Source organism: Lytechinus variegatus, chromosome 9 (genome assembly GCF_018143015.1).
Source record: "Lytechinus variegatus isolate NC3 chromosome 9, Lvar_3.0, whole genome shotgun sequence".
Lineage (NCBI taxonomy): Eukaryota > Metazoa > Echinodermata > Echinoidea > Temnopleuroida > Toxopneustidae > Lytechinus > Lytechinus variegatus.
In genome coordinates, this window is record NC_054748.1 from 35,605,763 (window position 1) to 35,677,851 (window position 72,089).

The 72,089-nt window shown below is 36.4% G+C and overlaps 1 protein-coding gene and 1 long non-coding RNA gene across 6 annotated transcripts; one reads left to right on the forward strand and one right to left on the reverse strand.

Moving 5' to 3' along the window:
- The first annotated feature begins 4,190 nt into the window (after positions 1 to 4,190).
- On the forward strand, positions 4,191 to 6,226 carry LOC121422104. The gene is made up of 2 exons (XR_005971115.1): positions 4,191 to 5,007; positions 5,415 to 6,226. It is a non-coding gene; the product is annotated as an uncharacterized LOC121422104 (long non-coding RNA).
- A 1,755-nt stretch (positions 6,227 to 7,981) lies between these two features.
- On the reverse strand, positions 7,982 to 57,403 carry LOC121422105 (DENN domain-containing protein 2B-like). 5 transcript variants are annotated; one of them, XM_041616929.1, is made up of 12 exons: positions 56,400 to 57,403; positions 52,484 to 52,595; positions 25,097 to 25,281; positions 23,831 to 23,992; positions 20,348 to 20,518; positions 17,360 to 17,479; positions 16,271 to 16,377; positions 14,951 to 15,128; positions 14,446 to 14,605; positions 13,711 to 13,953; positions 12,941 to 13,054; positions 7,982 to 10,220 (listed from the first exon to the last, which is right to left on the reverse strand). In XM_041616929.1, exons 1-12 carry the CDS (start codon positions 56,469 to 56,471, stop codon positions 10,150 to 10,152), a joined length of 1,695 nt encoding a protein of 564 aa, XP_041472863.1. In that variant the 5' UTR covers positions 56,472 to 57,403; the 3' UTR covers positions 7,982 to 10,149. The 5 variants fall into 5 exon arrangements, with proteins under 5 accessions (XP_041472863.1, XP_041472862.1, XP_041472866.1 ...); XM_041616928.1 differs by having other exon boundaries at positions 13,705 to 13,953; positions 56,400 to 57,402; XM_041616932.1 differs by lacking the exons at positions 52,484 to 52,595; positions 56,400 to 57,403 and adding an exon at positions 31,461 to 31,626 and having other exon boundaries at positions 13,705 to 13,953.
- Between the last annotated feature and the right edge of the window lie 14,686 nt (positions 57,404 to 72,089).

Sequence of the window (72,089 nt, forward strand, 5' to 3'; positions counted from 1 at the left end):
AAGATTAATCAATTAAAGAAATAGCATGGAAAAGAGAACAGCATTGGAAATACCTGAGGGCGACAGGCGATTTTGCCCTCATGACAACCAAAATAGCCCCTAAAATTTCCCCAAAATGCATGCTTCGGGATGACCATTCTTTCCAGAGTCACCCAAGGATCTGTTCCAAATAATATTGAAGATTATTTTAGAAAATCAATATGATATGGCAGAAGAATATTTGCTTTGCTGCACAATTTCTTTTTACCCCTAAAAATCAGCCCTTAAAATTCTGCAATCGCCCCAAGGTGGAAAAGAAAAATAGCCCATAAATGATATCCTATCCTGAAAGAGAAAGAGGATACATGCTAATCTGTTAATTCATAGAAATGACCAGAAACACTCACAATAAAATGAAAAAAAAGGCTCTGAATTAGTAATCGAATTAAGGCCTGGGTTTGGATGCATAATTCATTTGCCTCAGTGGACCTGTCACTGGCCATGAATATTTGACATGCCCTTCTGAAGTTTTCCCACTTGTGAAGAATAAAAAAAAAAGATGGGCTGTAAAAAATAAAATAAAGGAGTGTCTGCATACCTGTGTCAATTTTCACTCTATTGTTCTGCTGTGGCTCCGCCCCATGATTTGCATTCACCTCTTCTTTCTCCTTGCTCCTCCCCATCAGCCGGAGTCTCTTGAATATGTTGCTCATCTTCCAGGCTCGCAAATAATCTTGAGATTGAAATGACCAGTCATCCAATGCAGAGGTCCAGAAAGATATCTGCAGAAAATAACGCAGAGTCATTACAAGTTATAATATGACGGCAACGACCATGTTAACAAGGAGAAATCATTATAAAAACATAGAAAATGTTTTAAAATGTTCTTTAAAAAACAAAGAAAAATGTACACCCAATTACAGACAGGTTGAGATTGTGGATTAGACAGGAATTGGACAGTTTTGCAAGTAATAGAAGAAGTGAAAAATTAATCAAACTTATCTCTGCTATTTAATGAATAACTCTTTAAAAAATCCACATGGAACAGAGGATTATTTTTTGTATCTGGACATCTGACCCCCCCATTGCTAAGCAACAATGCCAAATTAAAATGAATTTTGTTTCTTATAAAATTACCGGACCGGTTATCAATCTTCTGATTTTTTTATTTTTTTGGGGGTCATACCACATTAAAGATTTTTACAAGTTTTGTTGAATCTTCTCTTCAAAATATAGACTGAGGGTCATTTGCGCCAAAATGAAATGAAGTATATATGTCTTCAGGACAGTCTCCTGAAGACAGATAGTCAACCTGTCCGAAACTTCAAGTCTCTCTACTTCTCATCATCTCTACTCGCCGACTCAAGCCAGCATCTCCTCATCAGCTCTACTACTCAAGCTGTTCTCACTCAACATTCCTTCTGGTTTACAGTCCTTTTCAATTTCACGACTACTTTCAAGAAAGAATACTCTACTCTCAAATCTCCACTTTTTTGCCTATCCATTTCCCCTTCTTCTATCCACTGTTTCTATAACACTCCACATGGTGTACCGTAAACCACATCAGCAATTGTACTTGCCACCATGCAAACCTTCAAACAACATCTGATTTTTTGTGTGTGAATTAAGTCTCAACTTAAATTACTAACATTAGGCCTAACTTGAAGGTTACTTACTTAGGTACATGTAGGTGCGCAGACAACATGGCCATGCCATGGCCTGGGCCCAGCAATAATGGCCAGAGGCGGTATTTTGAGGTCATTTTATCTTTAATATATTTTATTTCATCTCTTAAAATGAAATTGGTATTCTGAGATAAAATTTTATTTCAGATACAATTTACAATTTAATCTTGTGTATCTTGTGTATCTATGATGATACTCAACAGAGCAGTGGCTGCGTAGACATAGATTCTACACAATGCGTATCCGGCCATTGTAACACAGGTGATGTGCTTGCGCCCAAGTAACTTTGAATAATGAAATAAACTTAAAAGAGGGTAGGGGCTATTTAAACTTCATGACGTTGATTTTGTCAATATTTCTACTTGAATTAACACCAAAGGTTAACATGAAAAGGAAGAAAAATTATATGTTTATCGAGAATAACAGTTCAACATTATTCCTGTACAATCAAGAAAGTATTTCATAACTTTTCTTGACTAATATTGTCTTTGAAATGATGATTGAAAAGATGCAGACTTTGAAAAAAAAGAGAGAATTGTCATTCTTGTTAAAAAGAAATATCTGTAAAGCCGTGCAAGCGTAAGTGAAGTCAATAAAATAATGCAATTGCAACCTCACTCCTTCGCCACACTCCCTAGCGGAATGGATTTCCATTGCCTTGGTTGAATGATATATGAGAGAGCTCTAAAGCGCGTTTCTAATTGAATATTGATTAAAAAATAGGTGTGTCTTACAGAGATAAAATGAAGAAAAAATTGTTCTCAGAATACCAATTCGGAGAGATTTTAAGGGTATTTTATCTCACTGATTTTAACAGAGATAAAATATTTTATTTTGTCAGAGATAAAATGCCAAAACGGATCTCAGAATACCACCTCAGTATTCAAACTAGATTCTAGTAAACTTAATGTTTATTTTGTTCTTAACTTCACTAACTTCCATTAAGTTACCGATGTTTCATTTTCCGCCTAGCAAGGCCTACAATCTAGATCTAGGGCCTAGGCTAAGTACTTGCAATTAAAGTTGAACTGCAGTCGAGGTTCACACTCATCGCCGGGTGATTTTTGGCCTGTGCCTTTGCTGCGACGCGCGCGTCCTGACGCTTTGCCTACGGGAAGTTCAGGGCAAGTTATCTCATGAAGATGTGGACCGAGAATGACGGTGCAAAGCGATGACTGGACTGTGAAATTGCTGCGAATATTATTAAGCATAATGCAATATTTCAAAATAGTATCATGTAAATGCTTTCTTACCAAATATTGATGTTAATTTTTTTTTGCCAGAACAACTTCTAGAAGGACATCACTTCGTTTGAAAACATTTCCTTTGAACCAATTCGAATGTCTAAGTTCTAGTTTCGATAATGACGTCGCTGTTGATGGGCGTGGTGCGGCGACTTTTATCCAATGAATGGATTAGAAAGTGCGTATTAAAATTAAATGTAATTGCATAGGTCAACGACCTTGTGATTGGCATGCAAGTATTGAACCAATTCCGACCATCGCAAGTTGGATTTTTTTTCTCGGAGGGGACAAGGGTCTGGAAAATTTGACAAGAAAAAAAAGGCTATTATCTAAAATTTAAGGTCATTTCGACGAAAATATATTTGACAAGCAAAAAATAGGTAATCTCGTCCCAAAACGCAGGTTTTATTCCCATTTTTAATGATATATTTCTTAGCATCACCAGAGACCCAACATAGTAGGGTGGACATTTATTATTGTGTCTCCCTACTATTTTGAGTAGGGGGGACACGTACCCCTGGGATTTCCGCCCATGATCTATCCTAATGGGGTGCATATCACTGCATATTTACATGGTTTTGTTAAAAGATTTTCACGAGGATAAAGGAAAGAATTATTTGTTAACTACATAATGGCAAACAGTTGAAATAGCAAACAAATACGGTCTATGCAGAATTACACCATAAATACCTTTTTATTAAATTCAAAATGTTAATTATCATGAACCTTGCAAAGCAGTTCTTTCTGCCTCCTGTCTATCCCCCTCTTCACCCAGTCTCTCTTTTTCTGTTTCTTCCTCTCTCTCTCTCTCCTCTGCCTTTCTCTTCTCTTCCCTTCACGGTCATTCCGGCTATCTGCCTCTTCCTCTCTCTATGTATTTCCAATGACAAAGATGGAAGGGGGGGTGCTATTCTTTGAAAATTCCATGACCAAGGGGAAAAAAGAGAAAAAAAGCAAAGTTGAAAAGCAGTAGAAAAGTTATATATTTTTTTAAAATAAATTGTTGAAATCTAAAAAAAACAGTTTTTCCTATGTAAAATTTCAAAATTTTTGCTCATTTGCTTCTTGCGCAACCATTCTTGCTCCCCACCCCCATTTTTTTGTACATTACATCACTGCTTCTTTCTCCCACTCTGCCGATGTCTCGATTCCTCTCTGGCTTTTGCTCTTTCTACTCTCATATCTCTTTCTCTATCTCTCACCCTTTCTCTTTCACACCAATCAAGGTATTAAAAAAAGTATTTTGATGGATCAAAATAATGAAAATCATACCTCACTTGTACATAATATATTTTGCTCCATAGCAAAAGACATGTATTTATTGCAAGATTTTCTTATCTTTTCATAGAAATAATCATGAAAAAGAACTACATGTATGATCAATAGCAATAACCGATTTCCGAACTGCAGTACTTCAAAGAAAACAAAAATAAAGTGAGAATGTATAGACAACGGACATTATATATTACCTTTTAGTTTTGAGACAAAAAGTTTGGAAAGACTGTAAAATTTTGGTCCAGACTTTGAAAGTAAATTGAAAGCTCAAACCTGCACAGAAGATACATTCTACACTTTTACAATAAAGATATGAAAGAAATATACCACCATGTGCAAAGCATGTAGATAAATAAAATAAAAATATATAAAACAAGATTCACCTATATTCTAAAAATTAGATTATGAGAGATGCTTCTTAAACATAAATCAGCTGATACAAAGAAAATTGCAACGTAGATAGAAACTCTGCTACTGTAATACTTAAAAAATCTGGTCTATAAAAACAATCAAATTCTGGTGAACAAAGATAAAATAAATACAACATATAAAACATCAGTGATCTGGGTCACTGAACATAGAAATAAGAAGAAAATGAAAAAGAATATTAATATGTTCCAGAATGTTTCTTCTGAGCACCTAAAAATAATAATTGTGCTTCTACATTCAGCTAAATTATAAAAATACAAACGCTACAATCACACCAACATAATCGATTCCAAACCAACTGATGTTATGTCATTGCTAATAACATAAATAGATTTTGTCTGTCTAGAGTATGTTTCACAAGTGTGACTGTAACATATAGGCCCAAATTCACAAAGGTGGTTTTGAAAACCCACGTATTACGCAGCCTTCCTTTATAAATTACGCTTAATTTAGCGCATATCGGGCCGTGTATAAAACATGTCCAATGCTGATGCGCGCTTTTGTCACTGTGCGCCAAATTGACGCCTGTTACCATAGTTAGATACGCTACTTTATCTATGAGTCCACTGTTTGAAAGAAGAATGGACTCATTATTCAAAACAGTAGACTCGTGAATAAAATAGCGTGGATATTTACCACGGCAATAGGCATCAATTTGGCACACTGTGACAAAAAGCCTGCATCAGCATTGGACATTTTTTTTAATACGCGGTAAAATAAGCGTAATTTATATAGAAAATCTGCATAAACCATGGATTCAACCGTGGGCTTTCAAAAGCACCTTTGTGAATTTGGGCCAAAGAGTTTGAATAAGTATGTCTCAAAGTATAATACAAACTCACAATTGAAACTGATAAAAAGAGGACCTACACGCTTGGTGGAAACCCTTCATTTTCTCATATTTCCAAGGGGGGGGGGAGTGTTTTCAAGATATGGGGGTGTTTCATAAAGATAAGTGTGACTAATTAGATTTGCACTTAAAAATTTGTGCAGTAAACAAGGCATCATTGAATTGGTTCAACTATGCTAAGAGGACAACCATTACTACATATTAATCAATTAAATTGTGGTACATATCAGTGCATGTCTGATTTTAAGCATGGATGCTTTATAAGTCACACTCAACTCTTTTTGACCCCCCCCTCCCCTGGTCCCTGTTGCATAAGTTACCATCATGGTAACAATGCCATCCAGTGGTAGTTACCATGGTAACGCTGATCAACAGCCAATCAAAACCAAGGATTCCATGCAAGTCACCATTGGATGGCAAAGTTACCACAATGGTCACCTTTATGCAATTGGCCCAAGATCTACAAACAAACATAATATGGGAATAATGTAATAATTCACCAATCAGAATTGTAATTTGAAGCTTGTAATGGCAATTGAAAATCTTTTACCTCGTTGCTGCAGTGTCACAGCCTTGAAAAATGATTTTCTTTCAAATTATAGGAACAGACAAGAACTTTCCAATGAAATGTTTTAGACATAAGTTAGGAAGACATCATCATTGCAAATTGTTTAAAAAGGGTTTGCTTATATATTACATACTTGTGATTTGATTTTCTTCTGAATAAGAGGTACACTGTACTGCATGTACTTTCACATAATTATTAAATAAACAAAAAACCAACAACATAATTAAAACAAAAACTGCATAAAAAATGTATTTCACATCCTTGAAATAAATTACTACATATTTATTTCAATAGTTATATAGTGCATAAAACATATCTAGAACCATTGACCATATGTTGACTATCAAACATCTGAGAAAACACAAATTAAATGACAAAATCTGGTAGCATAGACTTTGTACATATGTGACTATTTGGTTCCAGTAAGCAACGGGATAATCATTGAATCCTGAATTATGTGATTTCTATAGGCTCTGCACAGAGACAATCAGGTTACAGCCTTCAATGGGTTTATAATCCATTGACTACTGAATTATGCCATTCCCATAGACTCTGTACAGGGACAGTTTGTTTCCAGTAGGAAATGGATTAAGCAATGATCAAATGAAATAACGAACAAACTTTTACAAAATTCCTAGAAATGTCATGTACAGTCTAAAGCCCTATACATGTTTAGTAATAAATTCAGAAAAAACACCATTATTTGCATGCAAAGAAGATTGCAATATATACAGCAAGAGTATGTATATTAGCACATGGAAATAATATAATCATCATATATACTATGCTCAGTTATAATTTGTAAATCTTTCCTTGGAAATGCATATATATATTACACAGAACTATGTACAACTTGTCCAAACTTGTTTCTCAATCATTTTAACAATTAGCATTCAGTGGCACTTATAACACAATGATCGAGATATGTACATATTTCTACTTCAACATCAATGGAATACAAGCATTATAGAGTCACATAAAATACTTTGTACATCATCAAACATAGCTTGTTTTTAGTAAAATAGCTACTTTATGACCAGCAAACACACAGTAAATGTAGTACTATTTTGATCTCATATTTTTTGCCAATTTCAATCACTCTCTCAAGTGGTAAACATTAAGTCTATTTTTATCATTTTAATTCAAGATGCAGCAATTGTCAAATACATTCTATCTGTACATCAAAGAACCAGAAGTGATCCATATTTTGTATTTCATAACTTGGCAATGAAGAATCAGGGGTTCATTGTTTCACAAAGGGAACCTTAATAATTTTCAGCAACTACTTTGCTCTGAACCTACTAACATTCAGAAAATTCATAATTGTTTCATGTGAAAATTGGTAGTTTCTTAAATTTTTGTTTCTTTTTTATTGTTCTGGGAGGAGGAAGTAGAAGTGACTGACATGGAGTGATGATAAAAGAGACAGACAGAAAGAGTGACAAACAGGCAGAGAGAGAAAGAAACAGAAAAATAGAGAGACAAAGAGAAAGAGAAAGAAAGACAAAGAGAAAGAGAAAGACAGACAGAGAGAGAAAGAGAAAGTAGGATACCTGCAGACAGACAGACATACATAAAGCAGAGAGAGGGAGAAGGGAAACAATACCCCATCGAGTCCAACAGAAATCTAAACAATAAATGGGGAGAGAAAGAGAGAGGGAGAGAAAAAAATCTCTCAGACACAGAGGGAAATGGATCTGACTTGTGTCATTTCCAAAAAAACTTCCAAATGAGTCACCTACACTGACCCATTTACAGAGACTTTTGTCAAACAACGATTCTCAATGATTCAATGCTACAAAAACTGAACATTTTCGAACATCATTAGAAGATAATAGAATTGAGGGATTCTTGTGCTGCTTATTTACTTTCAGCATATATTCACTACTACCTCCATAATCACATGAGTGACAAACACTTTGCAACGTCTATCACTTTTTTTCAACGATCGATTAAATAGAACAGAACAGAAAACACAGTAATTTACAAACTTTTGCACAAAACGATCAATATATTAACATTTCAGATTGAAATACCGAGTGAGTACTACTACTTGGCAGCAGCTCAGAAAGTCCGACGATTCAACTCAGTGTCTGAATTATACAGGGCCCTGTCTCGCAGAATGTTGAAACTGATCCGATCAATTCAAACTATGGAAAGCCAAGGTAACCATGATGTAGAATAAATCATTTTGAAATGAACTCTTAATATGGCAAACACCTGTGCATTATTTGTTATACTAATCAGCTTTATCTTTTTTGTTTTGTTTACAATGCAACACAGCATTTGCCTCCTAGATGAAGAGTTATGACACAGATGGCTTTCCTAAGTTGAGATTGTTTGGATAAGTCACAACTCCTTGTATCACGGGGCTCAACATGTAGTTTGTCGTCAAAGAATTAAAGCCTTGATCACACTACCAGTCAGGGAAAATCAGCAAAAGGTTTCACGAAGCAGTTTGTCAGTACTTTTCACTAACAAATTTGCTCTTCGCTAATCAGATGTAAGGGTTTTTGGAAACTCACAACAATAGCCAGTGGAAATCCCTGACTAAGTTTTTCAAATAAAATGCTGCCCGTAAACTTTACTGAAGTTTCCCTTGACAACGATAAAAGGGAGCTTGGGTTCCCTAACCCAAGTTGTATCCACCCTTTACTGCAGGCAAAATGTCACTGCGGTTATCTGTGAATGCCAAACATTTGGTGTATGGGAAAATTTAAGGATTACACATGAAAAACGCACGGAGAGATTCACACCGAAAGCTGCGACAGAACCTTCCACGGACTTCTTTTGGTACCTTCAAAAGGAACCAGGGTGGGAGATTCTACCATCAGCAACAAGCCTTGTAAATATTCCCTGTCCTGGCCATACAAGGAGTAACAATTTGTGCAAATGTTAATGATGCTGCACATGTGCGTTGGTCTGTTTTTCAGTTTAATGGTTGTTTCTGTATTTCAGGTAGTATTTTACACAAAGAATCATCCTGAAAAGCAACAAGACAGATGCTAGGGGTTGAGAATGTGCAGCTAATTTACCCACTTTCTTCAACTGAACTGCAAGCTTGCAAGAAGTTGCAGCCTGTTAAAACTTCTGATCTACCAACAGAACCTTGTGAGGGACTACCTATCACCTGATGCACACTAAACTAACGCAGCTTACTACAGTGAAGTCAAAAGAAACCGCACAATGTTGGTTGAAGAGGATCAGGCATGTCTTTCCAAGGGTCATGATTCTAAAGAATCATTGAGGCTGTTTCAGAACCTTGGAGACATCAAACAGCCTCTGGAATGGTTTGTATTTCACGCTCAATTGGAATCCTAGAAATATGAAGATAGAGCGGATGGAATGAACAAGGCTTTTAAGATGCTTAGAGTCAACTAGCAAATCTTTGGATGCTGGAACATTCAAACCTTGGACTTTAACATCGTGTGCTGTGCTGAGATGAACTACCAGACTGTCTCTTGAATCTTGATTGTACACTGAAGAGCATGGTAGCCTATCTTGAAGTCTGTGTCAGGCTAGGAGTTCTGTCAGAGTGATGAAACATAAACCTTCAAGTAAGAGCACATATAGTCTCCATCTTACAGCTTTGTCATTTTACGCCAAAGAAATATCAGAGACAGAGGCTTGGATTATTTTGATTCCTGCAATATCCATCAGGAGCTGATATGCTGCATGGCGTTTCCCAGGGCAACATATATTCCCCATTTACTTTCTCCAACCTTTTCATTTGAGGCTGAATTGACAAGGTGCATGGGTTACTGGTGTACCAGAGGGCAACATATAGTCCTCATCCGCTTTCTCTCAACATCACGTCTAGACCTCAAATTCCCCTTTTAGATTCCTATTTTCATCTCGAGCGGACATGTTGAATGCGCCATAGGTGTACCTCAAGGTAACATATATTCCCCATTCACTTTCGCACAACATCTCCTTTGAAGCTGATGCTGACACTTCCTCAGTGGAGCAACATAGCTAGTGTGACTTCATGTCACGATCACTTGTCACTGCGTCCTATCATATGACCATATGTCGAAGGTCATGCCCCGTCACTCGACGCACTGCTTTATATTTCAGTGGCTCCCGAGGCGCTTTGGACGGGGTTTCGGGAGCCATATGTCAAATTTTATCCTCAAAGTTCTGTTTCATTCGCTTCTGGGCGATCTTCGCTGATTCAGCCAGCTTCAGACCTGCAAAATAGGAAAAGAAAATTGTTGCTTTAATCTTGAAGATAATGTATGAAGTTACATCACTTAAATGCTACATCATTCTACATGTAGGTTCATACATACAATATTCACGAGTAAATACAACATAGGCATATGTACACTGAAATGAAATATCATAAGTTCCGAAATTCTATTATGAATGAATCTTGATAAACCATAATAAACATGAAGGTTTTATTTAAAAAAGAAAATACAACCTGATAAAACTCAATGTGAATTAACATCTAAATTTTGCAAGTTTGGAAATTCCCATAAATTCATGTTAATATTCCAACTCTCATTTTATTCATCCAAACCTTGATCTTATTTTCTCTTTTATATATTCATTCCATGAAGGGGCCGCAGAATGGTTTTCAAAGTGGGGGGAGGGGGGCTGACCATGCAAAAAATCACAATCGTATGGTCATTTTTGCATTTTTGAACATGGTTTTGGAAAAAAGTGGGGGGGGGGGGGTTGAAGCCCCTAAGCCCCCCGGTTCCGCGGCCCTTCATTCTTGACTAACTATTTAAGAAACATGTTTCGATCTGCCTAAACTAAGAGGGGCCAGACTTGACTAGCATTCATGCTATTTTCTGGTTCCTATTATCCTTGTTTTTATGTATTCATAACTGATTGACTGTAAACTTGTCAATTGTTATCATAGCATTGGATAATAAATTAATTCCTTCATTCATGTAAGGTTCCCCTTTAAGTTCCTTCCGAACATTTAACTTCAATCATCCTATGATTGCAGTGAAAAGGCCACAGAGATCCACACTTTTCATTGCACTGTTCGGTCTCAACAATCTTGGCCAAAAGCCACTTAGTTTCAAACAGCCATAGAGATACCTAAGGGGAGCATTGCACGAAACAGTCATTGAATTTGAACTGTTACAAGCTACTGAAATACTTGCATCTGATTGGCTCAAATCAAATCAGGCATTGAAAATCACTGATAAGAGGCTTCATGAAACACTGTTGTTTATTTTCACATAATTGTTTTCTTTTCCGCATTTATTCTGTTTCTAACAGTGTTAGCCAAGAGAGGAAGAGGAAAGAAGATAACCACAGCCCGAGTGTGGGTGTTTCTGAAAAAACAGTCCCTGGTGGAAATTACTGAACTGTAGCCAAGATTAATGCTCTTTAAGAAGACAAAAACCTCGCAAACAAGAGAATTTCCCTGTACAGTACAGTATGGAGTACGAGTTGACGTGCCATGCCTAACTACATTAACTATACTTGCTAATACCACAGACACACCCGAAACCAAAGAGCCAAATCTATTAAATTATTTCTAATGATATACTTTTTGTTGTTTTTGGAGAGGTTTTGTTGGCATGTGACATAAACTGGCAAATTCAAACACAGCACAAGATGCCAAAACCAAAGCTAATATTATGGAGACATTTTTATCTGTGCAAATACAAATACCTCACACAAACTTCTATTCCTACATGCCTGGGAAATAGTTCATAGTTTACACTACTGCAACACCAACCTTCATTAAGGTGAAATGATTATCAGCGATTGTGTTCACTCAACAGGAAAAAGAAGAATGAATAAATATTTTGCAACAGGTACAGAGCTGACAACTTTGGTAGTCACTTTTCAGGGAGAACTATACTGAGAAACTAGGGAGATATTTCTCAATCAATATATGAATCAGGGACATGCTAAAAATCTGCAGTTTTTCACTCTTAAATCAGTGAATTTCATCAGAGATTTTCCCCGGACAATCGGGGGGGGGGGGGGGGACTTTCAGAATGACCCCTCTCTAGAATACTACTTTAACCTAAACTCTACATTGTCCATATTTTTCTACAAATTCTATGGAAAACCAAAAACATATATTTCCCTCCATTCTAATTTTCTTTTATTTTAATGCTTACGGGCGTGTATTCTAAACTCGTGTTTAATCTAAACTCAGGGTTAAAAATGAGGTTTAAGTTTGGATAGCCAATTGTGACATAAATCAAATCACTCTCAGTTGTCTAGGAAGTATGCATAAGATAATTCTCTTCATAACTGACAAATCAGGAAAGAGCACAGTAAACATAATTAACATACAATGCAATGAAATTTTTGACAATTTTGTCTTTCCATAATTTAAGCACAGAGTTAGACCATGGTATAAGTTCAGCCTGACTTCAGAACACGGGCCATAGAGTACAATGGAGAATATGTCCCTTTAAATGCTAGTTGCCACCAGTACAAACTTTGTTCGCATGCCAAGTCTAGGCCTGAATCTCTCCAGGCACAGGTTATGACTCAGTGGAACAGAAATAGGTCTTGGTGACGGGTTGGGGCAACGATCAGAGCCTTTGAAGCACTGCTAAACATGAACAACAGACGTGGCTAATCCTATCCTGTCTGACGCACATGACTCTTACAGTACCATGGGAGCATTTCATGAAACAAGGAATCAGTGATTTAAACTGACTATTGTTAAAAGCTATAGCAAATCTTTGCATCTGATTGGTTAAGAGCAAGTTAGTTTGTGAAAATCACTGAATTTTTTGTTTCATGAAATGCACCCCAGACCTCCAAAATCAATCTGATTGACAAATAATTTTGCTCAAAAATTAAATAGAAAAGAAAATCATATTGAAAAAAAAAGAGATTCTTTTTTCCAAATTCAGAGTGGATGAGTGGCATGGAAACAATAAAGAAGTAAAAGACCAACATTTGTTAATTTTCGTACCTGAATCTTTGATTTCTTTGACAGCCTTTCCGAATTTCTTCATCTTGGCACCAATGTTCTTTGAGTTGCTCTTCGACTCATTCTCGAATTCTCTAACTCTCCTCTCAAACAGCCCTATATAATACAACAAAACAGAAGATATATATGTATTAGCATAGTTATCGTACATGTGTATGGGTATCAAAAATGTGCCATGTCAAACATTCCTACATGAATATTGCCTGATTCATTGCTCAACATTTTGTTGTGAATTTTCAATTAATTTGTTTACATACTTTATTTCATCTATTTCAACATGTTAGCACATTTTGTACCATATGAAAGGGAAAGGAAGGGGGTGGGGATCACTGTCAGATGCAAGTCAAGGGGGCGAGCCTGCTTTTGGATGGGTGAGGGGGGAGGGTGGGTTAGGATAGTGAGGAGTGGGGGAGGGGTTAATATTACGAGAACAAGGAACATTGATTCCCACCTTTACCTTGGAAGATGCCCTCACTCTCCCATTCCTTCTCTTGGATAGAGAGAGTGACTGGACCCCCTCTATATATTCCATTAGGGTGGAGAAGGGAGAGGGGAGGGTTGACTATTATACAACCAAGGAACAATGATTCAATGACCTTGGGAGATGCCCTCACTCTCCGACTCCTTCTCTTGGATAAAGAGAGTGAGAGAACCTCCCCCAAGATATTTCATTAGGGTGGGGAAGGGAGAGGGGAGGGGAGAAGGGAGGGGTAACTATTGTAAGAAAAAGGAACAATGATTCACACCTTTACCTTGCGAGATACCCTCACTCTCCGACTCCTTCTCCTGAATGAAGAGAGAGAACATCTGCGTCTCGCTGAAGACCTCCAGGAAATTCCTCACGCTCTTCGACGAGATCGCCTTGACGAAACTCTCCCGGTCAAACTTCTGCGAGCCGTCGTACTGTTGGGTGAAGTGGTTGGAGTAGTGACCGACGGTCTCCACAAAGAACCGGATGAAAGCCTCGGAGATGGCTCTATTTTTCGATTCATGGTCTAAGCATAAAGGACATAACAATCATTTCAGAAATGAGATAACTAATGCTTAGGTTCGATTAGAGGTGAAATATAAAAGAAATGATGCAAAAGCAATTCCTAAAAATCAAACAAAAAGATAATAAATCACTTTTCTGAAATAAACCATTACTATTTGTGATTCTGGATATTTGAAGTCTTTTTAAACAAATAATAAAAAAAATGAAGAAGAGATTGCATTTAAAACACTAACAACCTAGGTTGAAATGCTTTACACTGTAGGTCATCAAAGTAAACAATATTTATACTCCCAATAATCCTAACCCTAATAAGAATTTTGACTTCACATGACATACAAATATTAATATTACATTAATACCTGAAAATATATACTTCTGTTAATCAAATTTTCTTGCACATTTGTTTTCAACTTATTTAATTAAAAACACTTTTTGTTCATATATTGTTCTGACTTTGATGTTATTCAGAGAGAGAAAAAAAACATTTATGTACCTTCTGATAATTCATCATCAGTGTCGGCTCCCTCCCAACTGCTCATACTGCAGACCTTTAGCGCCCTCTCGAGGGCTAATGACAGTTTCTTTGGCAGGATAGTTTCCTCATCACCAACCACGGTGTAGAAGTCCCTAGCATCGAGATCAACGACCAGGACCTGTGAAAAGGAAAGAGTTTATTATGAATAGTTTTATCACTTTCAACATCAACATTATTGTCACCATTGATCTCCATACTCGTCATCATCACCATTATCATCTTCAGATTATCTTCATCATCATCATCACCGTCATCATCATCACCATCATCATCATCATCATCATCATCCTCATCATTGATCATCATCATCATCACCATCATCATCAATCATCATTTTCATCATGATTTTCAAATCAAATTGACATTTTTGCCCCTTTTTGCGTATTATATCCAACACTATGCACCACAATCACTAATGCCACCAGTACCACTACCACCACCAGCACCACCACCATCAACCCACCTCTTCAAGGGGCATCTCTTCCAGCCTCGGTATACACAGTGAGAGCATTCCCATGATGTAAGGTGTCGGTGAACAGCACATGTCGATCAGCTTCTCCGGTAGGACCGGTACGTAGACGTGTTGCCATGAGAATGGATACAGGAGACCCACTAATGCCTGAGAACATCTTGATAGCTTACTGTAAATATTCAGAACAGCACAAAAATATTGTTTCATAAAGAGTTTATAATCTATTCGGGCAGTGCCTGGCGCGATAGCTCAGTCGGTAGAGCGGGGAATTCGTATTCCGGTGACCCAGGTTCGATTCCCACTTGGTGCGCTAGTGCCCTTTGGTAATCCTCAGTACCAGGTCCTTTGGAGAGGACCTTCAGCCGTCGGTCCTCTGGCTGCTTGCTTACAAGCATTCATGCTTTCTTAGCAATCAGGTAAAAAATCACCACCAAATCACCAAAAATATTTAGAAAGAAAATCATTCATAAAACCTGGTACTTGTTGCAGAAAATTTTGTTTGCCAGAGTTTTTATGACAAATTTTTTATCCATTAGACCCCTGATGACAAGATCACACGTAGTAAGAAATTGGGTATCTTAATAAAATTCTCTTCAGCTGGCATAACAATCAGTCTCTATTCATTGCATATCCTCCAATTTCAGCATTTAAAACACTAGTTGAAATAATTAAACTTAATTCAGGATTGGTTCAAATAACTGAAATTGCAATTAATATCGAACTGATTGAAATAATAGATATTTTTATGGGATTTGTTGAAATAATTGAAACTGATATGGGATTGGTTTAAATAATTGAAACTGACATATTATCTGTTGATGTAATTGAAATCAAAATAGGATTGGGTGAAATAATTGAAATGGGATTGGTTGAAGTAAATGAAATTGAAATAGAATTGGGTAAAATAATTGAAATTGGCATGAGATCAAAGTAATTGAAATTGAAATAGGACTGGCTGAAATAATTGAAATGGGATTGGTTGAAGTAATTGGAACCGAAATAGAATTGGGTGAAATAACTGAAATTGGCATGAGATCAAAGTAATTGAAATTGAAATAGGACTGGCTGAAATGATTGAAATTGACATGGGATGTTTGAAAATTAGGAAATGATACAGGATTGGCTGAAATAATTGAAATGATATGGGTTTGGTCAAAACATATGAAATTGGCATAAAAATGGTTGAAATTGTTGAAATGATATTGGCTTTGTCAAAACATTTGAAAGTGATATAAAATTGGTTGAAATGATTGAAATTGATATGGAATTGGTTGATAGTAGTGACATTTAGATGGAATTGGAATCACTCACCTTAATTTCCCTGAGCACATGATAACTCTCCTCTCTAGGAGTAATGAAGCAAAGATCTGTACTATCCTGTTCACACTCAAACAGTTAAACAACGTATCAAAGTCAACCTGTTTTACAAATGAGAAAAACAAATTAAAATATAATGGATTAATTTCATTTGTGTTGAGAAAATTTTATGATCTTATATGTTACAATCCCAAGTTTGATTGTTTAAAATGTAAATTAAATGTTCTCTATTGTTTCAAACATCTACAAATATAATTATAAAATGGTTATATTTCTAAAAAGTAGAATAATAACATCTAAAACAAACATATTGAAAGTACAGTATAGAAAAAGAATGACAGTTAATCTTATCTGACAGCTTAGCAGCTGGTCCGACAATTTGATTTATATAACTTATAGCACAAGACTATATCAATACCCTGTTTAACCTGACACAGCCTTGGCCATAAAATGTTGTTTTGGGAAGGAGAAACATCAATTTAACAGAATGGTTGGTGAAAGTTTGAAAGAAATGGAACAAGCAATAAGAAAGTTATAGCTGCTTTAAAATTGAGATCAATGAAGATTTCAAATTGGCAAAAAAAAAATAATAATGTACATTTATATAGCGCTTATTGCAATAGTTTCTAAGCGCTTAACATTTATATCTTAACGTAATACATGTAAATAATGACAAGGGACAAGGACAACCTTCCCATAGGCCATGTACTTAATTATCAGGGATTTGTTGTCTTCTCCTAATTCCCCAGGGGCAGTATTGTTAATCTCAATATAATAACATATTATTTTATGACCTCATCAAAGAAAAGTATATTTTGATATAAGACTTTTGGGAAAAATTGCATTTTAGCCCTTTTATGTATTGGAATACATGGAATAGTAGTCCTTGCCTTACATCACTATGACATCACATTAGTGGCCAATTTGAAGTTTCCATGGGTTTACCAATATTTACAACTTTAAAAATTTATGTTTTCACTGTTTGTCTGATATTGTTCAAACTTTCATGGATCAACTTGCATGATTTTTTTATTTTTCGTATAAAATGGGTTTTTATTTGGGTTGAATTCCCCTTTAACTTACGTGTTCCAATCTTTGATCTTGAGGTCTCTGTAGTATGAGAGGTTTGGGATCTAGTTGACTGGTATGGTGCTTCTTCCAGTTGTTATTATTGGGCGGAGTTGATACCTTTACGTGACTTCCCTAGATACAGGAAATAAACAAAAGAAATAATCAAGTTCATAAAGGGTGTGTTCAATGTCAATTTTCAAATCTAAACAACATCATGATTGAAAACTCAATCAGAAATTATTGAACACAAACACGATCAGTGGTGCACTTTTCAGTGTCAAAAATATAAAGTCGTTTATATGATGACCGTCTTTAAATTTCCTGCTTTCGTTAGCACAGCTTTAGTGCAGTTTGACATGACTCAGTATATAAATTGTGGTGGGTATGTGCTGCAGAGAGGACCCCTATTTTTACACCCAAATTTCTGTTCCAAGGCGTAACATATTCATCTACCGGTAATTGAGAAAGAGAATAGATGAAAGCCGTTGCAAACCATTTTCTTCTTACCAAGAAAAAAGAAGAAAGAAATCCATTCCAAAGCTTCGCATATTTTTCGTTACGCCGTTCTGGCCACATCCTGGGAAAGAGACCCAGTAAATCCCCATTCACTGGAATGTTAACCCATTGGGGACTACATAATTTTGCTGTAACACATGCTTTCCATAAACTCTAGCCTGTACATATGCAGGCTCAATTTTCAATGGATTAAAGCACATCCAACGTAGCAGATTTAAGCATTAGGTTATGAAAAGTAACCCCTGAAAATAATAATAAAACAAATCCCTACTTCTTCAGTATCTTTTCTCGTTTTGTCATTCATAATAGGTGCTTCCTAAAGCCAGGGGTAATAATAATAGCAGGGAGCCTGCTGGGAGAACAGTTTTCAGAACTGAAGTGCCTTCCCTGGGTAAATATACCTATATTATTATTATTAATTATGGATACAATCGTTGCATTTAGAAAAAAAGTCAGGTTGTGATTTAGAGAGTATGATTAATACCAGGGCACGTAGGTCAAACCTATCAAGATCTTGACAGCCAGGGCAGTTAGTCCTTCTGAACTTGCAGCCAATAGAAATGGCATTTTCCGAGGAACCTCACTGATGGTACAGTATCTCCTGTCAGAAATAAGCCTCTGCTAGTCTTGAATCAAGTCAATCGTTCTGATCCACCTTCTTTGTCCCCGCCCCCTTTACATATATATCCTATTTAGCCTCTACTTTTCAGATGCCATGCACCTAGTTCATTTATACCGTGTTTACACATTGACTCGGCTCGCGTGTTGAATCCGCGAGCCGGGTTGAACACTGCGAAGAAGGGATCAGAGATCGCGTTCATACGTACATATAAAAAGGCGAGTTCAACACGGCTCGCGGATCTCGAACGGAAGAAGAATTATGACGTCGCAAATTAAACGCGGGAAATTCACCGCCGGAATCGAATCTTGTCCGTGCGAACAACAACAATGCCAAAAGTGAAAGCGCGCGCAGTGACCTAGGTCAAGAGAGTTCGACATGGCTTTCTGTTTACACACGAAAAAATTGCCGAGTCTGACTCGGGTCGCGGGTTGAAACCTTCGATTTTGTAGGATCGATAAAGCCGTGTTCGACACGGCTCGCGGATCACTCTGATCACGTTCACAAAACATGAAATTGCCGTGTTGAGCACGGCTCTCGTGTTCAACCCCCGAGCCATGTCAATGTGTAAACAGGGTATTAGTAACATGTGACATAACATGTGCTAGACCAAGTGACCTCGATTACATCATCCATAAACAACTTCAGAAGTCTTTGCTACCAATCTATGATCAATTTCTCTGCCCCCTACAAGCCCCCTTCCCCTGTACTCACGATCGCGATACCCTGAGCAGATTTTCATTGACCCTGAACTTTCTGCTGGCACCGTGAATCCTGACATACTATGCGCTACACTGAACAATCTTGCCAACACCACCTACTGTATTCTTTCAATGTCATCCCTATCTTGCTGTTCTCGACTCGCCGTAGAGCAAATGTGACAGAGGTATAAGGAATAGGCATTTTACCAAATACACAATGGATCAAATTGGATCATCTACATGACATCACATATGCAATACTGAGAAGCCTTGGTGATATCATCCACTTTCACTTTCAGTCTCCATGCATCTACTTGACCTTCGATTCATTCCCCCTCCTACCCTACCCCCTCTCACTTCCCTCATCTGACATTCCGTTATCCCTGACAGATTTCCTGTCGAACCTCAACTCGTCTGATGCCACTTTGTGTCACAACATGTGCAAATGATGAGTGAGAGCGCCTTGCTCATGTAACAGGCTGTCGCTTTTCAGAACACTTGCCTCAAAGCTAAAAGTCCGTGATTCACAAAGATTTTAGAACCAGTAGGGGGTTACAAATCCGCAAACAAAGAATGATTTCTGTCCTTTCCTAAAAACATGCACTGTTATCGTGAACAGTTATTAACTCGTGCATTAGGCTAGATTGTAATGAGTTTACTTCACTACATGTGTTATAGCGGTTCTGACTCTTGCCTTGTAATCAGAGGGACGTGTTTTGAATCCCACCATGGCCCAGCATCATTTGGCAAGGTGTCTATCCACACTTAGCCACTCTCCACCCAGGTGTTAGAAGGGATATGAAAGCCATTGTAGCTTGTCCAGGATTGCATGTACCTCAATGGCGACTAGCTGGAACACTCCCCAGGGAGTGGAGTATGACCATACATTGAGTGCAAGAATGATAGATTGAATTAGATGAATGGGGTAATTATAAATCTGCAGGTGCATACATGTAGATGCATCCTTTTAGCATGATGCAACCAATGCGGTGATGTCTTTTATACCGCACCTAACTTGGAATTGAAACTTGGAAGTCACACTTAAATCTTTGTGAAACACCCCCCGGGAGTGTGTTTCACGAAACCAACGTTCATCAGATGCAAGGATTTCAGAAGCTTATAACAATAGCCAAATAGTCTGTGAAATTGTTTGTGTTCACTCACCGGTCTTGGGAAAGGGCAGTCTTGTGAGAGCTTGAGCAAGTTGTCAACGGCTGCCATGGAATGTTTCCTCCTGATCTCGATCTCATCAAGGAGCTGGTTGTAGATGGGATAGCATCCGATGGGGCTCATCACGCACACCACCTCCGGTAACCTGGGACCCTTACCTGGAGGCTGGAGGATGGAAGAAAAATCAAATGGTCAGTCAGGGATAAAACTCCAATTGGTGATATCAGTCTGGACGAGGAGACAAACCTCTGTTATGCGCCCTTCCCAAAACACACAAAACTATATCGTGGGGGGATGATGTGGATGATGGTGGTGGTGATGATGTTGATGATGGTGATGATGAAGATGGTGATGTTGATGATGGTGATGGTAATGGTAATGGTGAGGAGGCGGAGGATGATGTTGATGATGATGATGGTGATGGTGGTGGTGATGATGATGGTGATGATCATGATTATGATGATGGTTATGATGATGGTGGTGGTGATAGTAATGAGGAGGGGGAAGGAGCACAATGAGAGGAAGTTGAGGAAACTAAGGAATATTACAAAAATATAGATGCTAGAAAGTGATGAACAGTTAGTGTTTAATCCAACAATCTGAACACAAAATGAACAAATTACAACACAAAGTCAGCCCTTAAATCTTGACATACAAGGATAATACACCAATGATAGAATATTCCATTTTTTAAATCAACTAGACAGATAAACTTGAACAGGAAAGATAACAATCTCAAAATATCAACAGCGGATCCCAAACAATAAAAATATGAGAATGCAAAAATGATTTCCTTAAACCGGCACCTGTCAATATTAAATCCAAATCATTATTCAATCCATGTAAGCAACATTTTTCTAGATTTGTCAGCAAGCTGTTATTTCCTGGTAAACTAGTCTAATGCACAATAAAAATGACACTTCAGCGGAATTCAACAAGATCAGGAATAAGAGCATTGTCGATACGAATCTCTCCGTCTGCGACTGGATCACGTTCCCTTCACCAAATTGACTCCTTTGTTACTCCGATTAATCTTCACCTGTTTTCTAACAGACTTATTCCACATATTGTAAAATTAGCCGAGAACCAAATAGGCGGTATTTCTTTCAGAGTTTAATCAATTAGGTAGCTTTTAAAGAATTTTGTGTAGGCGGGTACGAGTATTTTTGTGCTTACATAAAATTTGTCTTCCCTTGGGGAATATTCTGCCTAAAAATGGGGGAAAAATATGGATATAACTAAAAAATTTATGGATATAACTAAATATTCATGGATATAACTTCAGAACACTGGCGGTGTTTAATATACCTAGGTATTAAAGTCAGAATGATATCACTGCATGTCTTGACATCAATTCATAAGGGTCTGCAAATGGTCTTAATTGATCAAAAATATTTTCTTGCAACACCCCCTAAGGCTGATTGATCAAACTTAAAAATGAGCTCCTTGCTCAAATAATACATGTGAAGCTTGAAAATGCTGCAGGGCCCAAATCATACAAGTTATGATTATACTCAACTGCATCATTCATATTTAGAATGAAACTCTGACTCATCTACAAACCTTGTAGTAGCAACATATTTCTAGTACATTTTATCAAATAAATTGGGTGATTTCAAGTTCAGTGTTAAACTGTTGGTGTTGGTGTTAGGTCAATTTTTCTACGATTATAACACCAAACAGAACATGAAGATGGTCCCCAAAAGTCACTCACTAGTTGTTGAGATGTCAATAATGTGATCTGGATTAGTTTTACAAAATCTGAATAAGTTTTTAAGCAAGGGGAAGCAATACAAATCTCAAGGCCAACACCGGACTTTAATTCACCCATTGAAGATTTCAAAGGCATTAAGATGGTTGAGATTATACAGACATAGGGTGCCTAGTCACCACCAAGTAGTCAATGGGACTCCTATTTCTCAGCACATTTCCTTTTTAAAATGTGATAGGGTATGAGTTGTGGTCTGTTTCATACAGAATCTTAACAAATGTTTGGTGAGATTTAACACCATCTGTACCAAGACTGATTTCTAAAACTGATAATTTCCACACAATTTCTTACTGGAATTTTCAATTTCTATCAAAAAGTTGATAATCTATGCTTATGTTTTTTATTATTGCAACATTTCATATTCATACATTTTTAGGTTAAAATAAAATCTATATTTCTGATGTTTCATATTGCATTTATCCTACCATGATACTAGCATTACAGATTTGTACTTTTGATTTGATTATCTCATTGTCAAGCGACACATTACTTTCATATAATATCAAAACACATCTACACATATTGGCCAAAATATTTTTTTCTACGTGAGCCTCTAGAGCACCAACATTTCCATGCCCAGCCACAGAAAAGGAGTCTTGGTTCACCAGAATTAGGTTTTCTTCTGTAAACATTTCCTTGCTTCAACCAATCATCTGGAAACCTCAAATAATTGTTTAATTGATTTTGATGGTAAAGCAGCGATACAGGATATGCACGGTTGCTTATCAACGTATGAAGTACTGTTACAAAGCTACCCACAACTCGGACGAGAAAATCATAACTGAGAATTTTTTTTATGATGTCATTAGCTATATCTGTATACATGCTGATAGATGTATTTCTTCATTGTAGATTATAAGATTTATTTTAATTTTATTACTCTCTTTTTTTCATTATTAGTGCTGCTGCTACTGCTATTGTAACTACTACTACTACTACTACTACTACTACTACTACTTCAATTTTTTTTAGCTATAACAATATTACCATTATAAACTTTTGAGAACATTCCATTCTCTTGTATAAATCCCCATATAAAATGATTCTTATTACAATTCAAAATGGTTTATATTTATCAAGTTAACAAACAGTAGTGGTCAGAGTTGGTCAGTGAGGGCCTCTGAATGTAATTACATTGAATGAACATAATCATTGGATCATACATGTGCTATTTGTATTACCAAGCCTGAAGCCCTGAGTTGTACCCCAACTTGGTTAACAGCTGTAGAGGATGTACAGCAGGACTGGGAAATCATAAATAGTGGCATTCTAATAGTCACACACTGCATTAATATAGAGGCTTTGTGATGTCAATGTTAACAAACTGGAACATGTTACGATTTTGTGAAAATTTAAAAGCAGTTATTTCACAATAGTCTGTCAGACCAAAGAACGGGCTTAGTTATCTCAAATGGTATATTCTTAGAATGAGAAAGCACAAAGAATGTGGGCTAGTTCCCCATTAACATTCACATTTAATAATTTTCACGCCAACTCTTATGACTTCTGTAGACTGACCATTAATCTAATACATTGTGATCAGGGAGCGATCCAAACTGAATCAAAAGTCCAAATCGAATACGATTGGAATCTGAATTAATTAGCCTGAAAACTTCAATCCAACTTTTGATTATTCCCTGATTGCCATCTAACTGCAACCTAAGGAATTTAGAGAGAATTATTGAGCAGGAAGGTGATGGACCTACCAGTATTCTTCTGTTGTAACCGTAGAGTCTTGATCCATCTGAGCTTGTGAGTACGAAGCAGAAGCTCTCGCTGTTGTACTGTTCAACTGGGGCCCACTTGAAGGCGTCAGGGAAGCAGAACTCTGGGATCGCTCGCAGTTTGTCTGTTTGACTATCACTCACCTGAAAAATAGAAAGAAAATAGAATGTTTACTACAAATAAAAACCATGAGAAGGCCCAGGGTAAGACTTTGTCAAGGTCTGAAATCTGAATTAACATCTGTTTGAACGGTTCCATGAAAACTGCTCCGGCGACAATTGCTCTGACTATAAATTCTACATACAAATTAAATGACAAACTTTAACCCTGGATTTCACATCATACCCTATCCTTAACCTAACCCTAACATAAAACCCTATTGCAACCCTAACCCTTAACCTATATCTTAGACATAATAAAGCCCAGAGCAATTGTCACTGTAGCAAATGTCGTGCCACCATTTTGAAATATTGTGAATTAACAGAACTAGAAACATTCTTTAAAAATTGCGTAATTTTCATATCTTATACTAGAAAATCACCGCGTTATATAAGACTTAGCAATGATTATGGAACTGATTCATACCGTAAGTGTTGTTTGCATTGTGAGTGATCAGTTTATCAGCTCCATGATCAATACCTAAACTATTATGCTATGGGGTCTTGACTACCATTTAATGAAGTTTGATATCACTGATATCGATATAGAAACAGAGCTTCTCAGCACTCAAAACCAAGAATTTAACTCAAAATGTCATTGATCAGAAGCTTCAAGCAACAATCATCCAAAGAGTGAAAGTCGATCATTTCATTTGCAACATTGTCAGCCTTGTCTGTGAAACTAATGGGGCATTGCAAGGAACTTGCAATCAACTGTAAGTTAGATGTTGTTTGAAGGTTTGCACGGTGGCACGTACAATGGCTGATGTGGTTTACGGTACACAATGTGGAGTATCATAGAAACAGTGGATTAGAAGAAGAAAAAGAAATGGATAGGCGAGAAAGTGGAAATTTGAGAGTTGAGTATTCTTTCTTGAATGTAGTCCTGAAAAGGACTGTAAACCAGAAGAGATTGATGAGTTGAAACAGCTTGAGTAGTAGGATGGATGAGGAGATGCTGGTTGAGTCTGCGAGTAGAGATGATGAGCAGAAGCAGTAGAGAGACTTGATGTTTCGGGCAGAATGAGTGTCCGTCTTAAGATATATATATTTCCTATATAAATATTTTCTTCCAACAGGAACACTTACCTCATGAGGGAACCTCTTCATTTCGTAGGGCTCATATCTTCTTGTCTCCGGGTTGATCTTCAGCGAGACGATGACAGCATATTCGTAGAGTTTGGAGTACTGCAAGGCCCATCGAGGCTGCATCGTACAGTAGACTGAGGAACGTAATCTCATGGCGCGGACATAGGTCAAGCGCTTCTTGAGAACTGCAAGGTGAAGAGATAACATAAAAAAGGAATCATTATTTTAAGATTAACATGGAAATGGCCAGAATAGATGCCAGAATTGTGAGTGACAGTGGAATCTATGTACCTTTCTGCCTGTCTGCTGTCTACCTGTCAAGTGCCTAATAACATCTACTTCTCTATCTATGAGTCCAATAGTTTGATAGACCGGGTTGCACCAGATGACCCAACAACCAATATTGCCAGTTCTCTCACTCCTCTGCTAACTTCTGTTTCACCGTGACAAAACTTTGTCCACTCTCATTGTTCTGTCTCTCCTCTATTGAATTTTTAATGTGATCACAAAATCAATCTCCATGCATGACTGAGCGAGTTTTTCATAAAGCATCTTGTGATTTTCACTTCCCTGACTTGTTTCTTCTGAACAAATCAGACGCAAGGATTTCAGTAGCTTATAGCAGTTGTCGATGAAAATAAATATTTGTGTCATCAATTTAGCCCCTTATGCCAATTCAATAATATCTTATCTCTTACTATATGCTATGAAAATGCAACAGTCAAGAAAATCACAATCTGTATGAACTTTCAAGACTATTTCACCATCACCCCTCCTCAAGCCTATCAGGTCCAAGTGACGCCATTATGAATAATTCTGGATCAGGTTAAGTGAAAACAAATGCAGGACTCTCTGAGACGTCAGAGCAAGACTCTTCACTTACAGGCAAAAGGAAAACAAGCCATCAGGAATGTGTATTGATCACTGACTCATGGAAGTATCAAACAAAAGAATAAAATACCTGTTCGGCAAGGGGACAAACTGGGAAAAGTTTTGAGGATTCCCCCTAAAGCATATTACTTCTTCTGGAAGGGGGGAAATATTGGGAAAAGTTTGAGGAATCCCCCTTCCTCAACTGAACAATGCACCCACTCAACATGACTAGAGACAGAGAACAAAGACATAATTACAATCCTCAAATATTACATCAACAGCAAATACAGAAACTATTTGAATGTGAAGAGTCTTTCTATCACTAACCTTGGATTCACAAAATACATCTAAAAGTATGTGTAATAACAACAATCTGGGCATTTTTTGCTCTGGATTTAGAAATTATTTCACTGAATGCTTTTTTTCACTTGCAATCATCTAATTTCTACAGAGACAAAACAATAGGGTTTATGAAAACAACTCTGAAAGACAAAACTGAAATCATGCTTGTGGTGAAGATGCAAATGCTAATTTTGTGAAGGCACTTACTTTTGGTACCTGATCTTAAAAATTACTAACACATCCACAGCAAGGGGATAATATTTGCAGGAAAACAGATAAGAAAGCTTGTAAGTCAATTTACCCCCCCCCCCCCTTCATTCAGTAGACCATATTCTCTATTAGTAGTAGTACATCATGTCTTTATTAAAGATCAAGCATAACAAATACCAGGCCCGGCAACCTATCAGGTTGGCCGGCAGGTTAAACTACATTATTACATGATACATAAATCAGAGTACATTATACATTACAATCATAATACATTATTATATTACTGTTTGATACAGTAATATAGCCATAATAACATTAAATATCTAAAATACATTACAAATAAATTCAAACAACGATGAATGCATTCAAATGGTACACAGTAAGATAGAGAAAGACAGTGAGAGATAGGGAAAAAGAAGTGAGAAAGGGGAAGAGTGAGAGAAAGAAACAAAAAAGCATTAGATAGATAGGATCGAGGAAGAGAGAGAGGTATAATTGAAATCATTTTATAGTTTAGTCCAACAATACCTACATCATCTACATCATGCACAAAGAAGTTAAACACCCTACATGTACACAACTCTACTGAGAAAATACATAAAGATAGATTTGACAAAGAAACTCTCGAACTACTCATATCCATAGAGAAAGAGAAGCCACAGAACTGAACAGGAAAACTCCATTCTCATGTATGATATTTTGATATGGAAATACACAAGGGACTATGTCTTGTTTACTGACTCATAGCTCCTAACAGTTCAGTATGAGTCCCTGTCTTATGGAGAGACCTGTGTGGAGGAATGCTGGATTAAATCTCACTTAAAAGATCGTTTTATGTCACTATATCTGGCATAATTCCCGTACACATGATTTCCTACAGGTTGCATATTGTCTCTAAATTGGAAGCAATCCAGGACGGAAGTTTTTTTCGAGTCTGGGATATTTTATAAGTCTTAGACTCTTTCCTGTGAGAAATTGGAATTTTAGTTCCTCTTTTCTTCTTCAAATTGAATAAAAGCATTGTTGCAGCTATCCCAGTATTAAATCAAAATCAAATATCTTTTGAGTGGCATTTGAATGTTGATATTATCTCAAAAAATTAGTAGGGTTGAATATAAGATTAGCATTAACTCTAAAGCATTGTAGATTGGATATTTAATTTCATTTTTTGCTCATATATGGCTTATTGGAATTATTTCCACATGTATGAAATTTAGAGCCAAACAACATTCTGCAGGCATGATTAAAATCATATGATCAATTCAACTTAATTTGTGAGTTTCTATACTGTCTTTATAAAGCTTCAAATATTAATTTTGACAGTGTGTTTGGCAATTCAAGTACTGTAGCCATGGGGATCCACAAGTGAATAAATATCATCATAAAATTAAATATTGAAACAAAACATACTTTTTTCATAGCCTTCTTTACATTAAAGGAAATATTCATGTTAGTCTTCTTCACCGTGTACTTCTTTAATTGTTTGATACATGTAGGTGTTACTATCCATCTTTTGCATTCTCATTGGTTTTTATTTTTTAAAACTTCTATTGCTAATATAAAATTGTGGTGTGATTTGCCTCTCTACAAGTCTCTGTTTTTTTACACTTGTTCTACATGTATATTGTTTGTAATATAGAAGTGAACCCTGACTTTCAGCTTTGTTGAAAGGGCTACCCATCCTCTGACAGAAAATGATTAAATAAACATCTAAATAAAACAATGAAATGCAAGCCTTGACGGTGACGATTATTTCTCAGAATAAGTTTAAACATCTGCATTTAAAAGTCGCTTTTGATTGACCCAGTATAATTTCTAATTTCTAATTATATCCCAAGAACATAACAATGGCAGATGACCTTCCTAAGATGGAACTGACATGGTTGATATGAACAAAATCTCTTCAAAAGTTCCTTTGAACATGTTACTTGTACAATAAAGCATACATTTCTTCTTAGAAATCTTGATCTAGTCAATTCAAGCACTGCTCAATATTCATCATGTACTGTACATGCACCAGACTACAATATTCTCATACAAATTTGAATTCAATTCAATAAGTATTTGTCTTTCACTCATAAAGAGCAACCAAAAAACATATAAACAAATACAACATACATGAAAACACAATAAAATTTGTAGTGGACATGAGGGCAGTGGCAAGATAGGATGAAGTGACTTATAAACGCCAACCCAAGATACTGAAAATAGTAAAAATTGAAATAAGATAATATTCAAATTATGTCAATAAAAATGACCATAGTCACAATAACCGTTGATCATAGTAATAATAAACAAAAATGTTCTTTAATACCATACCTCTTTAAAAAGCATATTCCACTTTATGATCCATTTTAAAAAATGACACAAAAATCCTCCAGTCTACAAATATCAAAGAAATTTATCAGAATATCAAAGGGAGAGAGTCCTGAAGAAAATGATTTCAATTGTATACAATCAGGGTACAGTCCAAACTCCAACGGTACAATCGCAAGAAATATTTCTCCATGGGCAAACAGTCATCATTATCAGTGAGAATGAAAATCCTAATCACCTCAACTAAATCAACTCACGGTCCAATCTATAAATAAAGAAATCGTCACAGACAAACACATCCTCAGCCAAGTCTTGGAAAGTACAGAAGGCTATTATAACGAAGGCAATTAAGAGGCTGACCGCGTTGACCGAAGAAGGTGGACCTATTTACGTTAATGAAGAGGAGGAAGCACGCACTTCACTTGCACTTTAATCGGTTTGGCCTGAGAGAAGGAAGAAGACTATGCAATCAGGACACACGTAGGCTTGTGCTAGGCCTTAGTCACACAGAGAAGACATTACTCCAGAACGACCAAGGCAACTGCATTATTTCCAATGGCACACCACCAGTCAGATCTGTTGGTGTAACTAGAGCAATAGCACGTAAACATCAGCCACTGAGTTGGTCAAAACACACTTAACCTGTTGGTTACTGATTTCTGCAATTCCCATAGGCTTTGTACAGGGACAGACTGGTTCCACGGGGAAGAGGTTAAGTTGTCGGAAATGAATGTTCAGCCTACTAAGAGCTTAATGTAATTGTGCATTTTGTGGCTACCCAATCATTAACAGTACAAACAACCTGTAATTTGGGCTAGACTTCTCTCCAGACCCAACTATTGGTGAAAGTGTTGATAATCTGGTCTGTGCCTGATGACTAGACTAGGTATGTTTCACTCCAAGAAGAAAATGCTATGATGCAGTTTGAGGAACTGTTCAGTAAGAATATCGCTTTTATTAACAAATTGAAGAAAAAAACAAGGAAGTACAGGAAAATAACAAAAATGAAAATAAGCTATATGTATACAGATAGGCCTACAACAATTTTTGATACTATTTTCTCTATTAATACAAACAATTTGTTACACTTTAGTCTTTAAATTGGCACTATTGCTTGACAGGCTAGACCCTTACAATTTAAAGACATTGATATTCTTCTCACTTTAAATATAGATTTGATATTAATTCATCAAGTCTTTCTGATGGATATGATAGCCTTTAAACAGAGCAATTTCCCCTTGGTAATTGGCATACACTAATGGTAATTAGCACTAGCACATGCTAATCTGTGCAATTCACATTTGAATGTCAGGCCCTAAGACCATTAAAGGAAAACACCTGTGATGGAAAAGTCAAATATAGCCAGTTTTAATTCAGTTTTCAAATTCTCTTAATGGAGTTTAGGAAAACTATTACTGATCTGTCAAGGATTGTTATATTTTTTGTCTGTGGTCCCATAAATAAATAGTTGTGTGCAATGCAAGTGACCTGATGAAGTACAAAGATCACTTTTTAAATCATCACGGTGATCCAAAAATCTTAACACACACCCATTAGGTCTATTCTAATCCTTACATCTCACTTTGGCCCACTTTTCTTCACAATTCAATCTTATGAGTTATTCATTTATTTATTATTTATTTGGCACTTCAAACACATTCAAGATTACAATAGTGATATCAATCATTACATAAAATAACATAAAATATTATACAGATACGTGCAATATTTGATAGAAGTTTGCCCAGTGCATCAGTTGGTGGCCAGGGAAGAGGATCTGAGCAAACTTAATCAAAGTTAACAAAGTAATAATTATTTTTGACTTAAGAGACTGCAGTTGTCACAATTGTATCACAGTGAATTGTACAGAACAGAAGATTGTCTCATGAAGCATATTCTCCGTGTTTTTTACTGATAGATTTGCTCAGAGCTAATCAGATCCAAGTATTTCAGTAGCTTATAACAATAGTCAGTGAGAATAACTGACAACCAAACATGAAATCCTCCCTAGATCATGTAGATCTAGAATTTAACAAAGGAATGCCAGAGGCCTGTATCACAAAGTTTTACATTTCTTGAAACTTTGTCATTATAGTAAGTAACCATGGAAACCTTGTTTGTGATTGGCTGATGAGCCCTGTTACCATGGTAATTAATACCAGGTTGGAAAAGTTCTAAGTCATTTGTGAAATGACCATCTGAATACAGGAGAAAGAGGGCAGAGCACTTCAGGCCGGGATCTGATAAACGGATGAGGAACAAGTCACTTCCAGTCAGGACTAAACTCAGATTTGACCCCCACTCTTAAAGTGGGTCGAGAATCCATGCTGAACTATGCAATCAGTTCCCTCTAAAGTTTGCGAACAGGTGAACCCCCCCCCTCCCTCCCCCAAAAGGTGACCTAATATTTGGTCCTGTAACTTTAACCCTGTCTCAGTTTCTCTGAGGACATGGTGCCACAAGTTGGGGACTATAATATGGACTATGGAAATGCTATTTTTTTTTTCCCTAAATAACTGACTGATTTTCTGCAGGACTTAGTGGCAATAGTTGCAGGAGAGATCATGAATTATCATTGTTGGGGTAGATGTTATGGTATCTTAAAAGAAAAAAATGTACTTACAAATCTCCAGTGTTTCCAAGTCTACTGCCTACAAATCCAACCAAAGATTTTCAACAAAATTCAAAAGTAGATAAAAGTTCGACTCCTTTCTGCTCTGGGAATCGTCAAGCCTCTGAAATACCTCTTTCTGGAGGAGTCTGGTCTTGCAACTCTTCCATGTGCATCATAGTCTCAAGTGCATTCCTTAGTCATACATCAAGACATGTTCATAAAGGGTATTTTCAAGTACCAATACTATTTTAATCAATATGATCGTTCATATTGTAATAACACTTCCTTTATGTCATGTGAACTTCATAATGATGTAAGTGAAACAAGAACTAATGATCTTATAGAAAGTAAAATGAAGCAAACAGGCTATGAAGGATGAGAGATTTTATTTCGTAATAGGAGATGCACCCTTTTTAGTCAAGAGCAGGCAGAAAAGTGCACTTGAAGTACATGTTAAGCAATGTGGAGTATTGAAAATCCATTAAAGTCGACCCTTAAACCTGTTGATGATTAAATTCTACACATAACTTTCTTTTTTTTTCATTTTAAAACTAGGTGTTAAAATATGAAGCTGATATTACAACATTAAAAATAGTCTGTACAGTTTTAATCATATTGAGCAAATCTTAATGAGATTTATTAATTAATTAATTCACTCATTCCCTCACTCATCCATTTTATTCACTCGTGCATTCATTCATTCATTCAGTCAGTCATTCATTCAGTCAGTCAGTTATTCTATCATGATTTGTTCATTTGTTCATTCATTCATCCATTCATTCATTCACTCATGCATTTATTCCATCAAACAATCTTTCCATAATGCAGTCATTCAAACACTCTTTCCTTCCTTCCTTTATTCATTCATTCGTCCATTCATTCATTCATATCTTCTTTATAAAAAGCAGGGTAGTCCCATTGAAACCAAAGGCCCATTTTTTCAAGGGATCCTAGTCAAAAGTTTTTACTTGAAAGCTAGAGGGATTTAAGAACTGACATGGGGGCTCGGGCTATACCCACCCCCCCTTGCCAATAAATCTTCAAGAACAAAAGAGTCCCTGAAATTCTCATGAAATTCAATGTAAACTGTAATACAATGTACAGATTTTGTCTGGTGATCTGACAAAACTAGCCCCGGAAAACACAATTATGCATTTCCCTGGCTTGGTCTTGATATTAAATAGAACAGGCCTACAAAAATAGCATTGACACAAGTTTTTCTGTCCTTTTTCTTCTTTGACGGTAGCTAAAAGGCACTATAACATTGAGCATACTTTACTTTAGACCGATTCGTCACAATTTTTTTTTCAGACATGAACGTGTCGCATGGATATGACAGGAAATACAATGAGAGGCCAATTTCCCGCTGATCTTTAACATGAGAGATTGTAACATCAAAGGCATTTGGTTAACATTGGTATGACCAATATAGAATCTGCGCTGTAGGGTTTCCATTGTTACCCACATGTATCTGTGAAATTTTGTACAAAAAAAAGGAGTCCTGAAAATGTTGCACCTACAAATCATTATTCAGTGCTTCAAAAAAGTAAAAAGTGAAAAAGGACAAACACCCAGAAATACCATCCCAATTTGTGTACATTTCATGATTTTTTTTATTATTATCCGTCCGAAGAAATAAATGCTGCTTTTTCAGTCGCGTATGTCTTGAAATTATCAGCTTCAATATAATTTTTTCCTGGGTGTTTTTTTTATTCATATGAAAAATTTATGCAACAGGTATCAAAGTTCTGGATATTTTGTAGCAACATCTCTGTTATGTTAAACAGTAGAAAAAATTAACCAAGAATATTGAGGGGGTATTAAGCGGTATAATGCATTATACAGTTTAAACAAAAATGTGTTAATATAATGGGAAGTGCTTCCTTTTCTAAAACAAAATTACTATTCATAGTCTACTGAAGATAGAACTCCCAGAAATATGAAATAGTTAAGTTGCGATAAAATTCTATTGTCATAAAAATAGCCCCTATAGGGCTTTTATATTAATCACTTAATCAAATTGATTGGTTTTACTCAGGTGACCCTTGTGAAATCTTATTAATAACAAAGATAGATCAAACAATTACAATCGTTCTTACGATAAGACAGCAGCCCAGGGCTTACTGCCCAACTTTGGCAAAAGGAAGCAAGTGACGCATCAGTCATATTTGAGTTATTGTTGTTTCTGAAACGCCCTTCCTATGTTGCACGTTCAGGCAAAATTTGGTAAAGAAATTATTGTTCTATGGAAAGAAATTGGAGAAAATATGTTGTTAAATCGCATTGACACCTATGTACATGACGAACACACAATGCTCATTTACAACAAATGATACTTTTGTAACTTGCTTCCTTTTGCCAAAGTACAGCAACATAGCCCCCGCCCTCTTAACCCCTCGCCCCCTGAATCAAACAAAAAATTATCTCCATTTTAAAGTACCTAATGCACTTCAAACTTGAAACGTCACATTATTTAATTTCCTAAATCCCACTTAAAATACATTTATAGCACTCATATTTCCACACAGAACAATGAAAGTTGTTTTTATTACAAAGCTTCATCAACTACAAAGAGGCAATGTGAAAGGACTATTATCTTCAAGAGCACAATATGAAAGTGGTCATTGGTAATTAATCTCACGTTAATTTTCTAACACGACCACTTCCTCCACTTTCAATTGAATTAGTTAAACATTGTTTCTCTCCGTGTCCTTGTCTGTATGTATATATATATATAGTGCAGGACTATGCAGATATAACATGTATTACGTAATGTTAAGAACTTAGGTCCATCTCCACGCTGGTGTACACATTGTGAAGTGTGAGACACTGTGATTGCTTTGTGTAGGTGTTGCAATTATGTTAATAGCCAATTTCTAATAATAAAAATAGCAAATTTTTCCCAGAATGGCCCAAAGTGCGTTACAGCATATTATTACCACGGTCATTGGATACATTACAATCAAGCACGAAAAGTGCACAATTTCCATTCCCTGAGGAGCATTCCTTGCATTCGTCGCATTCACATAATGGCGCTGGCAAAATCAAACATACAATATCTTTCGCATCCTACCGGGTACCCATTTAGCACCTGGGTCGAGAGTGGCAAAGTGTGGATTAACGCCTTGCCAAAGGACGCTAGACCGCGGTGGGATTCGAACACACGACCCTCTGTTTACAAGGCGAGAGTCAGAACCACTACACCACGGCTCTTCCACTCATTCCCTTGTAATTCATAATTTATGTAGATAAAGAAAATACTTGTTTCCCGTTTTGAAAGAAGGAGGGGGCGGGGGTTAGTCAATGCAAGATTTTGAAAGGAGGGAGAGATGGATGCTTTGCAAGTTGTGATTCAGAAAGATAGAACGCACAGCTGTTTTGTGCCCCTAAATATAATTCAACTACACGCAATTGGACCTGACCCCTTATCCAGAGAATACAGAGTTCACTGTCAGAATCCCCTGGCCTCCGCCTGACTCTGGATGAAATCCATTGATTACTGGATTTTCCAAAGACTTTTTCTGCTGGAAAGATCAGTGTGACACACAGTGTGTTGACAATGCGCCCACAGTGTGTCATCACGGTGGACTATGTGAAAATGTGATTCAAACTGTTAAAATGCTCAAATCTAATAATGTGAAAATACTCTCACTTTGATGTCACTTCGACAGTGTGTGTGTCCATAGTGTCAAGATAATTTCACAGTGTGGACACCTGTACAGTATCAATATTCATGGTATGTTCACAACATTGAACTATGGTATGTGAAAATATTCACATTGTGGACCTGCAGTATGTGAAAATGTGATTCACACTGTTAACATGCTCAAATCTATTATGATGTGAAAATACTCTCACTTTGATGTCACTTCGAAAGTGTGTGTGTCCACAGTGTGAAGATAATTTCATAGAGTGAAGACCTGTATAGAGTGAATATTCATGGTATGTTCACATCGTTGAACTGTGGCAAGTGAAAATGTTCATATTGTGGACCTGCAGTATGTGAAAATGTGATTCACACTGTTAACATGCTCAAATTAATGATGTGAAAATAATCTCACTTTAAAGGGGAAGTTCACCCTGAAGAAAACTTTCTTGTAAAAATAGCAGAAAAAATAGAAAAAAAAAACCCGGTGAAGGTTTGAGGAAAATCCGTTAAAGAGTAAAAAAGTTATTAGAGTTCAAAGTTTTGGATTTGTGACGTCATAAACGAGCAGCTGCCCCATGTGTTATGTAATATAAAATGCATAAATTTCAAATTTTGTATGGTTCCTGATGACTTAATTTTGTTTTCTTTTCATGATCGGGTGAAACGATTTGTCCATTGATATACAAAAGTTACAGTGAAAACCATTTTCAATTTTCTGAGAAAATGACATTTCATTGATTTTTTACCATTCGCTATGTTAGAATGCTGCTCGCATATGACGTCACAAATCAAATAATTGAAATTCTAATAACTTTTTAATTATTTGATGAATTTTTCTCAAACCTTCGGCAATATTTTTCATTAATTTTTTGCTATTTTTACAATAAACTTTTTGTCATGGTGAACTTCCCCTTTAATGAAACTTCTACAGTGTGTGTGTCCAGACTGTGCATATAACTTTAAAACACTGTGGACACCTGTACAGTGTGAATGTTTGGGGTGTCTTCACATTGTGGACCAGCAGGATGTGAAAATGTGATTCACACTGTTAAAATGCTCAAATCTAATTAATTCAAGGTAATCTCACTTTGATGTCACTTCTACAGTGTGTGTCCACCTGTGAATATAATTTTAAAAGACGGTGGACACCTTGTAAAGTGTGGATGTTCATAGTGTGTTCACACTGTGGACCTGCAGTATGTGAAAATGTGATTCAAACTGTTAAATAGCTCATATCAATTATGTGATGTTACTCTAACTTTGATGTCACTTCTAAAGTGTGCATGTCCACAGCATGATAATTCCACACTGTGGATACCTCAATAGAGTGTTCACATCATGAACTTTTTGGAGGTGTCACGGTGTAGAGGTTAGGTCACTTTATCCTTAAACCAGGGGTCATGGGTTTAAATCCTACCTGGCCCTAATGTCCTTTGGCAAGTCACTTATCCACATTTGTCACTCTCCACCCAGCTGTTGAATGTATACCTGGTAGGATGTGAATGACGATGTGATTAGATTGGCACGTGTGCATCGATAAACGGTTCCCTAGCCAGGACACTCTCCAGGGAGTGGGGATAGTAAACTTTATTTGTGGAACAGCAACGGATCCTATGACGGGGTTATAATAATTACAATGTAAAGCACTTAATATAAACCCAACGTATGAAGGGCCATATAAATGTAACTATTATCATTATCATTATCAAGGTAAATGCTAGTTTTGGTAACGATATCAAAATGAGTTCGTACAGAATCCAATGAAATGACCACCAAAGTGTCTGTTTGTATACATAAAACGCATGTGCAAAAGGATTCTGGAAGAAATTGTGTAATTGCTGAGAAATCAGCAAATGAGCACAGGATTCTGGTAGAGCGTCGGACCCGACGCTCTAAGCAACAATTATACATTGTCCTACGTGCTCTTATCTGTGTTGGGGACATTCAGTGTGAAGATTTTTCAGCGTAGATTTCCAGATTCACAAAGTTCAGATAATGTAACTTTACCAGATCTAGATCCTCGATGATATACTCACAATTAAGCCTTGTTTTACAGACTTTCTCATGAAATTAGTGTTTACGGCAACTACTGGAATTTCTCTTTAACTCAAGATGGGATTCACATTGTTATTTTAACAGTGTGAATATAATTTCACACTGTGGACACCTCCAGTCTACAATATGAGTGTTTACATTGTTTTTACCAAATGGACTATCAATGTTAAAAATGTGATTTACACTGTCATAATGTCCAAATTTAACAATGTGAACATTATCTCACTTTGTTATTGCCTCTACCATATGCATGTTCAGTGTGTTCACATTGTGGATCTATGTAAGAGTGTGATTAATACTGTTAAAATGCACAAATTCAAATAGTGTGAATACAATTTCACACTTTGCACATGTAGACAGTGTGAGTGCACACAGTGTGTTCACATAGTGGAACTATGTGAAAATGTGATACACACTATAAAAATGTCAAAATTTAACAGTGTGACATAAGTTCACACTGTGAACACACCCACAAGTGTGTTCACATAGTTGAACTATGTGGAGATTTGATCTACAATGCTAAAGTGTTCATATTATATTTTTTGCAATGTGAAGGCTGTGGACACCTCTACAATGTGTTTACAGTGTATTCACACAGTGGACTCTATGAATCTGAGATCAACTTCAAAAAAAGTAAAAATGATAGCACATTGTGTTCCTCACTGTGAACACACTGTGGAGTGTGAGACACTGCACTTGCCAACAGGACTGTGTGACTGGTTCCAGTAGGACAATGCATGCATATTTGTAAGTGTATAGAGACGATTTCACACTGTGTTCAACACTGTGAACACATTATGAACAATATATTAGACTGGTGGACCACTGTGGAGTGGAACAATGTCCTTACGGTAGAAATTCCACACACTAATCAAATGACTAACTTCAACACTATACGCTAGCCTAAAACTAACCCTCACCCAACAACCCTTACCCTTAACATAAATCTTTAGACAAATAGAGCCCGGAGCAATTGTCGCAGGAGCAAAAGTCGTGTCATTAGTTTTTATCAACAGGGATGCAGAGGGACTAACTGGTTCCAACAGGGCATAGATATATTACCTCTTCTTCATAATTATATAAGTTGATTAACAGAAACAAATATGTATTATGTAAGCTTGTATAGATGACACATATATTTCAATATCAACACTTATTTATAAATCAGTATGCTGCATATAATTAGAAGTAGCCTGACCAACAACCAAGTGAAAAGGCAAGATCGAGGGAGCTTGAACTTAGAACTGACTATTGGGTTAATATTAAGTGAGTAGTGATTCACATTGAAAGAAGTTGATATCAGTTCTATAACTGGTTTCAAAATGATCTAATTAACTTGAAAAAAAATCTCCATTAAAAAAAGTAATCAAATAAACTCAGAAATTGGATTTGACAATGTATTTATTTCCTTAATAAAAAAAATTAAGTGACTGCTATAAACAAACCTGGGACCCATTTCATAAAACTTGTTATAATAGCAAATTGAGAAAATAGTTTAAGGCTACTGAAATCCTCTAATCTGATTAGCTGATAGTAAATTCGTTCTAGAAACTGTGCATTTGTTATAATAACAATAACAATTCTTCATGAGATGGGGCCTACATATATATGACACTCATTTTGAAATGGGGATATCAGAGTAAAGTCCAAATTCTCTTCAAATAAATCTTGATTTGCACAAAATGTAACCCCCCCCAAAAAAAATTAAAGCAACAATAATAAAGACAGCAAAAACAAAACAAAAACGAAACAAAAGTGATTTTAAAACAGTGAGTTTTGTTAATATTCAATATCCTTCAATTTGTGTAGAAATGAATATGAATGCTTACCCTAAAAATACAGAAAAGGAAATATTAAAGAACTTTATTGCACACATCCAGGTTAGTCCAAATAGATCCTCAACTTTCCAACAAACATTCAAAAGATTTCCTTGCACGTCACGGACATGACATGATGATAGTATAGTGTAAATACAGAGAGGAGAGGAAGTTGGAATGTACAGAACAGATACTGCGTGAGTGTGACAAAATTAAACGGAGGGAACAGCACGTCCACTACGCATGCATGACTCGCAGGCGGTTCCAACTTGCTCTCGCTGGTACGTGGATCCCGGATATTCTATTCCCCACTCTTCGTTTGCCCCCATCCCGTCCTGGACCAGAATGTTGGCCCCTCTCATCCCCCAAAAATCTGTGAAGTGGTTTATGAAAATCCTGCTCATTCCTTTTTCCTTCAACCGCCCCCTCCTGGACTGAGCTAATGCCCTTCTACAACTGAACATCTTTTTTCTTGGTGGTTTACGTAAATCCTGTTTCCCCCTTTTTCTCTTACCGTACATACCCACCCCTCCCACACCTTTCTGTTAGCCCCTTCCCATCTGACTAAGGCTGTGTTTATGCTTCCATCTTTCAGGCCAGAATCAGCGTTTCCAAACGTGATTAGTGCAAAACACGGTTGCATCCATGCTTACTTTCATATAAACGCTGTTTCAAAACGCCGATCCTAAACTCACAAAAAGGTGCGTTTGTAAACGTCGTTTGACCAGAATCAGGCTTTCTGGGGAAGCATAAACACAACCGCGATCGTAAACGTGTTTAAATGACGTCATTTGGTACCTGCTTCCGGTGAGATGAAAATCCGCGGGCAAATACTGTCGTATTGCTCCATGTTATCTCTACGTAATAACAACAATGGGAAAAAAAACTTTCGAAAAAAGGCGCGCCCAATTTGACCTCGCTTTACGATGCGAAGCCAGTTGAGATCATGATTTGCTCTGAAAAGTTAAGCATAAACAGCACTCCCAGAACCACGTTTACTATCGGCGTTTTGAATCGACGTTTGAAATCGCTGATTCTGTCCTCGCAATGGAAGCATAAACACACCCCAACTCTTTCAAGTGGTTTATGAAAATTGTGTTTCCCCTCTCTCATTTTAACTAGGGTACCTTGGATCAAAACCGGGGCACAAGAAGTCCCGACATTCAAAATGTGAATCTCACACCAATATCGATTTGCTGAATTAAATCTCCATCCCTCTCTCCCTCCTTTTACAAAAGATTTCAAATAAAAAGATAAGTATATAATCAGATGAAATTATAAACAAAATTTCTATTTCAACACATCTCTGGATCATAATTTCATGAAAACTGTACAAGTAACAGAAAGAGGTTCAGTGACGTAAAACAACACTCAGGATGAGTACAGTTTGAATATGCCTTATCAGATGGCCTGGATTTCAAATGCAGCCCCTCGGTACAGGAAAAAAATAAGTGGAGTACGGGTGGGGTTCAGGGCAAGGTAAAATGGAGAGGGAGAGAGAGAAGTGAGGGGTTCGGGGGAAAATCAGTGAGAGAGCAAGGGAAAAGAGAAACATGTACAGACAAAGGCAGAGAAAAAGGCAGGCTTGCAGAGATTACAAAGAGTCGACACAGACACGCACAAGGGATGGAGAGAGGGGGTGAGAATGAAAGTGAGAAAGAGAGAGGGGGGGGGGGGTTGATTCAGAAACTGAAAGAGGGGAGGGGGAACTCTCTCCAAGAGATAACTAAATGAGGCAGGGTGGGGTACGATTAAAACTGAGAAAGAGAGAGAGAGATGGGAAGGGGGTGGGGAGATGATTCAGCAACTGAAAGAGGGGGAAGCGAAACTATCTCCAAGAGATTACTAAATGACACAAGGAGGGGGACGTGAATGCCTTCAAATCTGGTAAGGGATTTTGGTAAGTGACGGGGAAAGGGGGGGGTCTCCATATCTAGTACGAGAGCTCAGTAAATGACCAAAATTGGCATAGATCTATCAAAATCATGACTCACTGCAATGGCGAAGTTCACCTATACAGAGTTCACAAAAGTATTACAGGAATTTGCCTACTCACAAGACAAATTAGTGCAGTTTTTCACAGTTGAAATTCTCAGCAGAACAGGGGTATAGGCCTTGGTTTGTATTTAACCTTGTTTATGAATTTAGCGTGTTAACAAATATGAAAATGGCCTGTAGTTTCTTTTTAATTAGTTTAGTAGTTTAATTTGTAACAAACTTATGTAACCATTTCAATATGTTAGATTGGAAGAAAATGATTTGTGGGACTTAGACTGAATTTATTCACAACATCATTCAATACGTAAAGAAATAAACAAAGCAAAAAAAGACAGAAACATGTTTCTCACTGAAGCCATTAAAACGTGTTCACTAATTACGCAATATCACATAGACTGCAATCTTCCTGAGATGTAGAACAACTGAAAACTGATAAAAATAGATTATTTCTCTGATGCAATTCTTTACCATTGTCTGAAAGCAAAAGGAAATGAATAAATCAAAATTGTCATTTTTAAAGCATTTGCATTACACGCTAACAGATGTCAGAAATCATACTACTGTGAATGCAGCAACTGGGTATATGCTAGGCAAACCCCTAAAGGTAGATGACGGAACAACAGGATCACAGACAAGTACCAGTTCTTCCTGTTACTAAATAATCTGATCTTTTACCCATTTCTCATTTAAAAATAAGTGCAGGAGAATGCTTTACTTAACTACAAATAATGTTATAAACATGAAGTAAGTAAAACAGGTACTTGTACCAATATTCTCAATGAATAGAGATATGTTGAATAAAAATAGGGCAAATTATAGAGAAAATTAGAGAGAATGAGGAATGCCTATTAAAGTTGAATCAGACAATGATTTACCTTCCTATCATATAACAAAACTCATAGTGCATAATTTATCACCAATATAATGCAAATGCACATAACTCTAGTTGAAAATTAAAAGTCCTTTAAAAATCACTGTCACCCCCTATATACATGTATGAATATATATATTATCATCTCATCTAAATATCAACAAAAAATTGCAATTGTAGGCCTTTAATTTAGGATATGCCCCTTTTCCCTAAGACACATTTACATATTAAAGCATGAGAGGGCAAAACAAAAAAGCCCAAAGGAATCTCCAAGGGCTAATGAATGGGGGCATCAATGGTAGACATAAGGGTATCCTCAACCATAACCTTAAATCAACTTAATTATTGGTTGTAACTTGATTATTGGCTGTACTTGGATGGTATACAAGATGATCGGGAGAGTGTGAACGGGGATGTTATTTTGTAGGTATGAACAGGTGTCTACTCTGACTTCATCATTCTCCTGCATGCTTCCTCCCGTGGGGTTAGAACATGAGCAAGATTGCTGTAACATATCCCCCCTGGATGACAGACATACTAACATACACTTTACATACGCCCAACCATCACCTATATGTAGCTCTCTGTATATATCTCCTCTCTAAGACTCCTAAACTGACTACAAACTATAAATTATAAGGGAAGTCAAAGGATCCAGCCCAGGGGGAAGGGATGGAAGGTGTAGGTGCCCCCTACAAAATTTGAAAAAAAAAGAATGGTGCAGGCTCTGTTAATGCCTCTATTTGGGAGTGATGACCCCTTTTTTTGCTTGTGAAATTTTTCAACCCCTTACAAAAGTTCTAGATCTGTGGCTGACAACAGCGCTGCAGTGCTAATTTGCACCCCGTAAAAGTCAGACTCTGGATCTGTGCAAGATCCCCGCTCCCCCCCCCCAAAAAAAAGTTGATTTGAATGAAAATAGTAAAATAGTAAATTTATACCAGCATAACAAATGAAAATTTCATTAAAATTTAATGAAAACACAGAGACGAGCAAGTTATGCAGTGGAAATATTTTGCTTGAACAAGAACACAATTTCACAACATAGGCCCTACATGTGAAAATGTTGGAACTAATGACATTATACACAATTTTGTTCAAATAGTTTGTAGTGTGGTAGATACACTGTAGCGAGTGGCATAAGCAAAAGTACAACAAAGCAATCATGTTCACATTTTTTTATATTCCTAAATTGGCAACATAAATCCATCACGGACGTCAATCCCTAAATCTGCCCAAAAAAAATTGGGATCAACTTCGATAAGGGTGCTGCAATGATGTAGTCATACAGGTATAAACATAACAAATCATTCAAAAGGGGCTATGTATCGATGATTCACACTGACCTGTTTATCAAAACCATTAAAACACATGACCATGATGGTTCTACACAGGTGAAAAGGGTCCTCTTTACTCAAGGTTTACCCAAAGTTTATCACTTGTATTAAACTTTAGGGAATGGCCATGACCTTGTTATGGTTAGTTTGTTTTCTATTTCTTTCATTATCTCGGAATGTGTCCTTGATTTCATGTTAATTGTCTGTGGCTGTCTCTGATCATGTTTGTCCAACAAAATCAAACATTGCTAGTCTCACACTCTCCCTGCTGTATTCCGTCCTATATTAAAAGCAATGCATATTTTTTTCAGTTTCTTTTCATCGACCCTTTATTTCTTTTTTCATCAACTTCCCTGATTTCATAAATTCCTCTCTTGTTGTAATTTCTCGTTTTTCATTCGTTTTTATCTATTAATTCTTAAACAAAATTTTTTTAAATAATTCTTTCTTTTCATACTTACTAACTTAATCAATTATAAGATACCTCCATAAACTTATCTTGATCACTTAATAAGGCTGTCTTGCTCAATTGCAAACTCACTAAATCACTCCGTCCTTTACTCACTTTCTATCTTTTCCCCTTTTTTCTTTAATTCTTTCTTCCTCTACGTCTTCCCAACTCATTCATTATCATTTTATATTCTATTCTTTCATCATTTTATACTTTCAACAAATAAATTTTCACATTTGAAATTTACAAAGATATGTACATGCTAAAGAAATGCTGATAAATATTTGGGAGGTGATAAAAGCTTTTTGAGTTGATTCACAAATTGAGACAAAAAAAAAGGTTTCCTAGACAATAACAAAAATGAGTTTCTAAAACATATACCTGTAAATATCTACATAAAATACAATCACAAGTATAATGCAAATGTCCTTGTTATGAGAAAACAAATTCATTTGTCTTGCAATGTGATATTATCTCAGAGCGTCAGCCCTGTACAATCATGGCCAATAGAGGGCAGCAGTGAAAACTGCACCACATTGGTAATTGAATCACTTCTGCTGATATTAAAAAATACTTCATTAACATGGCACCAATATGAATGTCATAATGACCTGCAGCTTGAGTTACAAACTAAAAGATAGTCTTTAAAAATAAGACTGAAACGAAACAAAAGCATGACATCGTTATTTCATAAAGCATCAAGTTCATGTTTATGCAAGCCAAGCATTATTCACGAAAGTATGGAAATGGACTGGGAAAGGTTACAATTGCAGTTTTTATGTCAACATGAGAGTTCATTAATCCTATATTTCCTAGAACAGGAAACAGAAGAATCCTGTTTATAATGTTTGTTATTAGTCCATTAAGTTGGTTCTATTTCTTACTTTGCCTTATGAGAGAGAAAAGCAAACAATACAAACAATAACTGCATGTAATTGTTCTAATGGTTTCTGACTAAATAAAAACAGTTTATTAGGTGTCATTTTTAATTTTGGTTTCATCTCCATAAGACATGTAAGGCAGGAATTAAAGAAATATAATAATATTTATGTTAGTTTACATTCAAGAAGGGTAAATGTAGAAATCATATTTCATCGTCAACTTCTTCCAATCAATTATTCACTCCTAATTCATTCATTCATTCCAATCCGTCATTGAAATTCATCTATTTACTTGCTTAAATTTCATTAATTAAAAGTTAGAATTCATTCATTCATTTATTCATTCACTCATTCATTCATTCATTCAATCAATCAATCATCCCTCCATTCATTCATTTTAATTCAATAATTTATTCAATCATCCATCCATCGATTCGTTCATTTGAATTCATTCATTTATTCAACCATACATCCATTCATTTGAATCCATTCATTTTTTCAATATCTTTATCAACTTGGTTCAAAAATTTAGTTTTCATAATTATGTCACAACTTCTAGGACAAAATATGGTTGTTTATTTTTTAACTGATAAGATTTAAAAGAAAAAGACCCTCCCACTTCTATTGACATTCTATGTTTTTTTTTGCAAATTCCTCGACTTTTCCTACGTGTTATTTAATAAGATGTGAATCTACTTATTTTCAATCTTTTCTTCTCTATGCCACACTCTAAACATTTCTCCCACTCCCTGAATATTCCTGGATCTACTGCTATAGCAATCATTGCGCCGCCTATAAAGTCCAAAGCACATAGTTTCTAGGTACATCAGTCATCGTCACACCACATGCGTAAAACACACACACACCGTTGCCATGGTTACCCGTTCCAAGTGTCTGCACCCACGGAAAGGCGGGAAATGGCTCCCAGCCAGAAGGTACCTAATATCCAACGGGAGGGGTTTTTGGAAGGAGGGGGAAGTTTCCTTCGCAGGCGAACAGCCCTCGTCGGGAGAGGTGTATCATCCTGCAGGGTTTTGTGTCATGATAAAGTGTCTGTAAAGCTATGCACAATCCTATGAACGACTGAAATGTGGCAAGTCAGATATGTCTTCATGTTGCAAGAAGAAATTTGCGATCAAATGGAAAAATTCTGTCACAATTTTACAATTGATAGATTCATTTAAGCTGTAGCATATTACTTTCAACTCTTTGGTGCAAGGAGCAGATCGGCAATCACTTGCAGAATTGCAATTAATTGCAAGACATTGGTGTGGGGAATCCAAATAAATTTGAAGTTGTTTGCAAGTTTTTTGCCATGCCCCATTTGTAACATTAGTGCTCAGAAGGTGAAGCTGTAAGTAAAATATATTCAATTTGAGTAATGCGAGAATAGTTTGATTTAGACACAAAAGTCTATTTCATCTCATAAACTTTTAACCCAGATAATGCAAACAAGAACCATCTTCAAGATCAACAAATGCTACAAACTTTAATTTTTTTTATCAAATGGGCAAATATTATGAAGATTTGTACTTAAGACTCACTGAACGTTTTAAACAGTCTGCCTGTGTAGACTAGACAAAGTTCATCTCCGCTGGGGGGAAAGGGAGGGAGGAAGGAGAAGGTCACCTGACAAGGAGAGCAGGGACAAAGTCATGTGACTACATCGTCGGATGTCAAGTAAATTACTCGATATCATGTTTTGATCCTAAGCACGTGGTAGAAGCATGGATCCAGTATCAGGGGGAGTGTTACATGAAAAGTTTTATCTGCGATTTGCACTGACTGATGTTACAGGCTACTGTAAATCCTTGCATCTGGTTGGCTGGGAGTGAAAAGGGCAGCACTGAAAATTACTGGCAAAACTCTCCATGGAATGCTTCTTACGAATGCATTTATTGTAACGGCATGTTCACACGGAAATTGTCTTTGGAAATGACTTGGAAATGTGAATGGTATCTATCACATGTGAAGGGTACACCACTAGTGAAGCATGGTCCAGTTCACATTTGAATTCTAAACTACTGAAAAGAAACACCAATGGGAAATAAATGTAAATATATTACAAGCGAGAAGCACTCTTGATCAGCTTAACCTAAAAAAAGCATGTTTACAGAAGTGCTATCATGGGGAAAAAACATTTAGGAAAGTAACGTTTCATTTTTTGAAACAACTTTTGAGTAATATTTGTCCATCTTCCATGCTTTCACTTTGTGAATTTGTGAATAAGACTTTTCTGATAATTTGATTATTCCCTTTGACATGTTGAATAATTATTATCACACAATTTAAGCTGAAAAAGAGAATACTTCCTTTACAAAATAAACCATATACCTGTAACGAAGCCAAAAACAGTCATACTTCACAAATTGACATGTCAATTGCTATTCAATAGAAAATGAAAAATTTGCATGTAGATCAATTTTTACTGCATAATGACAATTGCAGTCTCTACTCTGACTAACTCGTTGATTGATTCCCAAAGCCAAATCTATAAAAACCATTGTCAACAATATTGGAGCAATGCTCAATTAGCATTCAATTACACTAAGTGGTCAGTAATTAGGCTAATAGATCAATGAATCATTACCTAATATATAGCCTATTACTCACACATTAAGGCTCTTTTTTAAACTTTAATGAACCCTAAACTGATTTTCCAAAAGTGTTCCCTTTTGTTAAGCTAAAGAGTAGGTACTTGTTGAAAATTACAAGAACTTTCATGAGGATTTTTCAAAGGGTGCAATTATTCTTGCCATGTGGAAGCAAATAGACCAGTTCGTAGAACATCATGGACAATTTTCTTCAACTGACCTTTCATTTCTTTCAATGTGATATGCAGATTTCAAAGCAAGATATTATAAAGCATGCCTTGCATAGCAGAATGAAGAAAGGGAATAGACCAGGGGCCCATTTCATAAAGGATTTGTAACTTTGCCATTATGGCAACTACCGTGGTAACCTTGAATATGATTGGGTGCTGAGCCCTATTACCATGGTAGTTGCCATTATGGCAAAGTAACAACAGTTGCAAGTCATTTATGAAACGGGGCCCCAGGTGACTAGAACAGCACACCAATGGACACTATTTGTTGCATTTCACGTTGAATGCATATTATAGCATGTACAGTGTACAGGCAAACTGTGCGATACCAGTCGTTCGTGGACGCATTGTTGCTTTTGTGGATGTAAATGAAAAATACAATTCAAAAGAATATATGAATAATCAAGACATCGAAGTTGGTGCATATCTCATTAGATCTTAAACCACCATGTCACTTTGGTACAAATGACCTTCCTCTGATCATGTGCAGAGTGGAACTACGGACTGGCTTTATTTGGGGTGATTCCATATCGTGTATAATACCCCGTTTAGATCTACCTCTCTCTGGTGTCACGCTAGACAATCGTCTAGAACGAACACAGCATGAAATTCCATATCAAAACACGAGGTGAACATTAGGGGCCCGTTTAGATCTGCGGTGATCGCGAGATACACCATCTACCTTGGACTCGCGAAATGCGTAGTCATGGCAAAAACGTCAATCCAAATACCAATACACAATTTTCAGTGCACATTTTAAAAGTCAAAAGTGTCAGATTATATTATTTTTGTCAATATATGTTTGGCAAATCGGCCTCGTTGTTTACACGATGACTAGCACGTGCATATATATATATATACACGAGAGAAGCGCGCGCTCCGGTGAACTTCCGTTTTCTATGCTGCGATCACACAGAGACCTTTTAAATCTACAATCCAACAGTGGATCACGCTGTGTGATGCTGCGATTGTGCTAGACTGTCTTGAGTGAATTTCCTCTCGCGATTCCCTCAGATTCGTACTTTGTGCTAGACCGTTTAGATCTAACGACTAGTCTAGGACGACCTGCGGTAGCCTTCGAGAGCACTCTAGATTTTTGTTAGATCTAAACAGGACATTTCAACAACAATTTCTAGTCTCTCAGCTGAATGCTTGGGCAATAAAATTTTCTTTTGGGTCAATGAAAAAGCTATAGTGGGTAGTCTTGTGAAAAACTGATAACCAACAAAAATTTTGATTATGGACCATCACGTCAGAGGGTTTATCCGACAGTTACCACAGTCACAGTGCTTCTCAGTGATTCAAAATCAAGGAAAGCTGTCAGATTTGACAACTTGTAGGACGAAACTGTTGATGAAACGCTCCCCAGGTTACCACCACTCACCGAGAACATTTGCATGTTAACAAGGTGCAGGGGGCACTAAAGGCCTACTGCCCCCCCCCCCCCAGAATCTATGTCTGCCAAAGCCCACTTCTTTGACTAAATTTAGATTAACTGGTATTTTGAAACCACATTAGATATAAAATCTACAGTATATGCTCTCTGAGTCTCCTAGAAATTGGATCAATTTCCTCAACGTGCAGATTCAGAACTCTATTACCCATATCTGTTCCGCTCGCAGAGGAAAAAACAAGTTGACTGGGGATAAATTTGAACCGTTATTTTTTTCATATCTAGACCAAAACGTGGCTGTTGACAAGAAGGTGAATGAAATTGAGTTCAGTGAAAATCAAATGATTGAAATTTTAAGGTTCTAAAGTGTAAATTCTTGTTGTCCCCCTGCATCATCTCCTCTTCTTATTCTTCATTCATATTTATCATCATTGTTACTGTCATCATCATGATCCCCATTATCATGGTCATCATCATCATCCTCATTACCATCACCACCACCATCATTATCACTATCATCATCATTTATCATCATCATCACTATCATCATCATCATCATCATCATCATTTATCATCATCATCACTATCATCATCATCATCATTTATCATCATTATCATCATCAAAATTATTATCACTATCATCATCATTTATCATCATCATCACCACCATTATTATTATCATCATCATCATCATCATCATCACCATCATCATCATCACCATCATCATCATCACCATCATCATCATCACCATCATTATCACCATCATCATCATCATCATCACCATCATCATCATCATTGTCATCATCATCATCATCATTGTCACCATCATCATCTTTTCTTTCAGTGGTATATACAATGTAAAGCATTGCCACGTTCACTTCATTCTTTAAATGTAATATGATCAATCAAAGTTTGGCTTTCGGAAAGAACTGCCAAAGCGAACCATTCTACAAATGGTCAACAACCTGTGTAATAATCTCAGAAGTTTTGATCTAAATTCACAAAATTTAGGTCCGATCACTGCTCTTCCCGGAGTTTTATGACCTACTCTCTTGGATCTTTCAAACCACATTTACCATCATTTCCTGGGGAAGTCAAAATTAAGGTTCACATCCCTAAGAAAGGCTAGTGGTCAGACAAAAAAAAATGGTCGCTGGATACTCAGGAAAACATAATCTTATACAGGAATGCAAAGTGGCAATAACTTCAAGTATGGGACATTTTTTTCCTCAAATTGTGGCTCAAGTTTTCATATGCAGATTGATACTTTCTTTAAAGTACACAATGCATATTGAATTTTGAGAGCCTTTGGTATGAACAAAATTTCTTTCTGAATTCACAGACATTCTATCAGTATTCACGGTAAAAAATCTATATTTAAAATTTTCTATGTATAGGTCAATTCAGAAAACAATTAAAAAAGAGGCTTGGATCTAAAAATTAAGAATTTCACCATATGTTTGGTTTAATTCAATAAATGCGTAATCATATGAACTAAGAATCAGGATTAAGCTCAATTACAAGGTAATTGATCAATTACGTAATTAATTACATTTTTTTAATAATTGTACTTGAAGTTTTGAAACGCAAAGTAATTGTAATTAAAAAAGTGTTATTGGCTTAAATTTCTGTCAATTACCTTTTAATTACATTCAATTACTTTACAATAAACTTATTCAATTTACGATATGATTTCATGACCTTTTTCATATAAACTGCTTCAGCAATGAAGTGAGTAAAAGGCAGAATGCCTGCTCTTTAACATAAACATTCATCTTGTCAGTTTCTATGTTACTTAGAATCATGCTGAAATAGGTGGTAGTATGTAAGAATAAAAAAATTGGTTTCATTTATGACTTTTCTCGAAAGTAATTGAACTTCTGATTGTAACTACCAAAAGTAATTGGTAATTGTAATTCATTTCCTCAATAACATAATTGTAATTGTAATTAAAGAAAGTAATTGACCCCAACCCTTCTGATTCAGTAATAAGTCTTAAAAACAGTATTTAATGATTTCTCAATTCTTTATTGAGAAATCATTGTTTTACAGAAAAAACAAAAAAAATGACATGCTATATCCAACTTGCCAGATAATTATTATGATAACAGTATTATTATTTTTGTTTGCATTGTAATGCTTGTTCAGACCATTCTGTCCACATTATCAACGATATACTGACAAAACAAAATATTAAAAATTAACAAAGAAACAGCAACATAAACAAAACAATAGTCAACAAGTTTGATAAAACTTCCAAAGCCAAAATCTCCATTTAACCTCAAAAGATAAAGCAAGATTAAACAATGTCCAAGTTCATTTCAGGCGGGGTAAGGTATTATTACCGGTTGCCTACGCAACAGGGATTATGGGTACAAATCCCTCTCGGAGCCACGCCCGTGACCCCATAGTTACCCATAGCTTGAAATCAGGGAAAGCCCCCATCTAAATTACAGAATATTATAGTAGGGGAGACCGGGGTTAGTTGGAACATGGGGTAACTTGAAACATTGTAATTTTGTTTAAAGCCTGTAAAATAAATTTATGCAATACTGCCCTCAATTTTTTGCTATTAATAACATAACACTGTTGAATTATTATTGCAATAAATTGAGGGCAGTATTGCATAAATTTATTTTACAGGCTTTAAAGAAAATTACAATGTTTTAAGTTACCCTGTGTTCCAACTAACCCCAGTCTCCCCTATATAGGCAAGGTGTCAATTACAGAATGTTATAGTATAGGCAAGGTGTCAATCGACACTTTGCCCACTCTCCACCCAGGTGCTTAAATGGGTACCCAAAATGATGTGAATATCTTTGCAGCTTGTCCTATACTGTGTGCACCTCGTAGATGACTAACTGGATGATCCCGGGATAAAATTATGCACTGGGACTCAGGGCGATTATTGCAAAAATACCACTCTACCAGGAGAGCTACCATGCCTCCTGTTATATTATTTTGAATTTGATTCCAATGTGTAAATTTACATGCTCTAGTTACCATTTAGAATTGATCGCTATGCACTTGAAATGATTGGAGGAGGGGGGGGGTCATTAGTTACGAGCAAATATTTGATCACAAGTTTGTTGACCTGAAGACTTATTATCACATGTAATGCAAGGTCATATTACAATATCACAGAATCCATGCAGAACTTCCTTTTCTCATACAGGATATAGTTTATAATTAACTAACTGAGTTCATGAGAATTGAACAGGATGTCGCTGGATGAAACTGAAAGACCACACTTACAACTTTTTATAAAAATAAAAAAGAAAAAAAATAGAGTAAATACGGCAGCCTTTAGGTTCATTGCACATTTTATAATGACCATATATTCACATTGATTTAATAAAATGCAAATGCATATCACATAGTTACTGAATATGTTAAAAAGAGGTAAAAGGAGAAGTAGTATAGTATTAGTAGCAGCAGCAGTAATAGTAGCAGAAGTAGTAGTAGTAGTAGTAGTAGTAGTAGTAGTAGTAGTAGTAGTAGTAGTAATAGTAAAAAACACAGTAATATCAATATATCCATTAATAAGAAATCATTGCTTCATCCACTTAGTGAGATTTGAACCCACATGCTGTCATTCCACAGGAAGACACCATCTCCACCTACTCATTCACAGAGTACAGTAGTTACCCTTGAAGGAGATGAAGATTCTGTTACTTCTGCAACACAAATTCTGAAAGTAATTGTAATAGCATAACACACCTGACATAGCAAAGGGAAAAACATGAGTGCACTCACTTTGCTCATTGACCTCGGAATCACTTCCTTCGGAGGTCACCGATATCCTGTCATCTTCCGTCTTCTGGTGGTGATGCTTCCTGCGGAACGCATCATTGATCTTCCGTCTCATCTGAAATTAAAGAAAAGGGTAGAAGAAATCTCCAATTTTTTTTTCTTTCAATAGCATTTATTTAATCATGTACATTTCACATTTACATCAAAATACATTAAACATAATCAAATAATACATAGGGAAGATGATACAGAGATTTACCAGTACAGTTTTTGTTCATTTCTAGTCTCCTACGCAATTCTGATTTAAATAAAAACGTGATGGTCTATTGTCTACTTTCCTGTAATTACGTAACAAAATCGATTTATACACAGAAATCAAGAAATCTCCAATTAATTCTGAGTCTAGTTGAGTTTTTTTTAACATAAATTTTAAGATATTCCTGGATGGAACAATAACTTCCTGAAATACTTGCAAACAAACCCAGTTTCATGAAACATACAAGAAAATGCCTCTGTGTTGGTTCTAATGCCTACTTCTCATCACCTGAAATTGCATTTGTGTTCAGCCAAATTACAATTAGTGGAGCTGTTTTCCCCAAGTGATAAGAAATTTTTTGACATTCTAAATGCCAATTGCTCAAACATTGCAAATCTTTTATGACTTTTAAAACAACCAGTAAAATTAAAAAGAAACAAGTGGAATGCCTCTGGCCGTCTCACCTGCATCACGCGGTTCAATATAGCAGCAGTGCTCACTTTGAATACTACTCTAACTCGCACAAGATGTTCAGTGATACATGGTTACTCTTATTTCCCTTTTTTATGAACTAGACCAATAAACTTACAGAGATATGATGGTTATTCAACGAAAAACCCCAACATGGCCAAAGTTCATTGACCTTACATGACCTTTGACCTTGATCATGTGACCTGAAACTCGAACAGGATGTTCAGTGATACTTGATTACTCTTATGTACAAGTTTCATGAATCAGATCCATAAACTTTCAAAGTTATGATGGTAATTCAACAGATACACCCAATTCGGCCAAAGTTCATTGACCTTTGACCTTGGTCATGTGACCTGAAACGCGCACAGGATGTTCAGTGATACTTGATTACTCTAATGTCCAAGTTTAATGAACTAGACCAATAAACTTTCAAAGTTATGATGGTAATTCAACAGATACTCCCGATTCGGCCAAAGTTCATTGACCCAAAATGACCTTTGACCTTAATCATGAGACCTGAAACTTGCACAAAATATTCAGTGATGCTTGATTACTATTATGTCCAAGTTTCATGAATCAGATCCATAAACTTTCAAAGTTATGATGGGAATTCAACAGATATCCCCAATTCGGCCAAAGTTCATTGACCCTAAATGACCTTTGACCTTGGTCATGTGACGTGAAACTCATGCAGGATGTTCAGTGATACTTGATTAACCTTATGTCCAAGTTTCATGAACTAGGTCCATATATTTTCTAAGTTATGATGACATTTCAAAAACTTAACCTCAGGTTAAGATTTCGATGTTGATTCCTCCAACATGGTCTAAGTTCATTGACCCTAAATGACCTTTGACCTTGGTCATGTGACATGAAACTCTAATAGGATGTTCAGTAATACTTGATTAACCTTATGGCCAAGTTTTATTAACTAGGTCCATATACTTTCTAAGTTATGACATCATTTCAAAAACTTAACCTCAGGTTAAGATTTGATGTTGACGCCGCCGCCGCCGCCGTCGCCGTCGGAAAAGCGGCGCCTATAGTCTCACTTTGCTTCGCAGGTGAGACAAAAAGGGCTTCCTGCAGTAGGGGAGAAAGGGGTTAGTTGGAACGCGTGGTTGTATTATTAATAGCAATAAATTGAGGGCAGTATTGCATACATTTATTTAACAGGCGTTAAATAAAATCACAATGTTTCAACTTACCCCGTGTTCCAACTAACCCTGATCTCCCCTACATATATGCATACATACATGTATCATTTGAAAAGACTGCCACCCTAAACACAATGTTAGAAAATAAAAAATACACCACTTTTACTGAGATTTTTTATTTGATTTATAGAAGAAAACCATTTTTCCTCACTTTTCTTTTCGATATTCGTGTCTCAACCAGCAAAAACTACCCTTGCACACATTCTCTGGTTATACAAGTATGCAACAATATGGTTTAGTGCCCCCCCCTCCCAACTAAAATATATTAGAGTATCAATAAAAGAGGCATGGTAAATGTCAATCATTGTTATTACCACTTTTATCAAACATCACATGGCTGTGAAAGGAATGTTCATGTAGGTCCCACATATACCGTGTTTACACATTGACTCGGCTCGCGTGTTGAATCCGCGAGCCGGGTTGAACACTGCGAAGAAGGGATCAGAGATCGTGTTCATACGTACATATAAAAAGGCGAGTTCAACACGGCTCGCGGATCTCGAACGGAAGAAGAATTATGACGTCGCAAATTAAACGCGGGAAATTCACCGCCGGAATCAAATCTTGTCCGTGCGAACAACAACAATGCCAAAAGTGAAAGCGCGCGCAGTGACCTAGGTCAAGAGAGTTCGACACGGCTTTCTGTTTACACACGAAAAAATTGCAGAGTCTGACTCGGCTCGCGGGTTGAAACCTACGATTTTGGCGGATCGAAAAAAGCCGTGTTCGACACGGCTCGCGGATCACACTGATCGCGTTTACACAGCATAAAATTGCCGTGTTGAGCACGGCTCGCGTGTCGAACCCCCGAGCCGTGTCACTGTGTAAACACGGTAATATTTGCAAAGTGAAAGGTGAAAAGGAAAAAAATCCAAATAAAAAAAATCCAAATATCATTAATATTTGATGGCATTTGGTACATGTAATGACAATTGTAAGGAGTATTTTCTGAAGCCAAACATTCCATTTTCAGAGACCTATGTGCTCTAAACCAATTAGGTACCAGGGTTTCAGTGGCTTAACAGTTGCCAGTGAAAATCACCGATTATTTGTTTCATGAAACATTCGCCAATAAAAAATCAGGAAATTGATGGTCAAATTATCACTTGCTTCAAAATGGAATGATGAGTCATGAGCTACTAGTACACTGCTGTCAAGAAATATAATGTGCAATATAGATGGAGGTAATCTTTCTCTTTGTTTATCAAAAATGTTAAAGTACAATGATAAATTTGCGCAAGGTTGTAATGGAGGTTCCATATTCTAATATCAAGGAGTGTGATTAAATGAGTTTGATATTGCTTTATTGATGAAATAAAAATATGCAGGAAGGAAATGAAAATGAAGGGTTTCTCAAGAACAGAATGTACATTTCCGGTTATAGAAAATGACATTAACATGTTTTATAGATTTATAAAAAGAAATGTACATAAAGGCAAAATCAAGGTAAACTGAACAATATACAAATTCTATTTTGTAACTTAAACTTCACTGAAAGTGGCATTCATCCATGTAGTTAAACATCAACTTCTAAAGAGAGTATATCAAAATAATTGGAATGCCACCACAGTTGACCATATTTTAAACAAACCATTAGCATTGAATTGTACATTAAACACATCATTTCATGTCTAGTCTTTTCCATGAAACCTAATAGAAGGATGTTCAGACTCTCAAAAGTTTTTAGAATCATTTAACCCTGAATGATTTCATTACATCGTATTGTTTCCATAGACCCTAGCCATCATATACATGTATGCTAACTCAGTCTCCACCGGGTTAAACCTATCATAAGTCTATATGGATATCTGTCTTATAAGACGTGAGTAACTTGAGATATGAAATACTGATTTCTGTATCTAGAATACATACAGAAACAGTGGCAGATAACATTCGCAATCTTTAAATCCACCTTCCAGACAGCCATAAAAATGAGGTTAAATGATTTAATCCAATATCCCGAATCACATACCAATGTTGAGGTACCATGTTCATGGCGAGACACCATGTTAGATGTCGTTGTGATAAATCCGCTCACAGGCATTGGATTAGATTATCTGCTGACTAATCCCTTTAAGTCCCTGGCAGTCGAACAGCTTTATCCTGTCACGTTTCGGACCCGGACTGCGCTAAACTCCAAGCATTACAGACAGATCCCTTTCGCTTTCAGCAGTTCAAATTAACTGAAAAGGGACCCAAAGGGCATGGTGTATGCTATAACAGGAAAGATGACACAGCTCAAAGTTATAAGGCACGTTGTCCGAATATCGATCGCAGAAAATCAAATTTAAATATTGCCTGACAGTGGTTAGTCATGCGAATCGGGAAGCAATCTCTTGATAAAGGTCAGACAGTAGCCAACCACATCAAGAACCTTAAACTGGTTGAACAGTTTATTTCTAGTAGACGACTTGAATAGACGTGTTTCTAAAAATCCTTGGTGTTCACTCTGCGATGTCAGCTAAGAGTGAATCAGTATACCACAAAACAAATCCCTGAGAATATGAGTAAGGACGCAGCTGCCTGTAAAAACAAAACAATCAGTTCTTCCATACCAGTATGTATTGTACAATCCAATCCAAGGGTATTGGCAACGTAAAGAGTTAATATTCTATGACAGGCACTGCACTGATGATATTCTTGTACATGATCCTTGAGATATCATACTGCAAGTCATACCAGAGAGAACTTCTCAGGGTCTATCGTTGCTACCCAGTTGAAATATTCCTTCTACTAATGATATGAGCTATGAAGGCACCATGGTTGCTGTCACGCACTGAATACCCATTCTATATAGGAACAATACACAGGAGGGCAGCAGTGGAAACTAATCTACCGATGCTCTGTAATGATCATAAATAGCTGCCGATACCCTCCCGCACTCATGAAAATTAGTTGTTTCCTCCTCGTTCTAAGGCCAATTGAGCACAACTCATTAACGTTTGGGGTATCTTTCAGTAGAATAGGAAGTAAGAGGCTAAAATATGGGACCAGGTCAATGTCTTTGGTGCAAATTCATCCCTCTCCTTGAAGATTTCTCCTTGAGAAAGTCCTAATATTGCTCTTCAGCCAATTGCATATATGCCAGCCTGGTAGTTCCTGTGCTAAGCCTACTGGATTAGGAGAATTTTGGAGTCATCGGGTTAAGCTAACTAGATGCGGACTTGAGGATGATGTTGGAAACAGTTCAATGTTGGGGGATTAGGGATTGAGTTCCTGATGAGGCCAACGTCACTTGTCAGTTTCAATAACTGTCTGACCCTTAGCAGTGTCGGTTAGGGCGATGTCTTGAATGTGTCAATACTTGGAGAATCATTTACTGGCCAGGCTACGATAAACATAATCATTGGCCGAAGTTGGTGAGGACATTGATCAATTTAAAGCAATAGACTTTGAGATAAATTTCTAAATTCCAGCAGATTTTTACAAATTAACAACTTAGTTCATGCAGAACAAGGGTTAATAAACTCTTAAATGTTTATCCAGTATGATCTATTAACAGAGATGACAATGCGGGTCCAAGATTGGTCGAACATGGATGAACAGGCCTTGAGATCCTAAAAACATATGGAGTATTTGATAGTTAAGATTAGGTAGATATCTGAAGCAGAAATAAAGCCTTATTGGGATGTGAAACTTTATTTTGTTCAGTCAATTAAGACCTTTCTCTTGATGCAGAGTAGGTCTATTAGCATTCAGAGACAACAGTTAAATGATTGAAAGAATAACAATGTAACAGCTAACGTCCCAGATTCCTCAATGACTTGATCAGATTTTTTTCTCAAGTCTAGTTCAAGATGGGTAGCAGATTTCATAAAGGGATTCACGACAGTCATATGAATCATATCACCAAAAGCATCAAGCTATTCCTAGATTTGCTACAGGGATGTGACGACAAAGTGTATAATATCCTGGAGAGAGGTAATGATAAAACTGCTACATAATACCGAGAAGTAATCAGCTAGCAGCCACAATTTGTAGAATCCCAGTTAAATATCTGCACTATAATTAGAAAATAAATTAAAATGGCAAACACTGGACGGGATCCGAGGTACGTGTAGGTGGGCGAGAGAAGAAGGCAGAGAGGTAACCTGCATAAGGCAGCACTACATGAATGTTACCTCGAAACAGGAAATGATTAACGAGAAGAACGCAATTAATGGTTGCTAACGTCTCGCTTGTGCACTTTTCCCCCATCGGATGCAGAGAGAGTCTCGTGACCGGGTGAACCTATAACTTGAGCCCCTACTGGAGTTAAGGGATATGTTATTAATAGTCTTTCTAGGTTTAATGCGTGCTATTGATTAGAGACATTTTGAATATTTAAAGGGAAAGTTAAGGCCTGGTCATGACTTTTATCATTGATAGAATTTGATACCTCATAAAATGTTTCCACGTTTCCATCTTCCAAATAACGTTACACGAGTGCCACCAAGATATTCTGATGGGGTGAGGGTGGGCGCAAAGGGGGGAGCAGGTCAACCACAAGGTGAGGTCGTGTTTTTCCTCAATCAAATTTATTGAGGTATTACACAATTAAAACACTGTTTACAAATTCGTACAACACTGTTTACTATATTAAACCTATACAGTCATTGTTTAACAACCAAGCTTAGTTTGTTGAGAATTATACAACAAAAAGTTAATTTGTTTAAAATCTTAAACACTTGTTGAAAACTGTTTAGCAACTACTGTAAGGTTCCTACAGTGTTGCATACAATTTTTAAACAGTTTTTTTACCGTGTGTAGAGTTAAAGGCCCAGACCTCTTTTTTTTAACTGTCTTTCCGTTTGTCTTCCTTTTCTCCTTTTCTATCTTCTTTTCCCCTTTTTTCAATATAAAAAAAAATCAGTGGTGGTTGTCTTGTCTACCTCCTGCCCTCTGTGGTGCCACACTAGGTACTAAATAGGTGGTTTCAAACCGTTAAATTACGAGAACTTTTTAAAGGCTAAAATTACCCATTAATTATTCCTGCATTCACACCGCCCCGAAACATCGGGATAAGTTCCTGAAGTTATGAGCATGCGCAGTATGGTCTGATAAGCAGGCAAGGCGATTCAAAATCACTAGCCCAGCAGCTACCCACGGCGCCGACGCCCAACGACACGCTGGGCTAAAAGTTCCCGTAAATTGCTTTCACATTACCAAAATACCAGCGACCTTGGAAAAATCCATGTGAAAGTTCTTGTAATTTTGCCAAGTACCTACTATTTAGCGGGTATTTTCTTTCGTGGGGATTTTTCCAAGGTCGTAGGTATTTTGGCAATGTGAAAGCAAATTACGGGAACTTCTATCCCAGCGTGTCGTTGGGGGCGGCGTGGGTGGCTGCTGGGCTTTGATTTTGAATCTCCCGCCTTACCTGCTTATCGGACCACACTGCGCATGCTCGCAACTTCGGGAACTTATCCCGAAGGATGTGTTTCGGGGTGGTGTGAATGCAGGAATAATTAACAGGTATTTTTTAGCCTTAAAAAGTTCTCGTAATTTAACGGTGATTCTTGTGATCGAGGCGGTTTGAAACCACCTAATTTTATATAAAATTTCTGTTATTACTGAAGATGCTGTACACCTAAAATTTCAATCTGTTTATGTTTAGGAATTGTATTTTCCATTTGTATTGTAGTTTTATTTTGTTTTGTTTTCTTTTATATATTATACAGGGCCCCCCCAAGTACAACAGTATTTGACTACTGACAGGGCTACCCTGTTTAAATAATACTGAATGAAAAAATGATTACAAAAATAGATATTTAACCCAAACATTTCAGCTTGTTTTGTAGGCATATTAGGGAATTATTGAAAATTAAATGAAAAGCAATCGTTTGCAGTGTACTCAAGTCAGGGGGATTCCCTGCTCTCATAATTATTCTGAATAACAAAGAGTATAGTACAAAGATGTAGAAAGCTAACAAAAATAAGTATAACTTCCCCACAAATGTACTTTCACTTTAACACGTGGGGAATACAGTATCTTTGGTTGACATGGGACTGTGTAGTTGACTCTGTTGTAGTTTCTGTTACAGCCCATATTACCACTGTGGTCTGGCAGCATCACGAATAAGCCAGTTTCATAAGAAAATTGGATTTAGGGAATTACAGGACCGAAAAAGGACAGTCAAGTTCTTCTGATTTACCAGTTGATATTAATTTGACCTATATATCACCAAATTTGTAGTATTCGTGTAATTTGAAAAAGTTATCAGGTTACTGAAAGTGGTTGCCAGGTTTATTTTTGGCACTAAAATTCGAGGATTTGGGAAAAAATTACTGGGACAGCACTCTTCCAAAGATAATTGAGGAAAAGCTGGTGATAGCAGGATGTTAACAAATATCTGATATGATACAGGAAAGCCAAATCATGTCAGACATGTTAAACTTCCATATTTTTGTTCAAGTAAACTAAATTCATTGTTCTATTTTAATAGCCACTAAATCATTTCCTTATGGCAGAGACTAAAGACCAGAAGAGGATTATAAATTTAGGTTTGTTTTACTTAAACTATAGAGAGAGCAATTTAATTTTTTTTTACAAAAATCGCCAGGTATAATCTATTCTATTCTGCTCTTTCTCTCGAGCTTTATAATGGTCCATTAGGGTAATCCCCCATTTGGGTTTTAACAAAGTGAGTGGCATTCATTTGATTTTCATTTTCACTTTTACAAATAAACATTACATATCCTGTTTTACAAATGAATTGAATAAATTCAATTCATACTCCTACTATTGCATTTGCAAAAAATAACATTTTGAGCTAAAATATTTTTTTCATTTTGGATAGGTTGGTTCTAATTTTCGACAGATTTATCACTGTATTACAAAAAATTATAACAATTCTCATTGCATTTTATTCTCAGCAACCATTTCATAACCGAAACTTCAATAACATTTTTAAATCCATGTGACACTGAGTTGAAAGAACATGAACTGACAGTCCTTGATGTATATCACTCCAATGTTAATTAGATTATATTTGTTTACAATGTTTCAATGATATGCCAGACACTCAAGTGTATCATATTGCTTCTGATATAAGCACTGCAAGATTTGCACCGAATGATAGACCCATTCACACACAGACAGAAAAGGTGTATGTTTAATAGAGTTTTAAATCATGATTCAAACATTCTTTGCGCTGCTGCGTGAATGAATATTGTTGTTCTATGACATTTGCTCATTGCTCCATGTGCAGCAAATTCCACACATTAATGGAATGACCAACTTCAACCTTGGATTCAACACTATATCCTATGCTTACCCTAAACCTAACATAAAACCCTATTGCAACCCAAACGCTTACCCTACAACTTGGACGAAATAAAGCCAGGAGTAACTGTGGCCGGAGCACATGTCTTGTCACCGAATATGTTGATTTACAATAAAATATGAAGATCTCACTTGCAAAAGGGGTTAGGTCCATTTTTCATCAAATTTGATTTTTATGTCTCAATGTATAGATTTTTAGTAGCTCTATCAGATGATACCAAAGAAAAGTTGAATTTCCTATTAAAAAGTGAACTACATGTAAAATGGCAAAGAACATTACTTTTTTTTCAAAAGGGGTTCGGTCCATTTCAGTTTAGTTGCAAAGGGGTTAGGTCCACATAGAATGTTTTTGGAAAAGAATATTTTGAAAATACAAACCAGGTAGATTTCTCTTATGCCCAATTTTATGTTTTCATGGTAGGGTATCATGAAAATTCAATTTTGCATAAGAATATTGCAATATGGGATAATTAATAATTCTTGGAGTGGACCTAACCCTTTTGCAACTAAACTCTTCATATCAGAATAAAAACTTTATTCCGTGTTAAGTGTCCCTGTATCAGAAAAATACAAAGAAAAGCCAAAAATGTACATTTCCAGCAGATACAGATCACATAGTTTGATAATTCTTCGCGAATTTTTCTTTAAATTTTCTTAAAAATCTCTCAACCTTTCCGCATCATCAATGTACATACAAGTGCGAATCCCGTTGGTAGTGTATAATACATACTCCATGATCGGAAAATTTAATTTAATTTAAAAGAAAGTAACAAATCATACAAAAAAAGTATTGGTGTATTCATAGCAAAAAAAGAGGAACAATAGTCTAAAAAGGGAACGATTGGCATGTCTGTGTATCTTTTATTCTTGAAATCTAATACATACGCTTAAGAATTTTCAGGGTCATAAATAGAAAGCAGTGTTGACAGCACAAGAAATTTTAAACGTTTGTTCTCAACAATGAAACCACAATGCATGAATCATCAGAGTCAAACAATCCAGAAGTTAATATGCATCAAGTCACCCAAATGGGCCATTTCTTTTCCTGAATAGGATGCTGTTGTTTTTGTGTCAGTTAAAATTAGATATTAGAGATATATGGATTTGGGCTAAATGAGGTACAATTAATTTGTGTGGTCACAAGCACAAATTGTTATGTAATCATCATCCTGAACGGAAGATTGGAGGCTGGCTATATACAGCATGACTACCTTTGATGTGAGTGGGCTTCCCCATGCATCAAACTGAAAACAATCTATTTCTTCTTCAACAAACTGTGCACTAATTGTTACCGAAAATGACCTTGGCATTTTCATTTATTTCAATGCAGGATGAAACAGAATCGTTGTATAAATGCCTTGGTTAAGGGCATAGGTATTGTGGCGGGGATTGAACCTCATATTCCCATGTGTCTATTAAGTGCGTTAGACCACTTGACCACCGCACCTCCACAAAGAGTGACCCTTCAATTTAAAAAAAAAATGATTAAAATATTTTAGAAAGAACAGCAGAAACATGTCAAGCAGAATGATGCAAAGATTTCAATAGCGTATATTACACAGTAAATGAAAATCAAACAAAATCCCTCTCCAAATGGAGAGTAGGGCACGGAAGAGAACGTTCCTCCTGGTGAGTTATGAATATCCACTCCAGTATATATTAATTACTTCTCTCTCGGCTAATCTGATGCAAGGATTTCAATCTTACAACAGTTGTAAGTGAAAAATCATACACAAATCTAGGCCTACACAAATCCCTGTCTAAATAGAGAGAAGAACATGGAAGATGTAATGATAATTAATGAATAGCCAGTTTTCATTGATTAATTATCTCTCTGGCATTAAGATGCTAGATTTCAATGGATGATATAAGAGATGTAAGTGAAAACCATACACAATTCCCTGTCTCAATGGAGGGAAGAGCATGGAAGATGTATATCCATCCTCCATGTGATGTGACTCCATGAATATCCAGTATTTACTAATTAATTCACTCTTGCCTAATCAGATGCTAAGATTTCAATAACTTAATAGAACAGATGTAAGTGGAAAATCACACTGAAATCACAGTTTTCAATCATTAATTCTCTCTTTGGCATTAAGATGCTAAATTTCAATAGATTATAAGAGATGTAAGTGAAAAACCATACACAAATCCCTGTCTGAATGAAGAGAAGGGCATGGAAGAATTATATCCACTTTTCATTGATTAATTCTCTCTCACGGCTAATCAGATGTTATGATTTCAATAGCTTTTTGTTCAGTTGTCAGTGAACATCACACACAAATCCCTGTCTGAATTGAGAGAAGTGCATTGAAGATACGAGTTTCCAATGAAAATATCCAGTTTTCAATGATTAATGCATGTCCAATCACATGTTAACATTTTGATAGCTAACAGTTGTAAATTAAAATCATAAATAGCCTTTAACACTGGTATTAAATGAATATCTTACACAAATCCCTGTGTGAATGAAGTATATGATATGACTAAATGAATATCAAGTTTTCATGGATTAACTCACTCATGACCAATAAGACACAAGGATTTCAATAAAGGTGTTGTAAGTGTAAAATGATTCACAAATCCCTGTCTGAATTAAGAGAAGTGCATGGAAGATGTAGCATTCCTTCATGATCATCCATTTTCATTGATAAATTCACTCTAGGCCTATCAGATGCTATGATTTCAATAGCTTATTACAGATGTAAATGGAAATCTTACACAAATCCCTGTCAACATGGAGAGAAGGGCATGGAAGACCTAAGCTCCTTCCATGTGACTCCAAGGTTATCCTCTGGAGGCACATTACTTCCTTGGTCGCATTCCAAAGAATCAGATGATATCATATCTACTCTGAGGGCAATTGGGATTACTGATATCTCCTTAGGGGATTTAAGGAAGAGTGGCTCAGCTGCCTAGCATTCAGTTGCAGTCTTATTGATCTAGGATTTAACCAAAGCATCACATTCACTTCGTGACTTCTACGTGATTCGGATGATTATGACTAGCTTTCTGGAGAATTAAGACACAAATCCCTGTCCAAACGGGGAGAAGCGTATGAAAGACGTAGCATCCTAGCATAATATAAACATGTAGGTTTGGAAAACATCCTGTGTGAAAACCCATGATGTTTAAAGTAGAAATATATTGAAAATCGTAAAAATGGAGAATCATATATCACAATAAAGGAGAAAATAAGGAGAACACAATGGTGTACATCATTTATCATGGAGACCGATGAAACTCAGTTAATTGATAGTTTAAAGTTCTCTCTCTGAATGCTTCAAACCCTGTTGCAAGGGTACATTTTCTCCACATTGTCACTGAATACTTCGATCCCGAAATGAAAGAAAACCCAGAATTTTATCTAGATTTGGATTTTCAAATTGATGATTTTGAGATGAAGAGAATGATGATGAAGTGAACAACACAGTGACGTAGTTGGAGGTAAATTGGGGGAATTAATACGCCGATGATGATGATGAAAATTCAACTTGCAACACGATCACAAGTGAAGTCATGTACATGCCGATTCGCTACCAATTCATGCTGCTGGAAGTGCTAGCTACACCGCGCGGGCCAAATTGAATTCATGCTGAACATGAATAACCACATCCAGACAGAGTCTATCATAAGAAGGAAAATAATGATATAACTGTACTTACAAACAAGTGAATAATCCGAACCTGAAGGCAAATCAACTCAACGAATAGTAGCAGACGATATGGCATATGCACTGACGATAAACTTCATGTGGCTGGGATAGATTGTCACTCGTTCTGTTAGATGTAACTTTTATCTCATTAATTTGACAAAATTACAAAACTCGGGGAATTATTTATCTATATAAAAATATAGTAACATCTCTTATCATTTTTTGAATTACGATAAAACCTGTTTTGAAGGAAAACGTTGAGGTAAATTAAAATTAGATGTAAAAGATCATCCCATCATGCGTAGCATTATGTGATCGTAAACAAACCATCACAACAACACAAGCCGTGTTTGCTCGCCTTGGCCGAGACTGAGAGAATAGATCTATGCACGTGTTGCACAGCTCTCAATCAGCAAGGCGAGCAAGGAAGGAATACACGTGCATGTTTGAGATGGTTTGTTTGCAATGACATACAAGCTACGCATGTTGGGAGATGATCTTTCACATGTAATTTTAGTTTACCTCAACGTTTTCCTTCAAAACAGGTTTTATCGTAATACAAAAAATAATAAGAGATGTTACTATATTTTTATATATATAAATAATTCCCCGAGTTTCGTAATTTTGTCAAATTAATGAGTTACAAATTACATCTAACAGAACGAGTGACAATCTATCCCAGCCACATGAAGTTTATCGTCAGTGCATATGCCATATCGTCTGCTGCTATTCGTTGAGTTGATTTGCCTTCAGGTTCGGATTATTCACTTGTTTGTAAGTACAGTTATATCATTATTTTCCTTCTTATGATAGACTCTGTCTGGATGTGGTTATTCATTTTCATGGATTTAATTTGGCCCGCGCGGTGTAGCTAGCACTTGTAGCAGCAGCTGCATGAGTTGGTAGCGAATCGGCATGTACATGACTTGTGATCGTCAGGCAAGTTGAATTTTCATCATCATCATCGGCATAGTTTCCCCAATTTACCTCCAACTACGTCACTGTGTTGTTCACTTCATCATCATTCTCTTCATCTTTAAAATCATCAATTTGAAAATCCAAATCTAGATAAAATTCTGGGTTTTCTTTCATTTCGTACGTGATAGAAGTATTCAGTGACAGTGTGGAGAAAACATACCCACGCAACAGGTTTTGCATGCAAGTGGAGCTTCACGTGGGAGAGCCAATCACGCCTCTCGTACAGACAGTGACGTCATCAAATTCCAGTCAATTCAGAGACCGATGCGAGGCATATTTCGGAGGGGCATTTTAGCGTTTTTTAATCGGCGATTTTCACCTTTTTGTATTATTTTCGGTATTTTTGAATGACCCACTGATGATCCCCACATCATTACCTTTCCATTGATATATAATAAGACCACATTCATAATCAATATATTTCTCCTTTAAAGGTTAAGTCTCTGGACTTTGTTAGAACTCGTTAGGTACTTCATTCTAACCCTGCAAGGACATCATTAGACCTTGACCAACACTCGCCAGTGACATCTTATAAGTGAAAATATATGGAATCTAACATGATACTATGCCTAAACACAATGGTAATACCAAAAGGAAAAGGAATATAATTGTGCAGAACTAAGTGATAAAGTCTTACAGGATTTGACATTTCTTTGCAAGAACCTGATATTATTGTTATAAGTAGTCATTTAACCCATTGCCTACTGAATAGAGAGGGCCCTATACAAAATATATTGGAATTGAAGAATGCACATGTCGACAGGTTAAACTGACATGTACACATATTTTGATCAGATAATCAAATTTTTAATCCAGTGAAGATGCAAAACAGTACAATGCATTCCAAATCACACAATTCTAAGTAAATCAATATTGGCTGTTGTAAGTAACCAATTGAACTCCAGATTTGACATGGATCTTACAAATAAATGTATTTCAAAAAATCAAATTATTTACATCAAAAAGTTCAAAATTTAACTCAAAATATTGAGGGTTTGCATTATTAATTAATCAAAAATATTAAGTTTGTTTAGGTAGATAAACTCCCTCTTTCCCTTGGTCTAATGCAATTACCGAGCAGAGAAGAAACTTTCCAAACATATCACTGAAGCATGGTCAGGCCTCTTCCTTCTCCTGAGCTTGGTAACCTAATTAAGTAAACCAGGTTATTCCAAGATACAACTGCTTGACATGGGTCCTCTGGAGGCCGTTGCATTAAAATTACCATTATAGTCTGCCAGCCAATGGTATCTTCAATGGAATACTTGATTTTGATTGGCTGATGAGCATTGTTGTCATGGTAATTACCATTGGATGGTAAAGTTACCATAATGGTAATTTTTATACAATGGGGCCCTGGAATGTTATTGCTGATGGGGCTGTCAGTCACACATGTAGGTTTTATCCAGTGTATATATGGCAAGCTATTTTCTCATTTAATCATTTTTTTCATATTCAGAATTGCATTTTGTTAAAACCAAAATTATATTTTGATATAACAGATTCAGAATTCTTAGTATTTTGTGCCATTGACAAGAGACATTCTTGATATTAAGAATAAAATGTGTTATATCAGGAAAAGGGATTAAATGACAACAAGGCCTGCTAATTATATGTACCTTGGTATACACTGGTAAAAAATGTCCAAATGTGACAGCCTTTTGACATGGCAGTGCAAGCCTGTAAGGGTGAATTTTTTGTTTGCTTCTATTGCAAAGGCAAAATGCACCATTTGAAAAGTTCATCATGAATGGAATAATGTAAAGACAATTCCACAGAGAAATGCTCGAAAGGCTTCATTCACAGAGCCATTTTGACTGACCAGACCCGATATGCTAAGTTGGCCCGGATCAACAGGTTAAGCTAATGTGTATGTATTTTTGTAAGAAAAATTTGTTGTTACATTTTAATCTAATAAACCAGAAATATGATTATAATGACGTCAGTTAAAGACGTTGAATTGACGTCGCACCCATGCCTCCTTAGATACCATCTTTTTTTTTAAAGACCTATCATCGAAGCTTTTTGTGTTGTCATACATGTATTTCCCTAACACATTTCCTATTAGAACCAGATGTTCCCTGCTCAAAACCAACAGGAATTACACAATTCAGTTGAAAACACAACATAAAAATATCTACATTTGATACGTATGACCAGGATGTTTTGAAGTAATACATATTTTATCTACTTCCCATCTTCAGCCATGAGACCTGCAGATTATATTACAAATACTATTCCATACGTTGCTATCTGAGGATCTACATGTATAAAGGTGAATCATGTGATTAATTGTAGATTTTCCAATATAACAGGAGATGGTGTTCTTTATTCCACTGATATCTCAAGTGTACAGCTTTGATCTTTTGAGTTACCACAAACATTATCATGGAGTATACTGAGGTACATCTGGAGTATACACAAAGTTAGAGTGAATTGCACTGTGTTAATATTTTTGGTAGTCGTATCTTGCACTATGCACTATCTGTGGTAGAAGTGTGTCGCACTGTGTGCTAACTGTGGTAGCAGTGTGTTGCATTGTGTTCTATTTTAGGTAGAAGTGTGTCGCGCTTGGCATGGTCTATGCTAGAAGTGTGTTGAACTGTGTGCTATCTGTGGTAGAAGTGTGTTACATTGTGTTCTATCTTAGGTAGAAGTGTGTCGCGCTTTGCATGGTCTATGCTAGAAGTGTGTCGCACTGTGTGCTACCTGTGGTAGAAGTGTGCTGCTCTGTGGACTATTTTACCTAAACATTCATTACACTTTCGCACAATAGAACAAATGCATACTGTGCATATCAAAAGCAAAATTTGAAAATACTTCAGTTGCAATCTAATGTACATCTCTGAAACTCATCAAAGTACTTCATTAAAAAAAACAATGTACTAACAAACTCAATTAAAAAAAACATAATTTGTCTACTTCATTTCTTCACTACCTAGGCAGGAAAGTAAAACATACATCTAACAGAAATTTGTAGTGTATGTTCCTATCATTTGGTTTTAATATGACGCTGGTTGTGTAAATTTCATTTTTTTGCGCATGGTGGGTCTCGGAGACTCGTTGATTAATCCCTCACAGTCACAGGGGATTAAGATGGGAACTTTGAAGGGTAATTTAGCTACATTTAAGCCCTGCCTGGGTGATATCAATGACAGGATATTGCTATCAAATCATTTCTTTCAATGTCAACAGAATGAAAACCCAATGGGATGGAAAGGGTCAATTATCACCCCTTATGGTATTTCAAATAAAATGAAATAAAAAGAAAGAATTAAATGGGTGGTCCGGGCCGAAAGTATTTATAGCTTAATAAATAGAGAATTCACTGAGGAAAATGCCGAGAATTTTATCAAAACCGGATAACAAATAACAAAGTTATTGAATTTCAAAGTTTAGCAATATTTTGTGAAAACAGTCATCATGAATATTCATTGGGTGGGCTGATGATGTCACATCCCCACTTGATCTTTTGTATTTTATTATATGAAATTAGGTTTATTCAAATTTTTTCCTCCAAGAACTAGAATAAATGGATTGACAACTGATTTAGTGCATTAGATATTAATTGCGGAAACTTATTTCATTATAAGGGAGACATATTATTCACACAAGTATGAAATAATGAAAAAAATTATGATTTCATGTAATAACATAAGAAAACGGAAAGTGAATATGCTAAACTTTAAACTTCAATAACTTTATCATTTGGGATCCGATTTTGATGAAATTTTCAGCATTTTGCTCAGTGAATTCTACTCTATGTCTTAAGATATAAATATTTTCAGCCCGGACCATCCCTTTAATGTGAGAAGTCAAAAAGGAAAAAAGGGAAAGTCTGGAATTTGCAACTACACCATTTTTCATCTATTCATTTACACAGTTAAATGACCTCAAATCACCCATCCCCCTACCTGAGAGTCAAAAAAATTTCAAAAGAAAAAAAAAGTTGATAAATATACCTTTCTAGGGCGAAGCTGATACTCCGTTGACGTGATGATATCAGGCATACGAGAACGATGCTGATATTGCGGCATCGCAAGCAACATCTTGGCAGGTGTCTTAGCAGCAAATAAAACTAAGAATATAAAAACCTGTTTTAGGTATAGGTATTCCTCTGATATCCGTCTCACAGCTTGGCTGTGTGGGAATAATTGCCAAAAGTCAACACACAAGTATCTTTAATGTGAATGAAATGACGTTTAAACAGGCAACATATTTCCACCGTTATTTCTGAACAAGATTCGTCATCCGCAAAGACTTAATCAATCCATTATGATGTGAATAATGTGACATTTGAAAAGCTAATTTGATTTCCACAGGCAAAGGTTATATATCAGTAACAGAATAGGGATTCTTCACTTTCTCCAAACATTTCCTGATGGTTCACTTCAAAAGATTTTATCAAAACGATGTGACAATGTTAATATCAGATCCTCTTGTCCAAATGCTTGGAGCAATACAAGAAATACTGTGAAGTGAAGTTCACTCTGAAGAATGATCCTGTTTGCCCGTTGCTATATCAACAGAAGAGTGTGACTTGCAGAAGTTTAGTCTTAAGAATGATCATGTTATCCAGCCAGCTAAGTATCGACGCAAGAGTTTTCTTGGGAGGAAAAAATCCACTCTTAACACTCAAGAACACAATCAAAACTTATGATGTCATTGAGAAAGAGGCAAAGCTTCAAATTCAAGATGAAATCTATGAAATCTAGGTTTAAACATGTCATCCGATCAATAGAAATTCATATTAGCATAACATAAAAATATGAAGCCAATGCAATCGGAAATAAAGGATGAAAGTGCTTTTTGGCATTTACAAGTAATGACAAAAGAAGTTTTTGTGGATGAGAAGTGGATGAGAAATTTGAAATTGAGAAAGATGATCCTGTATATAAGCATTCCATGAACAAGTGAGAAAGAATGGTAGGCATCAGCAAACTGAAATAAAGATGAACATATGGAAGAGGTCCCACGACGTAAAGAGATACAGTTTCGAATCAGAGATGATGGCTGTGGTCTAGTATCTGTCGTCAACTTGTAAATGGTTTGGTCCTTTCAACAGGAATTGAAGTTCTAGTTCAGAGGCATTTATAGAATCAAGGTTGCTGATCAATGAAGAGAGAAGGGTGGCCCAGGAGATCAGTCAGTGGTGTGAAGAAGTACCTGGAGTTATCAAAGTCATATTTCCAAAGAGTCACAAGGGATCGAGGTGAACAAGTGGATTTGCCAACCTGTTGGCACGCTTACACAGGTCTCCGTGGACGATGTACCAATCCTCAGTAATTGTTTCAATCAATTCCATCCTTCCCTCATGAAAATACTCCGTGCGAGATGTTACAACTTGTAGTTTGAAATGTTCCCCCAAAGTTGGATCTCAGTGAACAACTGAATCTGCCAACCCCATTAGAACTTACACAGGTTCCTGCACAGGTATGCGCCAACCCTCAGACATTTCAATGCATCCCTTCCTTCTACAAAACACTGTATGTTCAAACTCTCAGTTTCAAACAATCCTCCAAAGTTGCTACCCTGATGCTGAATCCATCAGAATCACGCCGAAAAGGGTTCCTCTGCGAACTTTGACTACCCCGACGTTGCAAGAAAATGACAGCTACAGCCAGTTATTTCCTGCGACGACGTGCATATCTGGGGATACCGAGCGCGGGCCTCCCTGCTTTATTGGCGGAGTGTTTGTGTTTACGGATTCATTTCCTTCGAGATGTCATCACCCGTAGTGTGTGTGTTCTATCTTTAGTGAG

What these genes read in the sequence shown, in the direction of transcription:
- LOC121422105 (XM_041616928.1), bottom strand. Translation starts at nt 56,471, where the DNA reads ATGCCTGTGAGCGGATTTATCACAACGACATCTAACATGGTGTCTCGC. An exon ending in TGATGATGAATTATCAGAAG is followed by an intron (nt 13,954 to 14,445) that starts GTACATAAATGT and finishes CTTTATGCTTAG; the next exon opens with ACCATGAATCGAAAAATAGA. An exon ending in GGGTATCTCGCAAGGTAAAG is followed by an intron (nt 13,055 to 13,704) that starts GTGTGAATCATT and finishes TGTATTATATAG; the next exon opens with GGCTGTTTGAGAGGAGAGTT.